The sequence below is a fragment of the Pinus tabuliformis genome, chromosome 6 (genome assembly GCF_031772625.1).
Source record: "Pinus tabuliformis cultivar Carrire ecotype Pingquan chromosome 6, CPIR1, whole genome shotgun sequence".
Taxonomy (NCBI): Eukaryota; Viridiplantae; Streptophyta; class Pinopsida; order Pinales; family Pinaceae; genus Pinus; species Pinus tabuliformis.
The window spans coordinates 489,736,170-489,808,258 of record NC_142292.1 but is presented as its reverse complement, the minus strand read 5'-3'; the positions used below and the strand labels follow the sequence as shown (position 1 = coordinate 489,808,258).

At 37.5% G+C, this 72,089-nt stretch overlaps 1 non-coding gene across 1 annotated transcript; it reads left to right on the top strand.

Annotated features, from left to right (window-relative positions):
- Positions 1 to 36,776: 36,776 nt before the first annotated feature.
- Positions 36,777 to 36,882, top strand: LOC149259459 (U6 spliceosomal RNA). The gene has a single exon (XR_016261255.1). It is a non-coding gene; the product is annotated as a U6 spliceosomal RNA (small nuclear RNA).
- The last annotated feature ends 35,207 nt before the right edge of the window (positions 36,883 to 72,089 follow it).

Below are 72,089 nucleotides of genomic sequence, written 5' to 3'. Positions count from 1 at the left end.
TTGGTATTGAACAAGGCCTAAGGCTATATAAGGAGAAGATCACTAGGCAAAGATAGGTGTGTGGGTGTCTGACGCAGTGAGAGGATCTGGTATTGCTGGTTATCTATTCGGGACGCTTGGCAAGGGTCGGATCTGACAGCAAAGGCAGAAGTAATCATTTCTAGATCTGCACGCGGGTTTCCTTTGGAGAAAGCGCGTATACACGTGGTTTTGGTACAGTGAAGTAGCGTATGCATGATAAGGGTTGATATTTCAGGTTGTTGCTGATTCTGGTGGTTGTTGCAGAGTTCTAGATTCTGGTTTGGGTTCTGTGTTCTTGATGACAGGGTTTCAGTGATTCGGTATTGGGTTGTTTAATGAATTATGATGCAAGTATAAGTTGATGATTGTATTGCGGTAATGTTTGCTTTGTACTCTTGGATCCAGTCTGAAAATTGATGAAACGTGGTCCCTGAAGGTTGTAGGGTCAGCACCTACGTACTAGTAAATGGATCAGCTAGTACAAGAGCTGAGGGAGTTGTAGCTCCCTTCCAGAAGTAGTTGGAAAACGAAAGAGAGGGTTGTAGCCCTCTGCAGGTTGTAGCCTGCATACTGGTAAAGGACTGCACCAGTATATTGTAAAAGAAGTTTCTCATTAAAGAAGAAAGAGACGAATTGCAGCAGGTGGTTTTCACCCACATTGGGTTTCCACCTTATATCATGGTGTTCATGTGTGTGGCTTTTGTGTGATGATCTGTTCTGTTATACTGCACCTGTTTACTGTTAATATGCTTAATAATGTTCTGATGCATTTACTGAAGATAAGATTAACTGAATCATAAGATCTCTGGATATACGCTAGTTGCATTAGACACAGTCGCGTGTACACGCGGGTTCACTTAACTGAAGTCGCGTATATATTTCTGAGTATGAAATTGAAAAGTTTTATCTGATCTGATAATACTGATTCACCCCCCCTCTCAGTATTATTTCCAACAATTGGTATCGGAGCAGGTCCTTCAGAGGAAGCTTGATCGCTTGAAGGAAAAGATCCATCAAAATGGCTAATCCAGAAAGAGAGGCACACATCAGGCCACCAGTCTTTGACGGGAACAATTTTACTCACTGGAAGATAAGAACCACTGCATATCTACAGTCTCTTGGAGCAGAAGTTTGGGGACTCGTAGAAGGAGGATACAAATTCCCATCAGCAACTCCTACAGATCCAGCAGAGAAAAAGCAATATGAGCTCAATGCCAAAGTAGTTAATGTCCTATTGAGTACTTTGACTCAATCAGAATTTATGAAGATCATGCATCTCAAATCAGCTAAGGAAATATGGGACAAAATCGTTACAAGCTACGAAGGAGATGATCAGGTAAAAATAGCGAAGCTTCAAACTCTCAGAATCCGGTATGAAACTCTTAAGATGCGAAGTAATGAAAGCGTAGCTAATTATTTCCTGCGTATGGATGAGATTGTGAATTGTATGAGGGATCTGGGTGAAGAATTTGAGGAAGTTGTCTTAGTTCAAAAGGTTTTGAGATCTCTGTCTACTAAATTTGATTCTAAAGTATCTGCCATAGAAGAAAAGGAGAATGTGCGGAAAATTACCATGTCACAGCTTCATGGGATCTTAACTGCTTTTGAAATGCGACAAGAGGTACCACCAGAGGCCGCATTCGAAGTGTCAGAGGAAGAAGATGAGGTAAATTTTGTCAAGAATCTTGAACGGGGAACTGGACGGTTCAAAGATAAGCTACCTTTCAAATGTTTTCTATGTGGTAGAGTTGGTCACTATGCTGCTAGATGTCCTCATAACAAAGAAAGGATATATGAAGAAGATGGTAGAAGCTATTATTCCCATATTAAAAGTTCATTAAATGATAGTGAAGATATTAGAAGTCTCATGGCGCACAAGAAGAAGAATGCTTCATCCAATAATAGCGAGGATATTAAAAGTCTCATGGCACATGAAGAGAAGAATGCAGAAACTGAAGAAGCTGCCAAATTAAAAGAACTATTGGAAACAGAAACCAGGGTAAGGGAGAGATTGCAGGATATAGCAAAAGATCAGAGCACAACTATTCAGAGACTTGAATCAAAGATCCTCTCTCTAAAAGAAGATCTTGAAGATCAAGAACATGAAGTGATCAAACTAAAGCGACAAGTGGAAGAAGGAGAAGACCTAAGGAAGCAGTATCTGAAAAAGGAAGAACAACATCAGGTTGAGGTAAATATCTTGAAAGGTAAACTAGAAGAAAAGGATAAGCTCTTACGATTTCAAGATAGTTCTAAAGTCTTGGATGATATTCTTAATAGTCAAAGATCTCCTGCTATCAAGACTGGTCTTGGTTTTCATGAATATGGTGAAGGTGAATCTAGTTCACAAGGTGAGGCAAGAAACTCTAATGAGAAATCTGAAATGCTCAAGGAACAACCAAGGAAAGAAATTCCTCAAGGGAGATCCTTTACTCCTAACTATGGACGTGATAGACGATTATTTCCTCTGCTGAATAATGTTGAATGTTATGTATGTCATAATCTTGGACATGTTGCAGCCAGATGCAGAAGTAGAATGGTTCAAGAAAGATCATCGCATCCCAAGTATTTCAGAGGGTATTGCTTTGCCTGCAATGCATATGGACACAAAGCAATTGATTGTGATAGAAGGAACATGAAAAATATAAGGTGTTATACATGCAACAACTATGGGCATAAAGCAAGGGAATGCAGGAGCAGATTTCAAAATTCAAGACAAGGGGACCATACATCATCACAGTTGCAGGAATTGAAGAAGACAGAGACAGAAAGGTGTGGGACAACTCAGTCAGCTGACATAACAGACACAGGGGAATCTGAAAGTGATGAGATTCAGTATTCCATCCTGCATACGCTGAAATAATGAAGACAAGTCGCGTATATACGCGAGTTACAGGCTGCAAAGTCGCGTATATGGAGAAAGGGCAGCAGAACAGACCCAGGTTCAGTCATGGTTGGCTCAGGCTCAGGGGGAGCAGAACAGACTCAGGAAATGGTTCAGACATGGTTGGCTCACACTCAGGGGGAGAATATTCTTCAAATAATGCATTGTTGGCATTATGGTTAGAAGTTGTTGATAAAGTCTATGAAGCTAAATGATACATCTTACTGTTTAGGAATGGGATTGCAGGCTGATGCTTATGGTACAGATCATGATGCTGTTGGTGGCTTTCATAAGTCTTGGTCTAGATATTTCGTCTCTATGTCATGTATCTCTTGTGATATCTCTTTTTATGGTGTCAAGGTCATGTAACGGCCTATGTTGGTTTCCCCACTATGCCTGGGATGAATGATGAATGTATGTTGAGTCTTTTGGTGATAGGAAGGTCTTCTATGATGTATAAGTCCTTGTTCTTCTTGAAGAACATCTTTTGCAGATCTTGCCTACAGTCAAGGGGAGCATGAACAGCACAATTCAGCAAGAGCAGGATGGATAGATTGGTACACTTTGGCATACACAAAGGGGGAGCACAGTTGGAGATTTCAGCAAGTACTCAGGGGGAGTATGGACAGCAGAAGGTATACCAAAGAAGAGAATATCTTGGTCCGCCCTTTGCCCTTGATGTCAAAGGGGGAGAGTGACTTGGTGTAGTGGTTGCCATCAAGTCCAAAGGGGGAGATTGTTGGCATTATGATTCAAGTGTTGTCCTTGATGGCAACTCACTCAGAGGTTGGTACAAATGCTCAGAAGTTGGTACAGGTAATGGCAACTTAATCAGAAGACAGATCCTAGTACAGCTTACCAAGGAAGTTCATACACGCAGGTTTGTTAAGCCCAAGTCGCGTGTACACGCAGGTTGGCTTCAGAAAAAGCGCGTGTATGTGGAAAAGTACCTTTGGTCCATGGCGGTTAGTCCTTGGAAGTTGTGCCTATGGTTTCGGACCATTATGTCTCGATGGGCGTGTCGATCCCTAGTTTTGAAGTTGATGGTATTGTGTTTCTATGGTTTTGGCTCTTGGTATTGAACAAGGCCTAAGGCTATATAAGGAGAAGATCACTAGGCAAAGATAGGTGTGTGGGTGTCTGACGCAGTGAGAGGATCTGGTATTGCTGGTTATCTGTTCGGGACGCTTGGCAAGGGTCGGATCTGACAGCAAAGGCAGAAGTAATCATTTCTAGATCTGCGCGCGGGTTTCCTTTGGAGAAAGCGCGTATACACGCGGTTTTGGTACAGTGAAGTAGCGTATGCATGATAAGGGTTGATATTTCAGGTTGTTGCTGATTCTGGTGGTTGTTGCAGAGTTCTAGATTCTGGTTTGGGTTCTGTGTTCTTGATGACAGGGTTTCAGTGATTCGGTATTGGGTTGTTTAATGAATTATGATGCAAGTATAAGTTGATGATTGTATTGCGGTAATGTTTGCTTTGTACTCTTGGATCCAGTCTGAAAATTGATGAAACGTGGTCCCTGAAGGTTGTAGGGTCAGCACCTACGTACTAGTAAATGGATCAGCTAGTACAAGAGTTGAGGGAGTTGTAGCTCCCTTCCAGAAGTAGTTGGAAAACGAAAGAGAGGGTTGTAGCCCTCTGCAGGTTGTAGCCTGCATACTGGTAAAGGACTGCACCAGTATATTGTAAAAGAAGTTTCTCATTAAAGAAGAAAGAGACGAATTGCAGCAGGTGGTTTTCACCCACATTGGGTTTCCACCTTATATCATGGTGTTCATGTGTGTGGCTTTTGTGTGATGATCTGTTCTGTTATACTGCACCTGTTTACTGTTAATATGCTTAATAATGTTCTGATGCATTTACTGAAGATAAGATTAACTGAATCATAAGATCTCTGGATATACGCTAGTTGCATTAGACACAGTCGCGTGTACACGCGGGTTCACTTAACTGAAGTCGCGTATATGTTTCTGAGTATGAAATTGAAAAGTTTTATCTGATCTGATAATACTGATTCACCCCCCCTCTCAGTATTATTTCCAACATTCACATGAGGACACATGATGAAGACAGGAGGTCAGTAATCATGGATCGAGATGACATCTGACGGAGAGCATACCATTGAGGTGCACACCTTAGTATGGTGAGCTTGGTGGCAGTTGGTCGCTAAGTCAAGGCATGATGGAGATGAGGCTCTACATATGTTGCAAGGATGTTTGCTCTAGGTGGAGAGTTCGACATCGTGGATGATGGTGATCTTGGTGGATGGCTACCGGGATGGTTTGTTGTCGAGGACGACGATGATTTCAGGTGGAGGAGGATGTAAGGACCTCCGGTTGCAGGTGCGACGGGCGAAGGCGTGCACGAGGGCACGGACGGGCGCGTGGGCAGGCGGATGGGTGTGCGAGCGCCGGCTAAACGACGAATGCGACGATACCATGCGACGAAAACAGAAACACTTGGAAATGCGGCTAAGTGTTAGGTGATTTATATGGCGACTTGGAGGAGGCTGCGTTGAGGCATGGCCGACGATACAAGGAGCGTTTAAGGGGTGTGTGAATGCCAGTTTGGGGGTCGGCCAAGGGGCTACCGCCCACATAAGGGACCACACATGAAACTATGTAATATGCATATAAATAACATGCGTTGGAATCATTTTGAATATCCAACTTCGCACTTGAGAAGTACGCATAAGGTGAGGGGTAAAGTAGTGCGCAGAAATAAGAGGTAGTGCGCATACCTCATGCGCAACTCTTAGAAGGTGCACTCAAAGTCTCTTGAAACTGGTTGTGGATTGGGCAAGGTGTGCCCGGGTGGATTTCTAAGGTGCGGTTCTTGGTGTAAGACTTGGCAAGGATTCTTGGTGGCTCGGGTGAGCACCGTCCTTTGTGCAAGAGATGCACAAGATGTTGTAAAGGCAGGTTTTCCTCTCTTTGTATTATTCGGTTAAGTGTGAGACTTGGTTCGGCCAAGACACACTTGTATTGTAAACTGATATTCTTAATAAAATTGTCGGGCAGACTCACATTACGGGGAGTTGCCCCTCCCCTTTATACTTGTTGCAATTGTTGTTGTTCTTGGTATAATTGCATGATGATAATGAATGAGTATGGGCTTCATTAAGTATAAAGGATAAATGCATGTTTACTTGGTTGCGAAACACAAGCTAAGTAATGTTAATGTGAAAGTAGGCGTAGTCCACGAATGTTAGTATTGGTGAAAAGAAAGCGTTCGGTGGTGCCGCACCTTGCTACAAGCGGTTGGAAGACTACCGCAGGTGTAGGGGCGTGACAGGTGTGATGATGTGACTCTCATGTGAAGTTGTTATGTCGTGCCTATTGTCGTCATCTAGTAACTTTGTTTAAAATCATTATAACTTTGTTTAAAATCATTTTGGTAAATATTGGTAAAAATGTATCTTATAACTTTGTTTAAAATCATTTTGGTAAATATTGAAAGTATCACAACAATGAAATATGAGTGATTCTTTTAATTGGTACATAATGAAAAAATATTTGGTTATATTTCAAGTTCACTTTTCAATATTCATGCAAGTTTTTTATTTAAATATTAATTATTATAATTGGTGTATGAATTTTATGTTTAAATATTTAGATTGTGTAAATTATTTGAATAAATTTTCAAATTTATTTAAAGTTTTGTTAATATTTTTTTTGTTTTTGTATTCGGATAGTGATTTGATCATTCTCTATTATTAGATTAGATATAAGGGTGTTAAATTAATTAGTGATTTGATCATTCTTTATTATTAGATTAGATATAAGGGTGTTAAATTAATTAGATTAATTTTTATTAAATATTTTGAAAGAAATAGTTTTCCTTACTTATTTGATATTATGGTATTCATAATACATATTATTAAATTTTACATATAAAGAATAGTTATTATAAAAATCTATTATAAACATTTGTATTGAAAATTAAGGGATAAAATGGTTATATCTTTTAAATTTTTGCAATATAAATAGTCTAATGTGGAGCTTATATGTGTCATCAATAAGATAGAAATCTAAACTCATCACGAAAGCATTCTCTCTGGTAAATCATGATTCGTTGGAATCTAAAGTCATGATGAAAGCATTCTCTAGTAAATCATGGCATGTTGGAATATAAAGTCATCATGAAAGCATTCTCTCTCTAGTAAATCATGACTTATTGGCTGAACAGAAATTTTGAAGTAATCTTATAAGTGCTTCAACTTCCATGTTTGAATCTTATTTCAAATTGCATGTTTAGTATTTTAGTTCTAATGGAAGATTAATGGACATGTGTTTTCTCTTAAATATTATGAATCAATAAATTTTGAAGAAGTTATTTTGAATGCAATGAAAGGAAGACAATTGGCAAATGATTATGTGTATCTTTGTTGATTTAGCATCAATTTTTTTGGAACAATGACAACAAATTTCATGTATTTGTAAGTCAATTCCCTCCAATGATGTGTCTAAGTCTGATGGAATGTTTTAAATCTATCACCCTAGACCCTGAATATGTTTTATGGCCACTATCACGAAAAGTAAAGTTTGGCTTATTATTTCCTCCTTAATCGACTAAAATTCTATTTTTTGTGTAATAATCGGCATTAATCATGTGTTATGAATTTGTTGTTGGAAAGAAATTGTTGGTTTTAATTATGTGTTGAAATGTGTTAAGCTTTTTTTTCTTTTCTATTTTTCTTTCTTTTTATATAGGATTTTTAAATATTTTGAATTTAAGGTCTTTAATTAGATTGTGAATCCTATGTATTAATTGAATATTTAAGCTTTAAAAAATAGGGTATTGTCACCTAATTTGTTAAAATTGTTAAAATGTATTTGATAATCTTACATTGTGATTAGTGGTCATTTATTTTTCCTTGTATTAAGGACTTTCAGTTATTTAATTCATTTCCCATTTGTCTATTCGTTTGAGATCAATTTAAAATATTATGATTGTATAGATTAATGGGTTGTTCTCTTTTATTGAAATTATTTGAAGTCATGTTATTTAGTTTTAGAATTTGAATATACATCAAAACTATAATAATAATAATAAATCCATAAATGCAAGCATGTATTCTTTCCATTGAAAACTACTTAAATTAGTGCATTTGATTATTAAAATGAATATGTTAGAGGCTAATTACTTTCATTGGCCTTGAAGCAATATGTTTGTCTTTGGAAGATAATTGTTTTTCTTTAATTGCATGAAATGAAATTTTAGGTTGAAACATTACTACCAAACTCCTTGTTAAGTCATTTTAAGTTGAAATTTGGGTCTTGAGATGGCCTATATAGCTTGCATCCTTGCTCAATTATGTAACTATGACTACATATATGTTTCCCCCTTCTGTGTATTTTATTAGAATTTTTGAGAAATGATTGAGGGGTTTCTAACTACAAAACATAATAATGAAGACTAATGTTTTATTTTAATAATATGTAAAAAAGATATTATTATTAGTGAGTAGGCTTGAGATCTAGCTATTTGGTTTTTCTATATTTAAATGAATCACAAACATAGACACTTCATGGGTTTAGTAAGGTAGTTGCCTTGCGACAACATGTTTATTATTGACTTCATGAATATTTACTTATTTATTCATATTTGCAAATTCCAAGAATTATTTATGCAAAATATAAGCACAACAGAATTATAATTTGTTTATTGTTTACTTCTTGAATGTACTTTCTATTTTTGAGAATTTGATGACGAATTATCTAAGATCACAATTACATTATGTAGCTTTACAAATTACATTTCAATTATTTACTATAGAATTCATTAGAGTTATAATGAAAAATTCAATTACTACATTTACCCACTAAGTCAAGGTGTAACCAAGTTGTTGAGCTAGGAAAGTTTGAATCTACACACATTGAACCATATTATGGCAATTTGGAAATGAATTTTGGCTACATTATGATTTTGATAATCATCACCACTCAACAACATTTGATTGTAGAAGATGTCAATAAACAGGACATACATTTATGGAACAAAATTCATTTGAGTAAAAACTTAGTTAAGTAAAAAAAGTGTTAACATGTGTTAATCATCATTGATATATACAATGTTTTTTTCAAGAAAATATTGTGTTTATAATTTTCTGTACAAGTGAAAATGTTTCTTCTACATTGTCTATTGGAGATAAGGTAAAATGTATGTGGCATAGAGTGCAAGTTAGTGAGGGATCCCTTTTCTTGTAGAGTGCAGACATATGTTTCATGAAAAAGTTGTAGAGAAAAGATGCATAGTGATTTCAACTGAGAAGGTATTAAATATTGACGCTCCTCTAGCACACTCAAACACATCTAGTTGGATTTGAGATTACTCTAGGGGATGAAAAAGGATTTTATGTGATTTGCCCATAATTATATTTAGAACCTCGTTGTGAAGATGAAGCCATAAATATTCTCCATGCAACGAAAATATACATATATACAAGGGTTTTTGTGACCTTGAATGCACATGAATAAGCATGTACATCATTAAAAAATAACTACTACATTTGGCATAAAATTTTGACATTGATATCCACATTACGTGTGTGTGTGTGTGTGTGTGTGTTTTCAGTGAAATGTTTTGAAATTTATCACAAATTTATCCCTTTTTTTTTTATCCTTGATGACTCTTAATTCGTCCATGTTGTTATGTGGAAAATTCACTTTTGTAGACAAAAATGAACTCCCTAGATCTGGTGGCCTGATATATGTTTTCCTTAGAGATATCAGAACATGAAAAGAGACCTACCTGGAATGTGTAGTAAATCCTCCTCTCCTCTTTTCTTGTAAGCTCCAACTCTAGCTCCAATGACTATAAATAGAACCTACAAAATGACTAAAACAAGCAAGAGAACTACAATATCCACATAACATAAACTAATGTCTCTAATAAATGAATCAAATGGCACTGAAATACATAAGCATCAACATGACACGAGTATAGGAAAATTGAGTGCTTTTTGTATTAATAAATGAAGGAGAGAGTTACAATCATCTATAGATGCTTAACTTTGTAGATGTCTCCCCAATTGTCTTGTCCTTCCTTTACACAAAGAAAGCCTTCTAACTCAACCCTAATGCATTAATGGGAGATGATTCCTTAAGCTCAAAATAGCAGCATGAGGGCACTAGTAATCTCCAAAAGCCAATCCAAACTCTATGGGAGGCAATATATTTATAGGGTAAAAGTGGTAGTTTAGGATTTACCAATCTAGACTTGAGATCCACTTATGAAGGAGAATAATCTCTAAGATAAAATATAAGACCTCTATAGTAGGAATTCAGGATCTTTATCCATGGTAAATGGTTAAAACCACCTTAGAAGCTTCTGGAAAGAGAAGATTCGAAAATATTTTTTATTTTTCCTGAAATTCTAGAACCATCACACCTACAAAGTAGAGAAAACTAAGTTGGTAAGCGCAAGTGTTCATTTATGAAACTTGCAACCATTATAGGTGGATTGAAGTATAGGGTGCGTTGGGGCTAAAAGCATGATTTTTGAGTTGATTGACCTAGAAACTCAAGTTTTATTTTTAGAAATTATACTTAGAGATTTGCGAAGGGATAATGAAAAAGTGTTAAGGATATTGATTGATTTGGGTTTTTAGGCCTTTTGAGTGAATGCAAAAAAATTACCTAAAACAGATTTCCCCCTAAAGTACAAAGTCTGAAGTAACAGTTGAGGACCGAAGTATTTTACCTTGTGATAAGTCTAGATCAAGAACAAATTGGTTGACATCATCATTTGTTACAACACATATTATCATCATGATATTATTGTTGAGGGATGCATACCCATGCTTAGCATATAAGCCAATATTACATGTACAATGATCAAGAAGTCTCTTCCACTGATGACAAAGTGTGGACCCATGATTAGATGATTGTCTGGATGATCATATCCATCATACTTTGTAATCTTGTATGAATCTTGAAATCACAGCTCAGATGGATGGAACTTGATCCAAGGTCTTCTAATACATCACTTGATAGTACAAGTCTAACCATGTGAGTAAATGAGTTGGAGTTGAACATGGTAGACACCATCTGATTACCAGTCAATTATGCAAATTGTTAACAGACACAAGAGAAACCAATGATAATGATAATGTCTCTCAAGGTACCACAGTAAAATCCATGAGATGTGAATGAATGAGTTGAAGTTGAACACCACAAATAATCTCTCGGTCAGAGACCAATGATGAGGACATATCACAAAAAGTGAGGAATATTTCCATTGAGGTATGCAAGCTCCAAGGTACTAAAAGGATTTTCTAAGTCAACTTCTTGGATAATGAGTTGATGTCAATAGGTAGCGACTCGTCGTAAGAGGGCCTTAATGTATCCCCCATCAATGAAATGAAATGTGTATCAATATTTTGAGACAGAATGACAATAATGAAATTGGTTCAGGAATGAAATACATGAAAGAAGGCTTAAGAGTATTGCAATAGATGTCAATTGAAGGACTTCTCTTGAGAATATCGGTGACACTTTTATGGAGTTGGAAACACTAACTCAAAGCCAATTACACAAGCTTTTGATATGGTATGATTAAACCAAGAGAAAAGCAGATTTCCCAACCCAACAGTCATGGAGAAGAAGTGAAAGAATGTCATTTTCAAGAACGACTCGTTGTCATAAATAGGTTAAGTACCTTGTTTTCCCAATTTCCCCAACCATTTTTAGTAAGTTCCTCTTTATTTTTTTACAAGCTTGAGGAGGATAATACATGTTTGATCTATAAGTTTATCCTTCAGATGAATCCTTCTGAGTATATTTAATGAACCCTGAGAAGGATTGGTTCGGTCCCATCATGTTCGATGAGTCCAACACTATTTGATGATTTTACGAGTCCAACGAAGTTGTTACTCAACTTCATTTTCATGTTTAGAGAGTTTGAAAAAGAGGCAAAAAAGAAAACTCCATAGGTTTCTTTTCGTAAATTTAGTGTCTTAAGTCCGAAAAGGCATAAAATGATATACAGGACAACCTTGTAGTCATGTTTGACTAAAGTATTCATTTTTCATAAATAGCCTATCCTAGTCTGGAAAAGGGTTAAACTTATACTGGGAAGATGTATTTTCATTTACTTTAACAAGTTCGAAAAGACAAGTGCTCGGTAATCTTTTCATGTTTTGGGAGTCTAAAAAGAGATAAAAGAGGACTCTAGGGGGTTCCTTTTTCGTAATTTTACAAAGCCTGAAAAAGTGATAAAAGTATGCTCTTCGATCAAAATGACCTATATTCAACATAGAAGATACATTATACCCTTCAAGTATATTTTAACTTACTTAGAACACCACAAAAAGTTTAAAAATATATACCATATGGTAAAAATTAGGTCAAAAGATTAAAAATATGTTAAAATAATAATTAATTGAACATAAATAGTAAAAAGTAAAAACATTTATTTACCATTTTCATTTTACTCTTGTGAATGAGCTTTGTGTGCGTTTTACCCTCAAACTTCAGCAGGTGACTCAGCCAATTCGATGGACCATTTCTAGTGTTGTTGATCCCAGGTAGAAGATCTATCCTTCCTCTCCTTTTTCATTATTCGTATTTTTCATTTGATGCAAATTTTTTAGAGTTCCCGACATTTTAGTGTCTAAGTTTTCGCTCTAGGCCCATCACACCCTCTCTATATTGAAAGGTGCATTGGGTCTTCCTGATCCACACTAGGAAGAGCAGACCAGCGCACCTGTCGGGAAAGAAAAGTGCATTAGGTTTCTCTATCCCTTGAAAGGCAAGTGCGATGAGCATAGTTGGAGAAAAAAAATTATGTTTTTGAGCTAGATTTCTCTCAAAGTTTTGCACAAGGATGAATCTAAGTGTTTTTCTTGTGATTTTTCATCTATTCACCAGAGAAAAAATGGTTTTAAGCTAGAGAGAAAGAGAACATGAATCTCAAGATTTGGATGCTACAAATGACCTAGTAACAATACGAGCCTTAAAGAACTGTGGATTCCTTAAGTTTTTTCTTGATTCCAAGCATGAGAGATCAACTTGATTTACTTGAATATTTGGTCAAGTCATGGGATATTCAAGGACAGTTCTTTAGGATCATATCACATGTTGTCACAACAAAGGTGGAGGATATCTATTTTCTGACAAGGTTATCTCGGAGAGGAGATCCTATCTCACTATCTGGCATGAGAAGAGGTGGTGAAACTATGAAGGACTACATAATTTCTCATTGTAGGCCTCGTTCTCAAGCAAAAAAGGATGGAAAGATAGAAATAAAGGATTCCATTCAACTTCCTCTTAGGACAATTCTTTTTACTATCACTTGGTTGGCTGGCAGTGTCACTTTGCATATGGCTAGAAAGTCCCAAATGCAATATGCATTGGAGTGCATAAAACCTATTGTCTTTAACTAGAGTGAATGGGTATTAGAAAAATTGAAGGAACAACTCAACAAGGGAAAGGATGGATGCTTGAATAACTTTGGGTATGGTTTTATTCTAATATCATTCGCTCTGGAGAGGATACCATTACTTCATCCTCAATATATTTCTTTCGAGCTTTCGGGACCTAGTGTTCCACGGATGAGGCAATAGGTAGATCTCATGTCTCATCATGGGGGTGCATTTATGGTGATATTTACCCATAGTTTTTTTCGATGGTTGTGGGTACAACTTATCATGATGGAGGACTATCCATACGTCAGGGTTGATTTCCCAATAAACCCAGAGCTTGTTTTACCTGAAGGCAAGCAATGGGGTGATATAGGTAAAACAATGTCATTTTGAATGTTTTTTTATTTTTTTTATTTTACAATTTTTTTATGTTTTTAATGTATTAGAGACTAACTATTGGTTTCACATGCAGATATTGGACCTGTACGACCAGTTGGCTCATCGTATCATCAACAACGGGGACAACCACAATTTGCACAGATTGGAGTTGTTGCAGGGGTAGAGTGTTGAAGAAAGTGTAACTAGGTTCGGTCTTCATGACATTGCAATTGTGATTTTTAAGAAAATGAATTTATCATTATTCCTTGTTGCATGGGTTTCATGAGCAAGAGGTTTATTTTATATATGGCTCCCATTGAGAGCCTTAGGATTTATTATTAAAGAGTCAAAATCATGAAGAACTCTTCTTGACCATTTATGTAATGTATATGACTCAACCTAGAGGCTAGATCATCCCTCCAAGAAAAGCACAAATCCTCTTGAAGAAGGAAGCAAGAAAAACGTTGAGAAATGCAGCCATGTCAGCCTCAAATTGAATTAAATAACTAAAGGACAATCATTTCGGATCAATAAAAGAACACAATGTTTCACACTATCATGTCGACTTGAGTACATGGACAAACAACTATATATACGTAGCTAAAGTCACCACAGGAAGCACAGAAACTTGTAGGTTTTAACCCTATACAGAAATTACCTGCATACGAATTCTAAAACACAGAAAATAAACAATGCGAGAGCATAACACATAAAACACATAGACACAGATATTTTCCCCTAGATCCCAAAACCGGGACTACCAGCTTGATTTTTCATTATGTTTCTTTCAATGTTACAATACATATTTATACATGTCGAAGCATCCAATACCATGGACCAAAAACCATTGCGTCCAAAACCATGGACCGAAAACCATCGGATCCAAAACCATGTGCGAAAATTATGCACAAAACCATAGGTAGGTCCGCCCAACCTAACATAGGGTCCAAAACCAAAATTTTCTGGGGCGCTACCCCAGACCCCATAGAGTGGAGTTACCTGCACCCCTCAAACCCCCTGTGACTCCCCCTGCTATGCAATTGGCGCAATGAAAAGGGGGGGGGGGTGTTGCGAACCCCCTGGTTAACTATGTGGGTGATCCAGACTTAAATAGGAACGCAACAAATTACAGAGATAACCATAAACACATATATGCAGTGGAAATAATACTTCATTTCATTAATGTAAAATACTGAAATATGCTTACAAACAGTAATGGAAATAAACTAGCTAGGGCGATGGTAGCTTATCTCTGAGAAGAGATGTGGTGGCTACATGCCTCTGAACTGTGTTACAATGAGGCTCGAAGGCCTATTTATTGTTGAGAAACAATGGAAAACCCTTAACATTCCAAAACCTAACCCTAGAAGATGAAACGCCAAACTGTGGGCCCCGTTTGGGTAAATTGGTACACCAACTTCCCGGGGTCGTAACTTTGGCATACGATCTTCGTTTGACGCGTACAATAGCTCGTTAGAAAGATATATCCGAGCACTACCACTTTGGGAGGCAACATCAGTCCATGGACCTATGTTGCCCTAGATTTCCCAAAAAACATCGTTTAGGGCCTCAAAACGGCTCCGGAAGTTCAGGACCCGAAAAACTGCTAAAAATAGTAAGTTGTGCTACAATTAAGGAAACTGAAAATGCTGAGAGAAACAATGGTGGGGGTCCAGGTGGACTTGGTAGGTGGCCACCAATATCCACCTGGACTATTCCTCCCCCCCCTTAGGAAGCAATGGTCCCCATTGCGCTGAGTTCCTCCATGAGATGAGGAAACTTTTGCTGAACTTGTTCCCTAGTGAGCCACTTGCCCTGGTGAAGGAGTTGGCCTGCTTTGACAACTCGATACAGTTGGATATTCTGTTGGTGAGTGTTCTTGATCTGTGTGTCCATGATCCGATCAGTTGCAGCTTGTTCCATGCAATCTGGATTTAATTCTGTGGGTGTGAGTTGTTCTGCAATGTCGGATGTGTCTAGCAATGGTGGAAAGTATGGCCGAAGGCGGTCCACATTGAACACTGGGTGCAGGCCAAGGAATGGGGGAATGCTGAGCTCAAATGCATTGTCTCCCATAGCCTTAGTAATGGTGTAAGGACCATATCGGAGTGGTCTCAGTTTTCGATAGGCTCTAGTAAGGCGTTCCTTTTGCAAATGCAACCAGACTTTGTCACCCACCTGAAACTTGTGTGGCACCCGATGTTGATCATGTCGCTGCTTGTACTTGGCATTTGATTTCTCTAGAATTTCATGGACCTGCTGGCGAATATGTTGGATGCGCTCAATGAAGCTGGTGGCCTTATCTGTTTCGGACTAGACATGAGCTAAATTTATGTAAGTAGCTGCAAGTGGCATGGCCACATCGATGGGGCATAGTGGCTGGAATCCCAAACCCACCTGAAAAGGGCTATGGCCAGTGGAGCTATGAAGAGCTCGGTTGTAGCTGTGCTGAACATAGGGGAGGCTCTCGTCCCATGTACGTGGATGCTTTGAGTTATACATGCGCAGAATGTGCACAATCATCCTATTGACAACCTCTGTCTGGCCATCAGTTTGAGGATGGAAGGCTGTGGACTTCGTGAGTTTGGTGTCCAACATTGACTAGAGACTGGACCAAAATGTGCTGAGGAACCGACTGTCCCGATCTGAGATGATAGACTGTGGGATCCCAAAGTGCACCCACACTCATTCAAAGAAGATTTTAGCAGTGGCTTCTGCTGTGATATTCTTCTTACATGCCGCCATAATGGCCATCTTCAAGAACCTGTCGACGACCACAAAAACACAGTCATTTCCATGCTTAGTGGAAGGAAGGCCTAACATGTAATCCATGGAGATGGATTCCCAAGGTTGACTAGGGGTAGGCAACGGGGTATAGAGGCCGTGCTTCTTGATGGTCAGTTTGGCAATGGCATAGGCAGTACATGATCTGATGTACTTCCCAACATCCTGTCGAAGATTCGGCCAATAGAAATAATTTTGCAGTACTGCCACTGTTTTCTCGACCTCGAAATGCCTAGCAACCCGACTGTAGTGTGCTTCCTAAATCATCTTGGCACGCTCGCTTGAAGGAACACAAAGGTGACCCAGGTGGCATAACAAGGCAAACTGGAGGTGAAAATCTGGAACATGCCGACCCTCCAAGAGTGTCTGGTATGTGTGGCCGAATTCTGGGTCGCTTTTGTAGAGAAGTGGCCAGTCAGAATTCTCGTGCCCACAAGAGTTGAGCACGGTGGTTAACGCCATGATCGGTGGTTGACTGAGGCAATCTGCAACATTATTGGTGCTGCCCTTCTTATACTTGATATTCAAGTGGAACTGTTGCAGGTATGTAGACCACTTCTGATGGCGATCATTCTGCAATTTCCCTTGGGTTTGTATGAACTGCAGGGGTCGGTGGTCTGTGTGGATGACCATTTCCTTCCCCAAAATATAATGCTTCCATTGTCGGCAGGCCTGCACAATGGAATACATCTCTTTATCATAAGTGGGGTACTTCCGGACTGTGTCTGAAAGTGTTTCACTGTGATATGCCACTGGATGTCCATGTTGGGTAAGGACTGCCCCGATAGCATAGTTAGAGGCATCTGTCTCGACCTCAAATGGTTGTTGTAAATCTAGTAACGCAAGCACTGGTGTCGTGCAGAGGCGATCCTTCAACTCTATGAATGCCTTCTGTTGAGATTCAGACCAAAAGAATTTTGCTTTCGCCCCTCCCTTGATGACTTGACTCAAGGGCCAAGTAATATGAGAAAACCCCAACACGAACCTGCGGTAGAAGTTGGCAAGACCTAGAAAGATGCGAAGCTCTGTTAGAGTGGTTGGAGATGGCCAATCCCGAATGACTTGGATCTTGGCTGGATCCACATGCACCCCCTGTTCATCAATGATGTATCCCAGATACTGAACCTGGGTCATGCCAAAAGTGCATTTCTCCAAATTGGCACATAGCTTATGTTGCCGCAGTGTTTGGAGAACCTGTCGGATGTGGTGGAGGAGCTCTTCCCAACTCTGGCTGAAGATCAGAATGTCATCCAAGTATACTACTACAAATGAGTTGGTGAATGGCCGCAAGATGTCATCCATTAGCCTCATGAAGGTTGCAGGAGCATTCGTCAATCCAAAAGGCATAACCAACCATTCGAAAAGGCCCTCCTTGGATTTGAAGGCAGTCTTCCACACATCAGAGGGTTCGATTGGTACCTGGTGATATCCAGCCTTTAGATCGATCTTGATGAAATATTTCGCCCCCTTTAGTTGGTCCAGGAGGTCATCAATCCGCGGGATCGGGTATCTATTACGGATAGTTATCTTGTTCAGCACCCGATAGTCAATACAGAGTCTCCACGTCCCATACTTCTTCTATACCAACACGATCAGGCTCCCACAAGGCGATGAACTCAGACGAATGTGACCTTTCTACAGGACCTCCTGAATCTGCCTCTTGATTTCATCATTCTCCAGAATGGAGCACCGATAAATTGGTCCATTGGGTAGCAGCACACCTGGGGTCAGATCGATGGAGTGCTTGACCTGACAGTGTAGAGGAACCCCTGCGGGGGAGGTGAAGATGTCCTCGTACTCCTCCACGACCTTGTCCATCTGTAGTTGTCGTGCAGAGGGGCCCTGTCTGGAGGCCGCAGCCACCGTCTTCTTCTTTCCTTGAGGGCGTATCATCAGGAAAACAAATTTCCTGGTTTTGGAAATGATCTTACTGCATTGTTTTGCAGTAATCAAAGAGATGGCAGTAAGTGGTGCTACCTCTGGTATACTGTACAACTTATTTCCCAATGTAATAATAACAGCACGGGGCCTTGATTCATACACAACATGTCGCTTCCACAAGTATGGCTGTCCCAATAATACATCACAAACTTCAAGGGGAGCAATGTCACACAATACCTCATCCGTGAAGGTCTTGATGTTGTATGGAAGGTGACACTGCTGGCTCACGCGAAGATCTAGTCCTTGGTGAAGCCACCCGATGGTGTATGGTTGTGGATGTGCTATGGTCGGTAAGCCCAACCGCTTCACGACCTCTGCCGAAATGAGGTTCTTTTGGCTCCCGCTATCAACAATGAACTGTATCGGGGAGCCCTTTACCCACATCTGGGAGTGGAAGAGACGCTCCTCCTCCTCTGGATCTTCAGGTTCATTTTTCTAGATCTTGGCGGTAGCAACAGTGGCATTGGGATCCGCATCAATGATCTGCTTCCCTTTGTCATTACCCTTATCAGGTTCTGACTCAGAGTTGGAACATGCATCTGATTCTGAAACCTTTAGCTCAACCACCAGTGACTGCTTGGCCCGACACTCACTTGTGTTGTGAGTGGAGCTCTTATGGAACTCACATCATTTTCCCATGTCCTTTTTTGGCTTCGCGGCGCTGTTCTTTGCTTGCAGCTTCGGCGGGTTGTCTTGGGCTGCCCCGCCTTGGCTTTGTCCTTTGTTCTGTGGTTTAGGGGCACCTTTCCCCTGCTTTGGATTCGCAGATCCAAAGTCTTGCTTCTTTTGTTTAAACTTTTGCTCGACCTTGATGACATATCGATATGTTGTGCCGAGCGAGGAGATGTTCAGGAATTGTATTTCTTCCTGGATGTACTTGTGCAGGCAGCCACGGTATTTGAGTATCAAATGCTGCTCTGAATCCTTGATACCCAACTTTGTGCGAAGGGTATGGAAAATATTGGTGAACTTCGGCACGTCTTGGTCCCTTCCCTGCCGCAGCGTGGTCCACTTTATGTATTCATCCTCATAGCTTCCGACAGGGTAGTACTACTCCTTGATGGCATCCCGGAATGAATTCCAAGTGGGTGTGGCTGAAAATAGTGAGCCAGTACTTTCATCCTTCTGCTCGCAATAGGTTTCCCACTAGTCCTTGACGTGGGGGGCTGCTTTGAGAAGAGAAAAAGCAATCTTTTCCCGACTCGAAAATTCATGAACAGAAAAATAACCCTCTAGCAGATTTAACCATTTATCTACGGCATCTGCGTCTATCTGACCCTCGAATATGGGGATTTCAAAATTAACTTGTACCTTAAAGGGCGTGGTGTTTCCAGAGTAGCTGCTGGAAGCCGATGCGTCGCTTCTGGGTAGCCGCTGAAGGATCTAGGCAAAGTTGTCCATCATCGCATTCCGTTGTCGCTCGAGGGCTTCTTTGAGCAAGATTTTGATAGGATCTCCTGCTCCCTCATCTTTCTTCTCATCCGCCATGGGAGGCCGTCGAGATTTGCAAGGCTAGTCTTGCAAAGGTTCGACCAGTTCAAGCCCTAACTCCTTATATCCCGACCTTGTTGGGGACATGCAAAGAAAAACAGAGAAAAAGCAGACCGCTCTGATACCACTGATCCGGACTTAAACAGGAACGCAACAAATTATAGAGATAACCATAAACACAGATATGCAGCGGAAATAATACTTCATTTCATTAATGTAAAATACTGAAATATGCTTACAAACAGTAATGGAAATAAACTAGCTAGGGCGATGGTAGCTTATCTCTGAGAAGAGATGTGGTGGCTACATGCCTCTGAACTGTGTTACAATGAGGCTCGAAGGCCTATTTATTGTTGAGAAACAATGGAAAACCCTTAACATTCCAAAACCTAACCCTAGAAGATGAAACGCCAAACTGTGGGCCCCGTTTGGGTAAATTGGTACACCAACTTCCCGGGGTCGTAACTTTGGCATACGATCTTCGTTTGACGCGTACAATAGCTCGTTAGAAAGATCTATCCGAGCACTACCACTTTGGGTCCCCAGATTTCCAAAAAAAACGTCGTTTAGGGCCTCAAAACGTCTCCGGAAGTTCAGGACCCGAAAAACTGCTAAAAATAGTAAGTTGTGCTACAATTAAGGAAACTGAAAATGCTAAGAGAAACAATGGTGGGGGTCCAGGTGGACTTGGCAGGTGGCCACCAATATCCACCTGGATCAGTGGGCTAGTCATGGAAAGAATATAACACAACCCAACAAAACTTGGACTTCTCTTAAACTTCGGATGGTAACAAAGGCACAAAACTTCGGAAGGGTATAGGAGGTTCAAGAATCTTGGATCAAGGCAATTATTCAGTACTTTAGATGGAGAGATATCACTATGGTTTTCGGATGGGTAAGAAATTGAGGTATTCTCGGCATAACAGTGACTAAGTTCCAAAAGAACACAGTCTCATTCTCGGTGAAAATATCTGTGTTGTCACAGGAATCCTACAATACCACAGTCTTTGCATAATTAAGATGGAAGGATCTCATAGTGACTCACTATCATGGGATACATTAAAGTGCAGTCATAATCCTATGACAATCATGATATCGTTCTTGATGAAGACATATTCACAAAGGTTATGATCTCGACGAAGGAACAACTATGAAGAGACTATCATGATATCAGTGGATCTACATGCAACTCTCCTATACATATCTCAATATGAAGATCTTGTTGATAAAGACCTCGTTGATGGTGCAGCAATGATGATGATCTCAGCAATGTCAAAGAAGAGGATTGGTGTCTTGGTCTTAGAGTGGCCTAGTAGGTCAAGCGTCATGGTCTTGGTATTCGTCAATTGGAATCTCTATAAGAAGAATTTTGTACGGGTCTTCGTCTCTAAGAGGGAGAGGTTTTGGCCCTAGCAAAATTCCAACATCGTGTGTTCTTGTCTCCTTGTTTTTGGTATCTATTTGATGAACTAAGAAGAAACACTCTAACAATAATAACAAGTGAAGATTGTGCTAAGAAGTAAAGTTAAATAACTCACAAATAGTTATCATGACTGGAAGAATCTGATTAATTCTAACTGCTCTAGATTCTTCAACATGGTATCAGAGCTAAGATGTTGAAGTCAAAGGAAGGGCAGCAAAAAGAGACATACAAGGATTGGTATTCAAGAAGGGCATAATAGCAAGGTTGAAGAGCTTTGTCAAGATTGAAGGATTAGTCTACAATAGCAGTCAACAACAACAATCAGGAATCAATCTACAATAGCAAGAACATTTGTCTCCACATTCATCATCAAAAGTCCACCAAGACCCTCATCAAGTTGTATACAAATCAAGGTAACTCAAAGGACCTCAAAACATAGATCACATCATCTTGGAACAGGTAGAAATCCTAGAAGCAGTCCTGATCTACAGTACAAAATAAGGCAAAGCATATTGAAGGCAAGAAGGCATTGTCATCTCCAAGGTTATAAAATCAAGCAAGGATCATCTCCTTTCCCTAGAAGAAGATCATCCGAGGAAGCAGCAAATCATCCTCATCAAAAGGAGCACCATTTCTATTAACGAAAGACTCTCTCATTCAAAAGAAGGTCATTCAAGAGGAAGTACTAATACATCTTATTCAACCATCATTAAAGCAATCAAGGTGAATATTTCATCTTCACAATCAAGTAAGTATATTTTCATTCTATAATCAAGTTTGGTAAAATGACTTCATGATTGCAAGGACATCTATAGGTCGGATGGATCATCAAGATTCCTTGCATGAAGAAGGAGGATGGACATAGTCATCTAAGTAGATGAAGTCATTTAACATATCAAAAGGTCTCCTCTAAATTCATGGAAAGGGATATTGGAGACATCAAAGAGATGTATATGATAAACTCATTCTCTGAAGGAGTAATGAAGAAGGTCACATGAAATTAAAGGTATCTTCATAAGGTCTCGTCTACAAGATCTAGGAAGGGAGATAACCATCACTGATATATAATGCACTAAAAGACAATCAAGGTAACAAATATCCATGAGATAAGAAAGTTACCTCATTCGACAACTTATGGTCTCTATGCTAAATAGAGAAATACAAGTGAATGGCGAAAGTATTGAAGGTTAAAAGAAATCAATAATGTGTAGAAAGGAAAGGCAAGTTTGGTCCTCAAGCAAGACAAAATAAGTATAGCTAAGTTTCAATGCTATGGAGAGATTATAGAAAGAAGCTCATATCACTAGAAAGATGAAGGAAGTTGAAGAAAAGGGGGAAAGAGGGAATAACAAATCTCCACTTTGAATAAAATGGTATCCCTCACAAAAGAGTCCTATCATAAGCTTCTGTTATAAGATATGACAATGGTAATAAGATCCATCGTAGCATTAGAATCAAAAGATCATGACATCACCATGGGAATCATGAAGGACAGAATATATGGTAGAAAAATATGTAGGATCTAGCTCTTGAGAACCTCAGTGGATATTAAAGCAAAGGAAGGAATCATCTAGGACAAGACTCATCATACATCAAGTCAAAAAGGAAACACCTTCCAGTTGGGGATATGCAAGATCCTCAAAATTCTCTGATGAAATCCTCATCGGAGGGTTCACTAATCTAGAGAGGAAGCAAGTGTTTCATCAAAACTCCAACTTATGGAACTCATGGATGGTATGGTGACATAAGAGAAGAAGCAGAACAAGGGGTTGAAGACACTTCAATCAAGGAAGCTACTAAAAGAAGCCTAGATGACCTAAAGGTAAGATAAGGTATGTATGCTTGTGTTTAATATTATAATGTCATGTCAAATGGTTTCAGGTAACAAGGATCATTACTTCTATCTCGAGAAGCTTGATCAATAGAAAGGGATCTCCTCCTCTGAAAGGATGCAGGAAGGCATAAAAGTCACACTAGATGAAATATACATAATATGTGAAGTATGAAGAAGTCGAATATAATGAAGAAATTTTGATTGAAAGTCTTGGGAATGGAATGTGTGAGGAAGGAAGAGAACGTGAGATATGCAACCCTAATGAAGGCAATCAACATCCAAAAGAGCAAGAATACTTGACGAGGAAATCTCTTGGAAAGATATGAAGACTCTGATAGAAAAAGATGAAGATCCTTGGCAATGATATATTTGGGAGATGTATCAACATATATGCAGGATGTTGATACCCACATGAATATGTCATGATGATAAGCCATCCAATAAGGTACGATTTGATTTAATTTTTTGATTTCTTGAATAATATCTGGATGAGTTCATGTAGGGCAACTGAAACAAGAATTGTAATTACAAGTACAACTAGCATTCATGTGGTTGATGGAAGAAGTAGCTATATGACGAAGGTTCCAGATATGAAGAAGGCCACTTTCCATGAAGAAAGGAATGACATGACAAACTAAGGAGGAAGGTGGTCGATGCTTGTTTCCCTATAAGGAAGAAGCTCAACTAAATTTCATGACATCAAGGAGATAATTTGATCAAGCAGCTGAAGAACCCACAAAGAAGAAGTTGTCGATGTATAGAAGAGTCCCTAGCTAAGAGGGAGCTCTAACAAGTTCCTGATTAAAAGGGAGCTTGGGCAAGTTTCTGATCAGAGGGATCTTAGGCATATCTTCCCCAGTTGAGAGGGAGAGATATATACAACATTCTTGTCTTCACTTGGGAAGTGTTGACGGTGCTGGAACCACCAACATGTCAGGGGATCTCCCTGGTAAGAAGTCCTAATTAGACCTCAGACCGTTTGGTGTAAGAGTCCCAACAGTGGGTCGTACGATAATGCCTTGACCGCGGTTTTGGATAGAGGCAAGTAAGACGTCCCTATTGGTAGCAAGGGTGTGACAGCTGTGGCAAGACAAGGAAGGTGCATGAACGGTTCTAACACACGAAGAGTGGGGTGAGTGCACCCCTTGGAAACCTGTGATAGCACGCGTCTTGGAAGGGAACACACGAGCGAATATGCATCACAAACTGGAAAGAAAGTTAGCTAACAATCCAAAGTGATGGTTAAACCAATCAACACATTTCAGTAAGATTCATACATACTTATAAATAATAGTCCATACATGCATGCGTAAGCAAACAAATACATATACCATTTAGAGTAAACAAGATAGCTGGAATAAAATATGACATATGCATGAAACGTGTTGACTCTGTTATATTAAGAAGTGTAAGTTCTAGTCATACAATACATCCATGTCCAACCACTAGTTCCGATAGCGGAACGTTATAGCCACAACTGTCTGCTCCTCCAAAGAGATATACTAGCTCTGCGCAGTGGAGAAGCTACGGCTCGTTACAATACTGTCCAAGATTTCTCTACGATACTCCTATCGGAAGCTTGGCTCACTAAATTCCTTTACAATGAGTTATGAGGGACTATTTATAGCAAAGGGTGGGGTGGCCCTTGATATTCCCCTTTGTGACAATTCATCTACCCTCATGACTCTTCATCTACTCAATGAATGTTACATCCAACTATCGACACTTGAACTTACACTGAATAAGATGTTACATTACAATTCACATGTACCCATGTGAGATAAAATGGCTTGAGAAAGCCATGCAAGACATCACTATGACTCGAACAACTGTTGGAAGACCAACTCTTCGACATCCTCATAGTGGTCGATAGTAGTGAAATGATGCCAAGATCGGTAGTCCATGATGGTGTTTGTGTACTCTAAGGTGACATCTTTCGGGAACCTGACTCTTGCCTCCATAGCATTCGGGTACACTGCTTGGGCTCCTATATCCAACTCATCTGATAGCATTCACATCATTGTCTTAATTGCAGCCAGACCAACAACATACTTGTGCATGGTTTCTGCATTGATGGACAAGTTTGGGTTGGTGGCTATGCACATCAACTCGTCAAAGTACGAGTCAAGCTCTAGTCAAATCTATGCCTTTGTCTTCACCTAGGTGAGTATCCCAATAGATGGGATCGCATGTGCACGCACAACAACATCCATACTCTTGAATACTCGTGCATGGGAAGCTTGTAGACTAGTGATGAGCTGCGGGAGCTCTTCATAGTTCCGGATCTGACTCAGGATGTGTGCCTTCAACTCGACTGCTTTGGGCTTCATCATCTTAGGCAAGTGAGGCGGGGCTCCCTTGTATCTCATCGTCCATGTTTGCATGTAATCAACAGCAGCATGCACGTTCAACAAGATACGTGCTCTTCTAGCACATTGTTGCTGCCATCCATTCAGATGGATGATTTCGTTATGCAAGGTACCAAACTTGGAATACAACACCTGCATGACTGTGTCAATGGACAATACCTCATCCAGTATTGCCTTCTTCAATTCTGCTCGGGTGGATGTTGTAACCAATTCTCCTCCCTGCTTGGCCATCTGTAGCTCCTTCGCCATTCGCTTGTTCTTAGCTATCAGGAAGCGAACACTCGAGCAAGTGGCTTCGGCATATGTTCTGGTAGCATCAACCAATGATGGTAGATGTTTGCGCAATTCAAACATGATCACTCATTCCTCGAACTTCGCAAGAGATGTATGATCCTCCAGAGTTGACACTCTGCGAGACTGCACAACTCTATGTTGAGACTCGTCGAATGATATGTTGTGCATCTCTTGCTCTGGATTGTCTCCAAGGATTTTAGTGTCTCCTTGGTCTTCTTCTGGATGCGGTGAAGCTGGTGGATCGACCTCTTGGTGATGAGGCATGAGGTCGATGTCTTTCTCTAACTCCTCTTGCCCCATATCTATATCCATCTATTCAAGTGCTTGCTCTATCTCTTGAGAGAAGTCCTGCTCCTGTGATGGTTCAACCTGTCTGCCTTATGCCATTTGTTCTAATGAGTCTACTATCTATATGGGCGCAGTTTCATCTGTCTGCACGAGTTGCACCCCATGTTTTACCTGTTCCTGTTGTGATTCCTTCTCTCGTCTACGCAGCTCTTGTTCCTTCTGGAGTTGCTCTTTCAACTGATGCAACTCCTTCTCTATTTTCTCCATTCTCTGTTTCTCTTTGTTGCCTTTATTGCCAAAGCTTCTTTCTACATAAGTGGGTCTGTTCGGAACTTGCAGCTTTGCTCTTCCTCCATGATGTCGACAATCTTCCTCTTGCCCTTGTTGCACACTAGTATGTTTACCTCTACTGTTGTTGCTGCTTCTAGTGCTCTCCGAGATGTTTCTTCACGTTGCTTCGCTATCCATTCCACAGTGAGGTTGACTGGTTCATTGAGTCTGGAGGAGTTGTAACAATATCTCCATGGGTCTTCCTCCACCTAATGACATGCCCCGTGGATCCAGTTGAATTGTACCCTCACGCAATGATCTTTCACAAGACAATGTAATTCATATAGATTGTAACTTCGGAGGTCGAATGGATATTTCTTCATTTTCTTTGCTTCGACATCTGCATGCTTGAAACTTTGTATCTCGTATAACTCGATTCGCAACGGAAGAGCAGGCCAAGGTGCCTTCTTCTTCCGATGCAGCATAGCTGCCAATCCTGTCGAGATGTGATATGATACTTCCTGCATGACGAGCTTGTCCAAGGCAAATTTCGGTAGAACATGCGGAGGCTTCTCCGCATTGTACATCCGTAAGAAGATGTCAGACAGTGAGGCATACAAATCAGTTATGTCAATCAATGCCACCATTGTTGCCTTCGACATGCAGGGTGGATCATGTTTGAATATCATCTTGTAAGCTGGGGTGACAAAATGATCAGACAGTTGTGTGATAATTCCTCTAAAGCTCTATTCAGACAACATCTTGTAATAAGTGTTCACAGTAGTCTCCACTGGTGTCCATGCCCACTTCAAGCCCGGGAACTCTTGACAGGCATAGATTGCATCCAAGATGTAGGCAGACATGTAGATTTCTGCTTGCATACCTCTGGGCGGCTATCGAGCCCTTGTTACCTGTTTCTTCAGCTGATGAGCCAACATGTCAGACCAGTTTCATGCTTTACCTTCTCTGGCTAGTTGGTCCAACGCGATCACCCAACTTTGTGGGAAGGTTTTCGTGCTTTCTTGGCCATACAGTTGACATGCAAGGATGACCAAGTATTGATACGCCTTCTGCAGTATCTTCGTCTTGTAAACCTAGTTGGGTTTCATCCTAAATTTGGCAGGCTCCTTCACCCAGTTCTTCAAGATGTCTCTCGAGTTGGAATTGTTGCTGGGAATGTTGAAGGGAGTCTCCATGATGATCACAGGCTTTGACATTTGATACATCTCATTATAATCCTGAGCCCTGAAGGTAGTGATCTCCGTCCCGTTGACACTTCTCAATGTCATTGTCTCAAGATCAGTGTGTGAGATGATCCAATGTATCATGTCTGCACATGGGAGCATGGGATACTTGCATGCAATCCGGTACAAGCCGGACTAGTCGATGTTCACATAGACTTGGAGGTCTTCGAGGTCTTCCCCAAATGTACCTGCAAATGCATCATTGACCTCTTTCCATTTCAGCTTGATGTCCTTGTCTACAATCAGCTTGGTATCTTCATAGATCAGCAGACTTGTAGACACTCAATTAACCACTGCTTTAGTTGTACTTCCCTTAGTGTCCTTTGATCCTGCTCTCTTGGAGGCCATTGATCCTGAACTGCTAAGAGGTGGACGAACACCTACTAGATCTAGAGACAAAGTGACATGCATGGCAAAAAATCTGTCAGTGAAAACCAAAGCAAATTGAGGAACGACATGCAACATACCTAGGGATTGACTGGCAAGGATTGCACAATTTTTCCTAGGAGGCTAGGAGACTGGCTGCCAAAATTGTGTGAAAGGAAGTCTAGGTTGTCTGGGGAGGCTGGTTGGCTACTGGAATTACACAGTGCCCAATCCAGGCTGGCTTTCTAAGTGCTGGAACTGTGCAATGCGCAATTTTAGCTGGCAGTGGTTGTAGGCCCAGTGACTGCATTGCGCAATTTTCTAGGCCAGCAGTCACTGTCCCTTAGAATTGTGCAATGAAAAACTAGAGGATAGTCACTGGGTAGAAATGTGCATTTCCTGAGAGGAAGACAGAGCCTTCCCTCTTAGGATTACGCAATGTTGTCTTGGTGAGGCAGAGTCCGAGCTAAGGCTGCCCAGACCCGCTGATGGGAAACTAAAAGAAAATGTGAATGTGAATGCATGGTGATACTGAGTGTAAGAAGGAGTGAAAGATCATGCATGCAAACAATGAATGAAAGATTCAAAAAACGGAACATGCATGTGGGTGAAGCGAATCGCTGAATCGGCAACCGTTCATGTAAAACCGTTTCATGCATGCAACAACAGTGAGATGCTAATGAAAACTGAAACAATGCTAGCACAAGATATTATGCATGTAAACGACAGCAAGCGTTCACAGAAATCAAGCAAACAACACTCACACCAAGAAAAAACACAAAAAGAAACAGAAATGCTGTAAAAGACAACTTAAGACAACTTTCCTGTGAATAATTGAGTTGGATGTGTTGTGGGATGTCAAAGCTCCAAGATCAATAGAAAAGTAGTTCTATCCACTGGCCTACATGTAGCAAGCCATGATGAGCTAGCAAACTCTTCGCCAATTGAAAGGGCAAAGTGTACAAGGCTACACCCAAGAATTTAGGAAGAGAGCTTTGATTATAGGAATCTCATTAGACTCACCTGAGACTCTGTTGAAGTACATCAATGGTTGACACAGCTACATGAGTCACGCTATCCTCATGTTTAATCCCACCAGTATAGATGAGGTATATGTTCAAGCTACGCATCTAGAAGCTAGAGGAAAGAATGGGAACCCAAAAGTTGGGGGATCATCCCAACCCACTATAAGCAAGAATAAGGAGAAAAGAAAACAGAAATGGAAAGCAAGGAAGGCCAACACTACACAGAAAAGCAAATCTTCATGCACTCACTGTAAGAAGGATGGGCATGATGATGAGCACTTTTGGATTCTGCATTCAGAGCTGAGACCTAAGAAGTTCGAGGGCAAGAAGAAGAAGATTGTTGTAGCTATTCAGAAAGATTTGGGGTCAAACTCAGGAGATGAAGCAACCATTGCAGCCACAGGTATAAAAGGTAAGAATTCTGAAGCATCTACTATTAATTCTACACAATCTACTATTGATGAAGAAAATGAGAGAAAAAGACATGATCTTTTCCATATTCGAGTTATTTCCAAACATCAAAAGATTGATACTTTATTTGATAGTGGCTCAAAAGTAAATTTAATTTCTGAAGCAATTGTAAAGAAGTTGGGATTACTGACTACACCTCGCAAGAAACCATACCCATTAGGATGGTTAAGTGATAAAGCACAACTACAAGTGACTAGACAATGCAAACTCAAGTTTTCTTTTGGGTCAGCATTTGTAGGTGAGGTTGAGTTAGACATAATTCCTTTGGATATATGTGGAATTGTTTTAGGAAGTCCTTACTTGTATGACAAAAAAGCTATTTTCTATAGAGCTGAGAACAAGTATCTATTCGTTAAAGATGGAATCGAATACTTTGTAAGAGCTCATAAGCTCAAGAATAATTACACTCTCACAACCTAAGGGCAGATGAAACGAATTATAAATTCATGCAAACAATTTTTACTGATGGTTGTAAAGGAAAAGAAACCTGATAAACAAGTGTATTTGAGGGATGCGATGCTAAACAGCACACTGATTTAGAAAAAGTTGTTTCAGAGTATGATATCTTGTTTCAAGAACCTAAAGGTCTGCCACCCAAAAAGGAAAGTGCATGATATTAATTTGCAGCAAGATGCTCCATTGCCTAACATTGGGATGTACAGGTTGTCTGCTTTAGAGAATGCAGAAATCAAGAAGAAAGTGCAGGAGTTGCTCGAGAAGGGGTTCATCAGACCTAGCACATCACCATGTGGGTCACCAATCGTTTTGGTGAGAAAGAAAGATGGCTCATGGAGAATGTGCATTGATTACTAATCATTGAATATTATAACAATAAAATTCATTATCCCCTTCGTCGCATAGATGATCTATTAGATCAGTTAAAGGAAGCTGTTTAATTTTCCAAGTTAGACTTGCATAGTGGATATCATCAGGTCAGAGTTGCAGAACAAGATGCATGGAAGATAGCTTTCAAAACAAAGCATGGATTGTATGAGTGGCTGGTTATGCCTTTTGGCTTAACTAATGCTCCTGCTACTTTCATGAGAATAATGAATGATGTGCTCAGATCTTTTCTTGATGATTTTGTTATTGTATATCTAGATGACATTCTTATATTTAGGAAAACATGGGAAGAACATTTAAAGCATGTTAAGCAGACACTAGATGTTTTGAAAAGAGAAAAACTTTATGTTAAACTCTCAAAATGTGAATTTGGCAAAACATCTTTGAATTATTTGGGACATATAGTAGGGGGTGGTGAATTGAAGATAGATCCCTCTAAGGTGGCAGTCATTGTAAACTGGCTTAAACCCAAATCTGCTACAAAAGTTAGGAGCTTCTTAGGAGCAACACAATATTGGAGAAAGTTCATTTCTAACTTTTCCTTAATTGCGGCTCCCTTACATGCTTTAACAAGTTTGAACAAGGTGTTTAAGTGGGGAGGTAAATAGTAGAAAGCCTTCGACACCTTGAAAGAAAAGATTAGTACAACACCATTGCTAGCACTGCCAGATCTTCAAAGACCATTTGAGATCCAAATGGATGTTAGTGACTATGCCATGGGAGCAGTGTTGATACAACACGGTAAACCCATATGTTATCATTCTGAGACATTTATTTCTGCAGTAGTTAACTATCCCACATATGATAAAGAATTGTATGCATTAGTACAGAGTGTGAAAAAGTGGAAACATTACTTAATGGGCAAAAAAATAGTTATACATACTGATCATCAACCACTTCAATATCTACACTCCCAAACTAAGTTGCAACAATCAAGGCACTATAGATGGATGGGTTTTCTACAACAGTTTCATTTAGTCATCAGATATAAAAAGGGCATACACAATAAAGTTGCAGATATGTTATCTAGACCCATTATAAATGCATCTACTATACTTAAGCATAATTTTGTGTTACATGAGAGATACATTGAACAATATTCTCAAGATATAGACTTTAAAGATGTATATACAACTTTAAGTCAAGGAAAATGAATAGAATAATTGGATTATCATATTAAGGACCGACTCCTATATCATTGTGGGAAGCTATGCATTCCACAAACTGATTGAATAAAGATAATTCGAGAAGCACACACTTCTCTAATATCAGGTCACTTTGGGGTAAGTAAAACAGTTGCACAGCTGCAAAGATTTTGTTATTGGCCAAAAATGAACGAGACAATTTCTAGATATGTAAGAGGGTGTACTATGTGTGCTAAAAGCAAGCCCAGCAATAGGAAACTAGGCTTGTACACTCCACTTCCAGTTCCTTCTCATCCTTGGGAAAGTGTTTCCATGGACTTTGTTGGAGTACTGCCTAAATCTAGGAAAGGTCATGATTATCTATATGTTGTTGTGTATAGGTTCAGCAAAATGTGTATTTTGATACCTTGTAATAAATAGATTACAGCTGAACAAACTGCAAAACTGTTCTTTCAACATGTATGGGTTCATTTTGGATTACCCACTTCCATTATATCTGATCGAGACACCAAATTTGTAGGAAAATTTTGGTCAAGTCTATGGGAATTGATGGACACCAAACTGAAGAAAAGCACATCTTTCCATCCACAAACCGATGGCTAGACAGAAGTAGTCAACAGGATAGTGATCCAATTGCTCAGGGGATATTTCACTAAGCATCCTAAGCTTTGGGATGAATATTTGTGTTATGTGCAGCATGCTTACAACCGAGCCAAACATTTTTCTACACAGAGAACTCCTTTTGAGACATGTTTTGGTTTCACACCAAGGTCTCCCTTGGATTTTGTCTTTAGTAAAGACACAGCAGTTGAGGGACATAGCAATGTGGACAAGGCAACTAGGTTCATTGAACAAATCCAAGAGATCCATCAAGCAGTATAGGAACAGTTGGAAAAGAGCTAGGCCAAATACAAGGCAAGGCATGATAAGCATCAGATGGAGCATAGTTTCCAAGTTGGTGATCAAGTCTGGCTGTATATTAGCAAGGACAGAATGCAAGGTGAAGGTAAAAAGTTGAAACAAATAAGTTATGGACCTTTCAGGATCCTTGAGAAAATTGGTGAGAATGCTTTTCGCCTTGATTTTCCAGCTTATATGCACATATACTCAGTCGTTAATGCAGGATAGATTGAGATTTTTTGAACCTTCACTAATTGAGGATCCCGAAGAGCAGAGTCAATTGCCTTCTATTGATGACTGCTACCTAAATATCTTAATGAATTGCAGGAAGACACAGTTCTGGACAGGAAGGTGAGAACAACGCGCAGGGGAGATGTTGAGTACCTCAGAATTGGGCTCAGGGGTTCAAAGCCAAGTAGTGCAAAATGGATAGAGATTGGACAGGTGATAAAGTTGTATCCTCACTTAGTCAATTCTTGAAAACCAACTTTTGGTGGTCCAAAATCTTTTTCAGTGGGAAGACCATGATCCGAATTGGATCCTTGAAAATTATTAGAGTTTCTATGACTGTTTCAAATGAGCTATCAGGAAAGACCTCTGAAAAATGGTAGTTTGTAGCTAGAGCGGAACAACGAGGACCCTCAGTCAAAGCGCGTTGATCGTTGGCCCATGGGACCGCACAGTGGCGCAAACTAGTAAATAAGGAGTCCAGATCCGAAAACAGAGGTTGTTTCTAATATGTGATCGTGTATCGTTGGTCAAAACCCCTCGAGAAGGAAAGACCCCAAGCACTCGGTCACAAGGGAAACCCAAAAACCGTGGGAAAGCGCTAAAACTGACAAGGCGGGTCTCGAGCTCAAAACTGGCGGAATACCGAAGGCGTTTCGGGCGGTAAGCGGGTTTGGCAGAGGACCAAGCAATGCCATACACTGAATGATGCGTGTCTGGTGGATGAGAGAGAAAACTGCTCTCATCACAGGGTAATGGTCAAGCAACTCACCCGTGCGATAAAAGCAATGACCGTAGGATCTGGAGGCCCCAGATCAATGGTGGAGATTGCACCCGATGGGAGACCGGATTTGACAGAAGAATAGGCTGAGGCATATGAAATTTGGGGTCTGACATGACCGCTGAGCTAGTGGATGAATCATTTCACAGAATAACCGAAATAACAACCATTTGAGGAAGAGCTAGCTCTCAGTTCATGAGGGGACAAGTGGCCACCTCTCTGTGAAATGTTACATAGTGGCGATGACACAACAGCAGGGAATTCCAGTGGACAGAGGCAAGTGATCCGAAGAGCCGGAAGAGGAAGCGAACAGTCATGGGAGAGATTGGCTTTAAGCCACGAACAGACAAAGAGACAGAGATGAGACAAAGGAGAGAGTGAAGCAAGAAGCAGAGAACAGAGAAGTCGAGCTGACCTGTAGAGCTAGGGCAGCATCGAGCAGACAGAACCAAGAAGGCTTGGGAGGTTCAAGCAATCCCTGTGAGGATATTGGTCAGGAACTGAGTACCAGATTGGACTCATCCCATTAAGACCAGTTGAGGTCGAGACTCGGTAAGGAGGAGTCTGTGTACTCTAGCAACTTGAGGAATCCAAGTACCACCCTACTGAGCATCATCTGTTACAGGAGACTCAAATTGAGCTCCTCATTGTAAAAACTCTGCTTAAAGATACAATAGAAAAGGCCACCACTGAAAGCTGGACGAGGAGAGGTAGCCCAAGAGGATTAGGTGAACTCCTTATTAAATTGTTGTGTTTTGCATTTGCTTGTTGTGTTTCTCGTACTGTTTTCCAATGCCTGTGTATTTCGCAATCTTATCGATCCGTTGCTTAAAATAACATAGGCGTATCCCAACGCATGAGTCTGTAATACCTTCATTAATTTCCTGAGGTCACCTAGGGGTGATTTCAGATCAATTGACTCTCTCTTGTTGATAGTTCTTCATGTAGATGACTTACTGATCATAGGTATTTCAACATCATCTGTTCTACTACTACCATTAAATATACTTTGCATGACATGTTTTCCATGGGTGACATGGACTCTTGCATTACTTTCTTGGTTTCAAAATCACCCAATCTAATTTAAGAATCAAGATGGAACAATTCAAATTTACACTAAATCTTCCCATTATATTTCAAATGACTAATTATTAGTGCAACCATGTATAGTTAATGGTTGATAAACGTTGATAGACATCATTTCATAATATGCATCAAACACTTACTTCATTATACATCTTACCTCACTATAAAAAAAAACATAAAAAACTAACTAAATTATAACCTTATTATTATTATTATTAATTTAAAAAAATATATACAACTTAAACATATATATTCAGAAGAAAAAAAAATGAAAAAAGATCTTTAATACCACATGCTCAAAAACACTGTGACTCACTTGATATATGATACTTGTTCATATGATATTTTTTTAATTAATCAATTTAATTAAACGGACAAAAAAAACATAACTACTTTGAAGATAAATTTAAACTTTTAGCATGCCTGGATTTTTAACCATAGAATTTGGAACCCAATAACCTTAACACCATAGAGTACCTTAATAGAACACCCTATCATCATCTACTCTATGCTAGTAAACTCATATATCAATTTATATATAAATTTAACTTAAAAATAAAATAATACTAAATAAACAATAATTAATAATTACTTTCACATATGTAGAAATAAATAGATTAAACCATATTAATAAATTGGGAAATAAATTAAATCATATAAAAAATAGGAGAAGAAAACTATAAAACATTTTCGATAAAAATATCACTATAAAATAATTTTAGTTTAATATTTATATAACTATTCTTTAATCAATTTACAGATTAGTTTATCAAATAATTTTCTTAATTATTTTTTATCAACCTATTATGTTAATTATAATTTTTAATTAAACATTTTACTAATAAAATTAAATAAATTTAATAATTTCCAAAATTATTACTTATCAACTTAAAAATTACATTATTAGATATTTTTCATACTTATATTTTTATCTACAATGTTAATTATAAGTTGTACATTACTAAATGTTAATTATAAGTTGTACATTACTAAATATTAACATATATAGACATACAACTTAGTGATAATTGTAAGTGGTAAAGAATTATATTAGGTCAAAATACAGCCAAAATTTCCATTATTTTCTAAATAAATATCTAGCAAATCAATTATAATTGGAATCTTTTAAACTTATAGAATTTTTTATTTAATTTTTTAATTCATATTTAAATCTCTTTTTTTAATTTTTTTAATTTATAAAAAAATCAAGTTTAAATTTCGTTTTTTTATTAGTGTTTAAATCTTAAAAGCTTCATCTATATGCCCATACACCCATAATGTAAGAGAATATCAACAATATAAAAATAAATCCTATCACCAACTTCAGCCTCTACAAATTTGATGTTTGAAATAGATTTATCAATAGTCGCTGTGACACAAAAATTACGTTTCCAAAAATATAACTCCAATTTCTCATTAAGCATTGTTCTGCTATTTCAACGAATCATAGAACATTCTCGACTCCACAGATTTTCGAAAGATTTCCAACTATTTTTCCTGAGCTGTTTTTACTGCTTTTCTCGAATGAACTCCAGATTCGATCCAACAACCTCTAACAAAAATTGATAAAGCAAACAAACATCATACAATCATTTCAAATGTACAGACAAAAATTGAGAGTGTTGCCATCACTCAGTCTTGCTGCATTTATTCAAAAATTGATCTCTCTCTTTCTCGAAAAGAAAACAGTAGCAGGGTGACAACAGATGAACCGGACCCGGATCCTTAACCGAATCAGGTTCTATGTTTGTAATTAAATTGAACTAATGTTGATTAGGATTGACATAAAATCATGGGAGATTGAATGGAGTATATCCCATATATATCTTACAACGTATATCTATATCTAGATAGTATTTAATGTACTATTAAATAACCTTAATTGCAAGTATTCTCCACCCCAACATTATCATAATGGGGTGTCATGACCGGGGTTAATGATGCGGGGTTTCAACTAATTGGGCTATTTATTAGGGTGGGTGGTGATATGAAGTTTTATTACAAAGAGCCAATAATTTAGGGGCTTTAACTATCAGGACGGTATCATGAAGTCTCATGATAAGGGTCAATGATTTGGGGTTTCAACTAATTGCACTATTCATGAAGGTTAATTAGATGATATTTATACTAATCGTTTCAACATTAAATTTTACTTTAAATCTTATGACAAAAAAACTAATGATTTAAGAACTTCAACCAACTAAATTACTCATCAAGACAAATCCAATAATATCTATACCAACCACCACAATATTACATTCAAATTGGATAATATCTATACCAACCACCATAATATTACATTCTAGGTCACAATGTAGATAGTGACAGACTACATTTTAAGTAACAATGTAAATAGCGACATCCAATAAAATTGGAACGATACAGAGAAGATTAGCATAGCCCCTGCTCAAGGATACATACAAATCGAGAAATGGGCCAAATTTTTTGCCCTGAAAAACAATGTAGATAGCGACAGCCTACACTGACAAATTTTGTTGCAGAAGAATGAGATACATTAACTATACATCAAAATCACACCATTCGAGATCTGTGTGTACAACTCCTTCCTTTCAATTCCAACCGCAGGATTCCCCTGCAAATCCAGAAATTTTGTTTAGCGCTGAAATACTCAGCCTATGCATGTACGTGAAATCCAGATATTTCCCAAGAAAAAAATTAACGATGGAAACCTGAAAGTATGCACGTGTATTAAACTTTTTCCTGTTCTGATTTCTGATATTGAGATGGTATTGCCGTAAAATCTTACACAAAACTATTTAATTGATGCCATGTCCAATCCTGGTATACATATTTAGTAGCTTTTCGAATTTGGCAAAACGATCAGAATCTGAATGACAGCTTCAGAACTTTTCTTTTCAATTTTGACAATTACTTATGTCATGGGACGTAATAATTTAATATCTGGTTGTTGAAGGAATAATTCAAGTATTTTGATTCGTTCTCTTATAAAGTGGTGTCGGTTCAGGATTTCAACGAATCAAATTTATTTGAATTTGTCTGTATCTTGTTTAGTAAATATAATAAAAAATCTGGTATGTTAAAACTGTTATTCAGTGTCGATATCAAAATTGGAGACCTGTAATCGTGAGATTTTAAATTATTATTAAATTAAAATTCATATATAAATATTGAATTTATGTTTCAGAAATCTTGCTTTTTTAATTTTTAGAATGTGTGTGTGGGGATTCTCTTTCCTCTGAAAATATTTTATTTTATAATATTTTAATATACTTTGTAAAATATAAAAGTTTTAAAATATGGAACATTTATATTATATAATAAAATGTTTATTTTTTCATGCAAAAATAATCTAAATTTTTATATAATTATCTTAAAAAAAAATTACATTTAAATAATGGCTTTTTCATATTTTTTGGGATGAAATTTAGAAATATTTTTTAAAATTTTCATATATTTAGATTATATTCTTGATCTTGTTATCATATTTACAATAATGAAAATTGATATTTTCCAATTCATTATAATCCAAAATCATATTTAAGAGATCATTCATAGTAACATTATTGCACCCTAGTTCATGGACCAATGCAATTGAGAATCGTCATGTTATGAAGCATTATGTAAATTGTGAGATTCAAAATTCAAATCCCCCATGGATATTTACCCCCAAAGAAAAAATAATAATAATAATAAACAAACAATCAACATTATTACAATGCAAAATCTCCTCAAAAGATAATATACATTAACAAATAAATCATACTTAAACTTCATTGAAATCATATTGAACCATGAATAATGGAACTTGGAACTTCAAATTAAAAGCTTAGAACAAGGATCATCTTGCTATAGGTTCTTGAAAAAAAATTTGCCAAGAAGCCTCAAATGTAATCTAGAGATTAGGATGGAAGTATTGCCCCTTAACAACCATAATCGAAGAGAAGCCTCAAATGTAATCTAAAGATATCAATGGAAGCCTAATGAAGCCTAGAGATTAGGATGGAAACCTTGTCACTTAGCAATCATGGTCAAAACTTGTGCTTGAACCTCAAAGCAATGCTAACAAAAAAATGATGATTATGAGAGAGTGGGAAGGCAATGCTAAGAAGAGACTCATGGCTATGAAAGAGTGGGGGGCATTTCAGAGGTGCCTTGTTGATTTTGGGAAACAAGCATCTTTCCATTAAGATTGAGGTTAATCAACCGATAGTATTATAAAAATAAATTTAATATAATTAGATTATAAAAATTTAATTCAACTATATTTCTTTTAGATGACCAATAATTAATAAAATCATATATCTATTCCACCTCACTCCGACAAATTTTACATATATCCACAATAAAAAACACAAACACTCCAACATGATTCCCACCATAAAAATTGTCCCACCATAAAAATTGTAATTTCCCTGATCACTTAAAACTTAACCCAACTCTAACACACTCAAACATGATCACCTCCATAAAGTTGTAATTACCTTAGAAGCCCATTAGTAAACAACTAATAACCCTGGTGAACCGCATATAATTGGATGAATTAAGTCATTTGGAATTCATTGAAAAGAAAAGTGTGATGGCATTTGTAAGGGAGATATTATATAGAGTGTGATGGCATTTGTAAGGGAGATATTATGTTGGCTATAGTTAGTGACCAGATTAATTGATATACTTCGTTATTATATATGTTAAGTTTTATTATATATGATAAGTTTTAATTAATATATTTTAAAGTATAGTTAGTGACCAGATTAACTGATATATTTCATTATTATATATGTTAAGTTTTAATTAATATATTTTAAAGTTAAGTTTTAATTTATGGAAGTTTTAAGTTTTAATTTTTGTATGTCTTAATTTATATATATATAGTAAATATCATTGTTATATTATATTTTATAATAATATTGTTTAAGGTTTGTAATTAAGATATAATTAATTATATGAAAAAAATATTGGATTTTGTTTTTATTAATATATTATAATTATTTTTAAAATATTTACTTTAAAATATATTTATAATTATAAAATTTATAATTATTTATAATTAGTATAAATTTATTTTAATTGGGCATTATAAAGTGTGGAGAGAATTTAATCCTCTCAAGATGAAAAAAAAAAAAAAAATTGAGTGCAAAACTTACGAAAATTTTTGCAACATTCGATTTATCTCTATTTTGGATAGATCTAAAATTAAGATGGATCTATGTTGATTCTTAATGATATTATTTATATTTATATAAATTCCACATTTCTATTTATAAAAATGTTTTTTCCTTAATTTTATTAAAACCATGAAAATAATTTTAAATATAAATATATTAATTAGGAAAAAAATATTATAAATAATAAAATTTTATAGGTTTATTAATTAAATTTATATATTAAGTTCTACCATAAAATGATTATGAATATAAATTATTATTTTAATGTATATGATAAAATTAATCTTAGTTTATAATTATCATTTATATTTTATTTATTTCATATATATATATATTTTATTTTATTTTTATTTCTAGTAGTTATATGTTTATTAGTTAAATTTATTAAATCTTTAAATATTCATTAATTATATAATTTGAAATATTATGATTATCAATATAAATTATTATTGTTTAGGCCTAGCTAAACTCATAAGGTTTATATGAGAGTTTTTAAGGAGGGTTCGTTTTGCTATTGTTTCCTCTTCCACCTGGTTCATGGTGTCGCCTCCGACTGGTGTGATGATGTGACTCTCATCTGAAGTTGTTATGTCGTGCCCGTTGTCGTCATCTAGTAACTTTGTTTAAAATCATTTTGGTAAATATTGGTAAAAATGTATCTTATAACTTTGTTTAAAATCATTTTGGTAAATATTGAAAGTATCACAACAATGAAATATGAGTGATTCTTTTAATTGGTACATAATGAAAAAATATTTGGTTATATTTCAAGTTTTTTATTTAAATATTAATTATTATAATTGGTGTATGAATTTTATGTTTAAATATTTAGATTGTGTAAATTATTTGAATAAATTTTCAAAAGTTTTGTTAATATTTATTTGTTTTGTATTCGGATAGTGATTTTATTTGATTAGATATAAGGGTGTTAAATTAATTAATGATTTGATCATTCTTTATTATTAGATTAGATATAAGGGTGTTAAATTAATTAGATTAATTTTTATTAAATATTTTGAAAGAAATAGTTTTCCTTACTCATTTGATATTATGGTATTCATATTATTAAATTTTACATATAAAGAATAGTTATTATAAAATGCTATTATAAATATTTTTATTGAAAATTAAGGGATAAAATGGTTATATCTTTTAAATTTTTGTAATATAAAAAATCTAATGTGGAGTTTATTTGTGTCATCAATAAGATAGAAATCTAAACTCATCATGAAAGCATTCTCTCTAGTAAATCATGATTTGTTGGAATCTAAAGTCATGATGAAAGCATTCTCTAGTAAATCATGGCATGTTGGAATATAAAGTCATCATGAAAGCATTCTCTCTCTAGTAAATCATGACTTATTGGCTCAACAGAAATTTTGAAGTAATCTTATAAGTGCTTCAACTTCCATGTTTGAATCTTATTTCAAATTGCATGTTAAGTATTTTAGTTCTAATGGAAGATTAGTGGACATGTGTTTTCTCTTAAATATTATGAATCAATAAATTTTGAAGAAGTTGTTTTGAATGCAATGAAAGGAAGACAATTGGCAAATGATTATGTGTATCTTTGTTGATTTAGCGTCAATTTTTTTGGAAGAATGACAACAAATTTCATGTATTTGTAAGTCAATTACCTCCAATGATGTGTCTAAGTCTAATGGAATGTTTTAAATCTATCACCCTAGACCTTGAATGTGTTTTATGGCCACTATCACGAAAAGTAAAGTTTGGCTTATTATTTCCTCCTTAATCGACTAAAATGCTATTGTTTTTGTGTAATAATTGGCATTAATCATGTGTTATGAATTTGTTGTTGGAAAGAAATTGTTGGTTTTAATTATGTGTTGAAATGGGTTAAGCTTTTTTCTTTTTTCTTTTCTTTCTCTTTCTTTTTTTCTTTCTTTTTATATAGGATTTTTAAATATTTTGAATTTAAGGTCTTTAATTAGATTGTGAATCCTATGTATTAAGTGAATATTTAAGCTTTAAAAAATAGGGTATTGTCACCTAATTTGTTAAAATGGTTAAAATGTATTTGATAATCTTACATTGTGATTAGTGGTCATTTATTTTTCTTTATATTAAGGACTTTAAGTTATTTAATTCATTTCCCATTTGTCTATTCTTTTGAGATCAATTTAAAATATTATGATTGTATAGATTAATGGGTTGTTCTCTTTTATTGAAATTATTTGAAGCCATATTATTTAGTTTTAAAATTTGAATATACATCAAAACTATAATAATAATAATAAATCCCTAAATGCAAGCAGGTATTCTTTCCATTGAAATCTACTTAAATTAGTGCATTTGATTATTAAAATGAATATGTTAGAGGCTAATTACTTTCATTGACCTTGAAGCAATATGTTTGTCTTTGGAAGATAATTGTTTTTCTTTAATTGCATGAAATGAAATTTTAGGTTGAAACATTACTACCAAACTCCTTGTTAAGTCATTTTAAGTTGAAATTTGGGTCTTGAGATGGCTTATATAGCTTGCATCCTTATCCAATTATGTAACTATGATTGCATATATGTTTCCCCCTTCTGTGTATTTTATTAGAATTTTTGAGAAATGACTGAGGGGTTTCTAACTACAAAACATAATAATGAAGACTAATGTTTTATTTTAATAATATGTAAAAAAGATATTATTATTAGTGAGTAGGCTTGAGATCTAGCTATTTGGTTTTTCTATATTTAAATGAATCACAAACATAGACACTTCATGGGTTTAGTAAGGCAGTTGCCTTGCGACAACATGTTTATTATTGATTTCATGAATATTTACTTATTTATTCATATTTGCAAATTCCAAGAATTATTTATGCAAAATATAAGCACAACAGAATTATAATTTGTTTATTGTTTACTTCTTGAATGTACTTTCTATTTTTGAGAATTTGATGACGAATTATCTAAGATCACAATTACATTATGTAGCTTTACAAATTACATTTCAATTATTTACTATAGAATTCATTAGAGTTATAATGAAAAATTCAATTACTACATTTACCCACTAAGTCAAGGTGTAACCAAGTTGTTGAGCTAGGAAAGTTTGAATCTATAGACATTGAACCATATTATGGCAAATTGGAAATGAATTTTGGCTACATTATGATTTTGATAATCATCACCACTCAACAACATTTGATTGTAGAAGATGTCAATAAACGGGACATACATTTATGGAACAATATTCATTTGAGTAATAACTTAGTTAAGTAAAAAAAGTGTTAACATGTGTTAATCATCATTGATATATACAATGTTTTTTTCAAGAAAATATTGTGTTTATAATTTTGTGTACAAGTGAAAATGTTTCTTCTACATTGTCTATTGGAGATAAGGTAAAACGTATGTGGCATAGAGTGCAAGTTGGTGAGGGATCCCTTTTCTTGTAGAGTGCAGACATATGTTTCATGGAAAAGTTGTAGAGAAAAGATGCATAGTGATTTCAACTGAGAAGGTATTAAATATTGACGCTCCTCTAGCACACTCAAACACATCTAGTTGGATTTGAGGTTACTCTAGGGGATGAAAAAGGATTTTATGTGATTTTCCCATAATTATATTTAGAACCTCGTTGTGAAGATGAAGCCATAAATATTCTCCATGCAATGAAAATATACATATATACAAGGGTTTTTGTGACCTTAAATGCACATGAATAAGCATGTACATCATTAAAAAATAACTACTACATTTGGCATAAAATTTTGACATTGATATCCACATTACGTGTGTGTGTGTGTTTTCAGTGAAATGTTTTGAAATTTATCACAAATTTATCCCTTTTTTTTAGTTTTTATCCTTGATGACTCTTAATTCGTCCATGTTATTATGTGGAAAATTCACTTTTGTAGACAAAAATGACCTCCCTAGATCTGGTGGCCTGATATATGTTTTCCTTAGAGATATCAGAACATGAAAAGAGACCTACCTGGAATATGTAGTAAATCCTCCTCTCCTCTTTTCTTGTAAGCTCCAACTCTAGCTCCAACGACTATAAATATAACCTGTAAAATGACTAAAACAAGCAAGAGAACTACAATATCCACATAACATAAACTAATGTCTCTAATAAATGAATCAAATGGCACTGAAATACATAAGCATCAACATGACATGAGTATAGGAAAATTGAGTGCTTTTTGTATTAATAAATGAAGGAGAGAGTTACAATCATCTATAGATGCTTAACTTTGTAGATGTCTCCCCAATTGTCTTGTCCTTCCTCTACACAAAGAAAACCTTCTAACTCAACCCTAATGCATTAATGGAAGATGATTCCTTAAGCTCAAAATAGCAGCATGAGGGCACTAGTAATCTCCAAAAGCCAATCCAAACTCTATGGGAGGCAATATATTTATAGGGTAAAAGTGGTAGTTTAGGATTTACAAATCTAAGCTTGAGATCCACTTATGAAGGACAATAATCTCTAAGATAAAATATAAGACCTCTATAGTAGGAATTCAGGATCTTTATCCATGGTAAATGGTTAAAACCACCTTAGAAGCTTCTGGAAAGAGAAGATTCGAAAATATTTTTTATTTTTCCTGAAATTCTAGAACCATCACACCTACAAAGTAGAGAAAACTATGTTGGTGAGCGCAAGTGTTCATTTATAAAACTTGCAACCATTATAGGTGGATTGAAGTATAGGGTGCATTGGGGCTAAAAACATGATTTTTGAGTTGATTGACCTAGAAACTCAAGTTTTTTTTATAGAAATTATACTTGGAGATTTGCAAAGGGATAATGAAAAAGTGTTAAGGATATTGATTGATTTGGGTTTTTAGGCCTTTTGAGTGAATGCGAAAAAATTACCTAAAACGGATTTCCCTAAAGTACAAAGTCTGAAGTAACAGTTGAGGATCGAAGTATTTTACCTTGTGATAAGTCTAGATCAAGAACAAATTGGTTGACATCATCATTTGTTACAACACATATTATCATCATGATATTATTGTTGAGGGATGCATACCCATGCTTAGAATATAAGCCAATATTACATGTACAATGATCAAGAAGTCTCTTCCACTAATGACAAAGTGTGTACCCATGATTAAATGATTGTCTGGATGATCATATCCATCATACTTTGTAATCTTGTATGAATCTTGAAATCACAGCTCGGATGGATGGAACTTGATCCAAGGTCTTCTAATACATCACTCGATAGTACAAGTCTAACCATGTGAGTAAATGAGTTGGAGTTGAACATGGTAGACACCATCTGATTACTAGTCAATTATGCAAATTGTTAACAGACACAAGAGAAACCAATGATAATGATAATGTCTCTCAAGGTACCATAGTAAAATCCATGAGGTGTGAATGAATGAGTTGAAGTTGAACACCACAAATAATCTCTTGGTCAGAAACCAATGATGAGGACCTATCGCAAAAAGTGAGGAATATTTCCATTGAGGTATGCAAGCTCCAAGGTACTGAAAGGATTTTCTAAGTCAACTTCTTGGATAATGAGTTGATGTCAATAGGTAGCAACTCATCGTAAGAGGGCCTTAATGTATCCCCCATCAATGAAATGAAATGTGTATCAATATTTTGAGACAAAATGACAATAATGAAATTGGTTTAGGAATGAAATACATGAAAGAAGGCTTAAGAGTATTGCAATAGATGTCAATTGAAGGACTTCTCTTAAGAATATCAGTGACACTTTTATGGAGTTGGAAACACTAACTCAAAGCCAATTACACAAGCTTTTGATATGGTATGATTAAACCAAGAGAAAAGCAGATTTCCCAACCCAACAATCACGGAGATGAAGTGAAAGAATGTCATGTTCAAGAACGACTCGTTGTCATTAATAGGTTAAGTACCTTGTTTTCCCAATTTCCCCAACCATTTTTGGTAAGTACCTCTTTATTTTTTTACAAGCTTGAGGAGGATAATACATGTTTGATCTATAAGTTCATCCTTCAGATGAATCCTTCTGAGTATATTTAATGAACCCTGAGAAGGATTGGTTCAGTCCCATCATGTTCGATGAGTCCAACACTATTTGATGATTTTACGAGTCCAACGAAGTTGTTACTCAACTTCATTTTCATGTTTAGAGAGTTTGAAAAAGAGGCAAAAAAGAAAACTCCATAGGTTTCTTTTCGTAAATTTAGTGTCTTAAGTCCGAAAAGGCATAAAATGATATACAGGAGAACCTTGTAGTCATGTTTGACTAAAGTATTCATTTTTCATAAATAGCCTATCCTAGTCTGGAAAAGGGTTAAACTTATACTGGGAAGATGTATTTTCATTTACTTTAACAAGTTCGAAAAGACAAGTGCTCGGCAATCTTTTCATGTTTTGGGAGTCTAAAAAGAGATAAAAGAGGACTCTAGGGGGTTCCTTTTTCGTAAGTTTACAAAGCCCGAAAAAGTGATAAAACTATTCTCTTCGATCCAAATGACCTATATTCAACATAGAAGATACATTATAGCCTTCAAGTATCTTTTAACTTACTTAGAACACCACAAAAAGTTTAAAAATATATACCATATGGTAAAAATTAGGTCAAAAGATTAAAAATATGTTAAAATAATAATTAATTGAACATAAATAGTAAAAGGCAAAAACATTTATTTACCATTTTCATTTTACTCTTGTGAATGAGCTTTGTGTGCATTTTACCCTCAAACTTCAGCAGGTGATTCAGCCAATTCGATGGACCATTTCCAGTGTTGTTGATCCCAGGTAGAAGATCTATCCTTCCTCTCCTTTTTCATTATTCGTATTTTTCATTTGATGCAAATTTTTTAGAGTTCCCGACATTTTAGTGTCTAAGTTTTCGCTCTAGGCCCATCACACCCTCTCTATATTGAAAGGTGCATTGGGTCTTCCTAATCCACGCTGGGAAGAGCAGACCAGCGCACCTATCAAGAAAGAAAAGTGCATTGGGTTTCTCTATCCCTTGAAAGGCAAGTGCGATGAGCATAGTTGGAGAAAAAAATTATGTTTTTGAGCTAGATTTCTCTCAAAGTTTTGCACAAGGATGATTCTAAGTGTTTTTCTTGTGATTTTGCAGCTATTCACCAGAGAAAAAATGGTTTTAAGCTAGAGAGAAAGAGAACATGAATCTCAAGATTTGGATGCTACAAATGACCTAGTAACAATACGAGCCTTAAAGAACTGTGGATTCCTTAAGTTTTTTCTTGATTCCAAGCATGAGAGATCAACTTGATTTACTTGAATATTTGGTCAAGTCATGGGATATTCAAGGACAATTCTTTAGGATCATAGCACATGTTGTCACAACATAGGTGGAGGATATCTATTTTCTAATAGGGTTATCTCGGAGAGGAGATCCTATCTCACTATCTGGCATGAGAAGAGGTGGTGAAACTATGAAGGACTACATAAGTTCTCATTGTAGGCCTCGTTCTCAAGCAAAAAAGGATGGAAAGATAGAAATAAAGGATTCCATTCAACTTCCTCTTAGGACGATTCTTTTTACTATCACTTGGTTGGCTGGCAGTGTCACTTTGCATATGGCTAGAAAGTCCCAAATGCAATATGCATTGGAGTGCATAAAACCTATTGTCTTTAACTGGAGTGAATGGCTATTAGAAAAATTGAAGGAACAACTCAACAAAGGAAAGGATGGATGCTTGAATAACTTTGGGTATGGTTTTATTCTAATATCATTCGCTCTGGAGAGGATACCATTACTTCGTCCTCAATATATTTCTTTCGAGCTTTCGGGACCTAGTGTTCCACGGATGAGGCAATAGGTAGATCTCATGTCTCATCATGGGGGTGCATTTATGGTGAGATTTACCCCTACTTTTTTTTTATGGTTGTGGGTAAAACTTATCATGATGGAGGACTATCCATACGTCAGGGTTGATTTCCCAATAAACCCAGAGCTTGTTTTACCTGAAGGTGAGCAATGGGGTGATATAGGTAAAGCAATGTCAATTTGAATGTTTTTTTTTTTTTTTTTTTTTTTTTTGTTTAACAATTTTTTTATGTTTTTAATGTATTAGAGACTAACTGTTGGTTTCACATGAAGATATTGGACCTATATGACCAGTTGGCTCATCGTATCATCAATAACGGGGACAACCACAACTTGCACAGATTGGAGTTGTTGCAGGGGTAGAGTGTTGAAGAAAGTGTAACTAGGTTCGGTCTTCATGACATTGTAATTGTGATTTTTAAGAAAATTAATTTATCATTATTCCTTGCTGCATGGGTTTCATGAGCAAGAGGTTTATTTTATATATGGCTCCCATTGAGAGCCTTAGAATTTATTATTAAAGAGTCAAAATCATGAAGAACTCTTCTTGACCATTTATGTAATGTATATGAATCAACCTAGAGGCTAGATCAGCCCTCCAAGAAAAGCACAAATCCTCTTGAAGAAGGAAGCAAGAAAAACATTGAGAAATGCAGCCTTGTCAGCCTCAAATTGAATTAAATAACTAAAGGACAATCATGTTGGATCAATAAAAGGACACAATGTTTCACACTATCATGTCGGCTTGAGTACATGGACAAACAACTATATATACGTAGCTAAAGTCACCACAGGAAGCACAGAAACTTGTAGGTTTTAACCCTATACGGAAATTACCTGCATACGAATTCTAAAACACAGAAAATAAACAATGCGAGAGCATAACACATAAAACACATATACATAGATATTTTCCCCTGGATCCCAAAACCGGGACTACCAGCTTGATTTTTCATTATGTTTCTTTCAATGTTACAATACATATTTATACATGTCGAAGCATCCAATACCATGGACCGAAAACCATCGCGTCGAAAACCATGTACCGAAAACCATCGGATCCAAAACCATGTGCGAAAATTATGCACAAAACCATAGGTAGGTCCGCCCAACCTAACATAGGGTCCAAAACAAAAATTTTCTGGGGCGCTGCCTCAAACCCCATAGAGTGGAGTTACCTACACCCCTCAAACCCCCTGTGACAAAGGCACAAAACTTCGGAAGGGTATAGGAGGTTCAAGAATCTTGGATCAAGGCAATTATTCAGTAATTTAGATGGAGAGATATCACTATGGTTTTCGGATGGGTAAGACAGTGAGGTATTCTCAGCATAACAGTGACTAAGTTCCAAAAGAACACAGTCTCATTCTCGGTGAAAATATCAGTGTTGTCACAGGAATCCTACAATACCACAGTCTTGGCATAATTAAGATGGAAGGATCTCATAGTGACTCACTATCATGGGATACATTAAAGTGCAGTCATAATCCTATGACAATCATGATATCGTTCTTGATGAAGACATATTCACAAAGGTTATGATCTCGACGAAGGAACAACTATGAACAGACTATCATGATATCAATGGATCTACATGCAACACTCTCCTATACATATCTCAATATGAAGATCTTGTTGATAAAGACCTCGTTGATGGTGCAGCAATGATGACGATCTCAGCAATGTCAAAGAAGAGGATTGGTGTCTTGGTCTTAGAGTGGCCTAGTAGGTCAAGCGTCATGGTCTTGGTATTCGTCAATTGGAATCTCTATAAGAAGAATTTTGTGCGGGTCTTCCTCTCTAAGAGGGAGAGGTTTTGGCCCTAGCAAAAATCCAACATTGTGTGTTCTTGTCTCTTTGTTTTTGGTATCTATTTGATGAACTAAGAAGAAACACTCTAACAATAATAACAAGTCAAGATTGTGCTAAGAAGTAAAGTTAAATAACTCACAAATAGTTATCATGACTGGAAGAATCTGATTAACTCTAACTGCTCTAGATTCTTCAACATGGTATCAGAGCTAAGATGTTGAAGTCAAAGGAAGGGCAGCAAAAAGAGACATACAAGGATCGGTATTCAAGAAGGGCATAAAATCAAGGTTGAAGAGCTTTGTCAAGATTGAAGGATTAGTCTACAATAGCATTCAACAACAACAATCAGGAATCAATCTACAATAGCAAGAACATTTGTCTCCACATTCATCATCAAAAGTACACCAAGACCCTCATCAAGTTGTATACAAATCAAGGTAACTCAAAGGACCTCAAAACATAGATCACATCATCTTGGAATAGGTAGAAATCCTAGAAGCAGTCCTGATCTACACTACAAAATAAGGCAAAGCATATTGAAGTCAAGAAGGCATTGTCATCTCCAAGGTTATAAAATCAAGCAAGGATCATCTCCTTTCCCTAGAAGAAGATCATCCGAGGAAGCAGCAAATCATCCTCATCAAAAGGAGCACCCTTTTCTATTGACGAAAGACTCTCTCATTCAAAAGAAGGTCATTCAAGAGGAAGTACTAATACATCTTATTCAACCATCATTAAAGAAATCAAGGTGAATATTTCATCTTCACAATCAAGTAAGTATATTTTAATTCTATAATCAAGTTTGTTAAAATGACTTCATGATTGCAAGGACATCTATAGGTCGGATGGATCATCAAGATTCCTTGCATGAAGAAGGAGGATGGACATAGTCATCTAAGTAGATGAAGTCATTTAACATATCAAAAGGTCTCCTCTGAATTCATGGAAAGGGATATTGGAGACATCAAAGAGATGTATATGATAAACTCATTCTCTGAAGGAGTAATGAAGAAGGGCACATGAAATTAAAGGTATCTTCATAAGGTCTCGTCTACAAGATCTAGGAAGGGAGATAACCATCACTGATATATAATGCACTAAAAGATAATCAAGGTAACAAATATACATGAGATAAGAAAGTTACCTCATTCGACAACTTATGGTCTCTATGCTAAATAGAGAAATACAAGTCGATGGCGAAAGTATTGAAGGTTAAAAGAAATCAATGATGTGTAGAAAGGAAAGGCAAGTTTGGTCCTCAAGCAAAACAAAATAAGTATAGCTAAGTTTCAATGCTATGGAGAGATTATAGAAAGAAGCTCATATTACTAGAAAGATGAAGGAAGTTGAAGAAAAGGGGGAAAGAGGGAATAACAAATCTCCACTTTGAATAAAATGGTATCCCTCACAAAAGAGTCCTATCATAAGCTTCTGTTATAAGATATGGCAATGGTAATAAGATTCATCGTAGCATTAGAATCAAAAGATCATGACATCACCATGGGAATCATGAAGGACAGAATATATGGTAGAAAAATATGTAGGATATAGCTCTTGAGAACCTCAGTGGATATTAAAGCAAAAGAAGGAATCATCTAGGACAAGACTCATCATACATCAAGTCAAAAAGGAAACACCTTCCAGTTGGGGATATACAAGATCCTCAAAATTCTCTGATGAAATCCTCATCGGAGGGTTCACTAATCTAGAAAGGAAGCAAGTGTTTCATCAAAACTCCAACTTATGGAACTCATGGATGGTATGGTGACATAAGAGAAGAAGCAGAACAAGGGGTTGAAGAAACTTCAATCAAGGAAGCTACTGAAAGAAGCCTAGATGACCTAAAGGTAAGATAAGGTATGTATGCTTGTGTTTAATATTATAATGTCATGTCGAATGGTTTCAGGTAACAAGGATCATTACTTCTATCTCGAGAAGATTGATCAATAGAAAGGGATCTCCTCCTCGAAAAGGATGCAGGAAGGCATAAAAGTCACGCTAGATGAAATCTACATAATATGTGAAGTATGAGGAAGTCGAATATAATGAAGAAAATTTGATTGAAAGTCTTGGGAATGGAATGTGTGAGGAAGGAAGAGAACGTGAGATATGCAACCCTGATGAAGGCAATCAACATCCAAAAGAGCAAGAAGACTTGACGAGGAAATCTCTTGGAAAGATATGAAGACTCTGATAGAAAAAGATGAAGACCCTTGGCAATGATATATTTGGGAGATGTATCAACATATATGCAAGATGTTGATACCCACATGAATATGTCATGATGATAAGCCATCCAATAAGGTACGATTTGATTTAATGTTTTGATTTCTTGAATAATATCTGGATGAGTTCATGTAGGGCAACTGAAACAAGAATTGTAACTACATGTACAACTAACATTCATGTGGTTGATGGAAGAAGTAGCTATATGACGAAGGTTCCAGATATGAAGAAGGCCACTTTCCATGAAGAAAGGAATGACATGACGAACTAAGGAGGAAGGTGGTCGATGTTTGTTTCCCTATAAGGAAGAAGCTAAACTAAATTTCATGACATCAAGGAGAGAATTTGATCAAGAAGCTGAAGGACCCACAAAGAAGAAGTTGTCGATGTATAGAAGAGTCCCTAGCTAAGAGGGAGCTCTAACAAGTTCCTGATTAAAAGGGAGCTTGGGCAAGTTTCTGATCAGAGGGATCTTGGGCATATCTTCCCCAGTTGAGAGGGAGAGATAGATACAATATTCTTGTCTTCACTTGGGAAGTGTTGATGGTGTTGGACCCACAAACATGTCAGGGGATCTCCCTAGTAAGAAGTCCTAATTAGACCTCAGACCGTTTGGTGTAGGAGTCCTAGCAGTGGGTTGTATGGTAGTGCCTTGACCGCGGTTTCGCACAAAGGCATGTAAGACGTCCCTGTTGGTAGCAAGGGTGTGACAGTTGTGGCAAGACAAGGAAGGTGCATGAATGGTTCTAACACACGAAGAGTGGGGTGAGTGCACCCCTTGGAAACCTGTGATAGCACGCGTCTTGGAAGGGAACACACGAGCGAATATGCATCACAAACTGGAAAGAAAGTTAGCTAACAATCCAAAGTGATGGTTAAACCAATCAACACATTTCAATAAGATTCATACATACTTATACAGAATAGTCCATACATGCATACGTAAGAAAATAGATACATATACTATTTAGAGTAAACAAGATACCTCGAATACAATATGACAAATGCATGAAATGTGATGGATCTATTATATTAAGAAGTGTAATTTCTAGTCATACAATACATCCATGTCCAACCACTAGTTCTGACAGCAGAATGTTACAACTACAATCGTCTGCTCCTCCAAAGAGATATACTAGCTTTGCACAGTGGAGAATCCAAGGCTTGTTACAATACTGTCCAAGATTTCTCTAAGATACTCCTATCGGAAGCTTGGCTGACCAAAAGCCTTTACAATGAATTATGAAGTACTATTTATAGGAAAGGGTGGGGTGGCCCTTGACATTTCCCTTTGTGACAGTTCATCTACCCTCATGACTCTTCATCTACTCTATGACTGTTACATCCAACTATCAACACTTGAAGTTACACTTGACAAGACATTACATTACAATGCACATGTGCCCATGTGAGACAAAATGGCTTGAGCAAGCCATGCAAGAAATCACTATGACTCAGAAAACTGTTGGAAGACCAGCTCTTCGACATCCTCACGGTGGTCGACAGTAGCGAATTGATGCCAAGATCGGTAGTTCATGATGGTGTTCGTGTACTCTAAGGTGACATCTTTCTGGAACCTAACTCTTACCTCCATAGCATCTGGGTAACTGCTCGGGCTCCTCTGTCCAACTCATCTAATATCATGTGCATAATTGCCTTGAGTGTGGTCGAACCAACAACATACTTGTGCATGGTGTCTGCACTAATGGACAAGTCTGCGTTGGTGGCCATGAGCATCAACTCGTCAAAGTATATGTCAAGCTCTAGTTGGACCCGTGACTTTGTCTTCACCTGGGTGAGTGTCCCAATAGATGGGATTTCATGTGCGCACACAATAACATCCATGATCTTGAATACCCATGCATGGGAAGCCTATAAACTAGTGATGAGTTGCAGGAGCTCTTCATAGTTCCAGACCTGACTCCTGATGCGTGCCTTCTACTCGATTGCTTTGGGCTTCATCATCTTAGGCAAGTGAATCGGGGCTCCCTTGTATCTCATTGTCCATGTTTGCATGTAATCAATAGCAGCATGCACGTTCAACAAGATGCGTGCTCTTCTAGCACATCGCTGCTGCCATCTGTTGAGATGGACGACTGCCTTATGGACAATACCAAACTTGGAATACAATGCCCACATGACTGTGTCAATGGACAATACCTCATCCAATATTTCCTTCTTTAATTCTACTCGGGAGAATGTTGTAACCAATTTTCCTCCTTGCTTGTCCATCTATAGCTCCTTCGTTGTTCACTCTTTCTCAGCTATCAGGAAGAGAACACTTGAGCTAGTGGCTTCAGCATATGCTCTGGTAGCATCAACCAATGATGCTAGATGTTTGCGCACGTCAGACATGATCACTCGTTCCTCGAACTTTGCAAGAGATGTATGATCCTCCGGAGTCAACACTCTACGAGACTGCACAAATCTATGTTGAGACTCATCAAATGAGATGTTGTGCATCTCCTCCTCCAGATTGTTTCCAAGGATTTCAATGTCTCCTTGGTCACTTGGGACTTGCTCTTCTTCTGGATGCGGTGAAGCTGGTGGATCGACCTCTTGGTGATGAGGCATGAGGTCGATGTCTTGCTCTAACTCTTGTTGCTCCATATCTTTATCCATCTGTTCAAGTGCTTACTCTATCTTCTGAGCGAATTCCTACTCCTGCGATGGTTCACCCTTTCTGCCTGACGCCAGCTATTTTGATGAGTCTACTATTTGTATAGGTGCAATTTCATCTATCTACACGATTTGTGCCCCCTGCTGTACATGTTCCTACTGTGCTTCCTTCTCCCATCTACGCAACTCCTGTTCCTTCCAGAGTTGCTCCTTCAACTCATGCAACTCCTTCTCCATTTCCTCCATTCTCTGTTTCTCTCTCTGCCTTTATGCGTTTCTCTTGTCGCATTGTTGCCTCTTTGCCTCTATTGCCAAAGTTGCTTTCTGCACAAGTGGGTCTACTCAGAACTTGCAACTTTTCTCTTCCTCCATGTTGTCGACAATCTTCCTCTTGCCCTTGTCACGCACTGGTATGTTTACCTCTGTTGTTGTTGTTGCTTCTGGTGCTCTTCGAGATGCTGCTTCACGTTGCTTCTCTATCCATTCCATAGTGAGGCCGACTGGTTCATTGAGTCTGGAGGAGTTGTAACAATATCTCCATGGGTCTTCCTTCGCCCAATGACATGCCATGTGGATCCAATTGAACTGTACTCTTGCACAGTGATCTTTCATAAGACAATGTGGGTCATAGGGATTGTAACTTCGAAGGTCGAATGGATATTTCTTCATCTACTCTGCTTCGACATCCACATGCTTGAAACTTCATATCTCATATAACCCAATCCACAACGAAAGAGGCGGCCAAGGTGCCTTCTTCTTCCAGTGCAGCCTAGCTGTCAATCCTTCTAAGATGTGATATTATACTTCCTGCATGACGAGCTTGTCCAAGAAAACTTTGTTAGAACATGCCGAGGCTTCTGCACACTGTACATCCGTAAGAAGGTGCCAGACGGTGAGGCATGCCAATCAACTATGTCAATCGGTGCCTTCATTACTGCCTTTGACATGCAGGGTGGATCCTGTTCGAATATCATCTTGAAAACTGGGGTGACAAAATGATCGGATAAATGTGTGATAACTCCTTTGAAGCTGCATTCAGACAACATCTTGCAATAAGTTTTCACAGCAGTCTCTGTCGATGTCCATGCCCACTTCAAGCCCGAGAATTCTTGACGGGCACAGATTGCATCCAAGATGTAGGTGGACATGTAGATTTCTACTTGAATACCTCTGGGCAGCTGTCGAGCCCTTGCTACATGTTCCTATAGCTGATAAGACAACATGTCGGACTAGTTGCATGCTTTGCCTTCTCTAGTCAGTTGGTCCAACATGATCACCCAACTCTATGGGAAGGCTTTTGTGATTTCTTGGTCATACAGTCAACATGCGAGGATGACCAAGTATTGATACGCCTTCCACAGTATCTTCGTCTTGTAGACATGATTGGGTGTCATCCTGAATTTGGCTAGCTCCTTCGCCCAATTCATTAAGATGTCTCTGGAGTTGGCATTGCTGCTGGGTATGTTGAAGGGAGTCTCCATGATGATCACGGGCTTTGACATCTGATACATCTCATCATAATCCTGAGCCCTGAAGGTAGCAATCTTTGTCTCGCTGACACAACTCAATGTCATCATCTCAGGATCAGTGTGTGAGATGATCCAATGTATCATGTCCGCACATGGGAGCACAGGATACCTGCATGTAATCTGATACAAGCCGGACTTGTGGATGTTCACATAGACTTGGTGGTCTTCAAGGTCTTCCCCAAATGTGCCTGCAAATGCATCATTGACCTCTTTCCATTTCAGCTTGATGTCCTTATCTACAATCAGCTTGGTATCTTCATAGATTGGAAAACTTGTAGACACTCGCTCAATTGTTTCTCCAGTTGCACTTCCGTTAGTGTCCTTTGATCTTGCTCTCTTGGAGGCCATTGATCCTGAACTACTAAGAGGTGGACGAACACCTACTAGATCTCGAGACAAAGAAACATGCATGGAAAGAAATCTGTCAGCGAAAACCAAAGAAAATTGAGGAACGACATGCAACATACCTGGGGATTGACTGGAAAGGATTGCACAATTTTTCCTAGGAGGTTGGAAGAATCGCTGCTAGAATTGTGCAAAAGGAAGTCTGGGTTGTTTGGGGAGGCTGGCTCGCTACTGGAATTACGCAATGCACAATCCAGGCTGGCCTGCTGAGTACTGGAACTGCACAATGTGCAATTTCAGCTGGCAGTGGTTGGAGGCCTAGTGACTGCATTGCACAATTTTTTGGACTAGCAGTCACTATCCCTTAGAATTGCACAATGCAAGACTAAAGGATATTCAATGGGTAGAAATGTACATTTCTTGAGAGGAAGACAGAGCCTTCCCTCTCATTATTGCGCAATGTTGTCTTGGTGAGGAAAAGTCCGGGCCAAGGCTGCCCAGACCCGCCAACGGGCAACTGAAAGCAAATGTGAATGTGATTGCATGGCAATACTAAGTGTAAGCAGGAGTAAAAGATCGTGCATGCAAAAAATGAATGAAAGATTCAGAAAAGGGAACAACATGCATGTGCGTGAAGAGAGTTTCTGAAGCGGTGACCGTTCATGCAAAACAGTTTCATGCTTGTGACAGTAGTGAGATGCTAACAAAACTGAAACGGTGCTAGCACAAGCTAGTATGCATGTAAACGACAACAAAAATTCATAGAAATCAAGAAAACATCACTCACACAAGTGAAAACACAAAAAGCGATGGAAATGCTGCAAAAGACAAGTCAAGGGAACTTACCCGTGTGTTATCGCTCAGGTTTTTTCCTTAGAAGTTATCAAAGAAGGAATAGCCCTAGGTAACCACAAACCTAATCTTTTAGACTTAGGTTCTAGCCAACGTAAGTCCAGAGAGGGCTCTCTCTTTATGATTTAACTATGTTTGAATAAGATTTCAGGCTAGTTCTTAGAGTTCAAGGTTGTTTTGTTTTGATTGGGTGATGGAATTAAGAAGACAAATGGGGAGAGCAATTATTTAGGCCATTGGGCTATGGAGTCAATCAAGAAAAGCTTAACTGGATTTGATTTATCACTGAGGTAAGAGTCCACAGGGCAGGCTAGCACAACAAGAGAAAATCTGCAGGTTCAAATGGATGAAAAGTCCTAACCAGGGCTAAGAGCAATGAAGAATCCTTAATCGGGATTATGAAGAGGAAAGGAAGGATGGCCAACAGCAAAGGGCAATGAAGAATCCTTAATCGGGATTAAGATGAGGAAAGGAAGGATGGCCAACAGCAAAGGGCAATGAAGAATCCTGTACTATGGGCCAAAGGGGGGATAAACTACGGAAGTAAGGGGGTAATTAAGAATCCCCAGACCAAGGCAGTTCAGTAGAAAACATAAATAAAGCAAACAGTTAAAACAGAGAGCACTTAAGCTAATTCTGATGATATCATTCCTTGTTTGCTTTTAAGATTGTATAAGAAACACATGTGAATATTTCATAACATAAAGAGAATACAATATTTAAACATGAGAAGATGATACTTATTTGTTCCAAATGTGCACAAGAATCTAGTGAAATGTCCTCAGCTTTATTTCATTTCCAGTAAAACCAGTCCAGTCTTGAGTACAATAGCTCCTTGGCTCAAAAATAATATGTCTACAGAAATGTATTTTAATCCACCCTAATTACATTGATTTGTGAAGTATTTATACAAAATTTGATACAAAATATCTCATAAGTATATGAGAATTATTCTAGGAAACAGAAAATATCTTCAACATGAAGATAGAGACAGATGGAGAACTGTTTGTTTGTTGTCCCTTTAATTGTGACTGTGTTGGCTGTTGTTGCTCGGATTTGGCTCTTGCAGTTTGCCTTGTAGTTATGTGCTAGAATCACTTTTATCTTTAACCTACTGATACTCTTTACCTGTGTTGTTTCATCCTGTCTTCCCTGTTTTACCTGGCAATTATCTTTTACCTTATAGATTTACTACACTAACTTATAGTAAATCAGTCAAACTGGTCCACCATTCGTTGTCAGGTAACTTCATCCTTATCATTTTCCTGTAGATTTCATCAGCCTCTGTGTACTTAGCAAAATTTGGTTTGCTTGTGAATAAGTGCTTGACTTCATGTTCTATGTAGAACAGATTCTCAAGGCCATCATAAAGCACCCTTCCAGTGGGCAAAGATTGTACCCCTGAAGTACTAGCTTGGCTTTCGGCCAGCTTTTTTAACTTCTCAACATAATCTTCCTGGGTCATCAACTTATCATGGATTACCAAAGGACTGGGGATTCCTTTTTCTCTTAAGATGCCATACTTTAGCATAAAGTTATCAATGTCTGTTTGGATGCTTTGACATATTTTCTCCAAATTAAGCATTAAGTTCCTTTTGGTGAGAAATTTTTTTATTTCTATGATTGTTGTTGTTCTGTCATCTATTTCCAATTCATCTAGCTGATATCTATTTTTGTTGTTCAAAAAGGTGATCAACTGATTGGCTTCTTCTAGTTTATCTCCCAATTCTTCCACTGTCTTGTGGATTGCCTCTGTGGCCATCTTCACCAATTATGTTTGCTGAAAAATAATCTGAATAGATGGCCGCCCACAGGATTTCTCTCATGTCTCCCAATGGTTCTTGCAGTGTTAAATCCTTCTCAAGGGCTTTTATCCTTTCTGCCATCCTTAGGTTCCTATGAGTTTCCTCTTTATGTTGTATTTGTACAAGTTTACAATTGGTTTCTAGATTTGACACCTGTTCTCTGAGCTTCTTAAGTTCAATGGCCTGGATACTCATTTCTTCCATGGCCTTAATTAATTCTGCAGTTTTCTCTATAGGTGTTTCTGTGATGGTTGATGTACCTGTGCCTGATGTAGTACCTGTCACTGGCAATGCTGCTGCTGGTGGAATTGTTGGTACCAAAGCAGCTACCAGGGTGGAGGGTACTGCTATGGAAGCTGTAGGTATTACAGTCTGAGGAGCGGTGGCCAACTCACTCTACTTGGACTGTATCAACTTATCCAATTCTTTCTCAGTTTCCTTCAATTGGTAATTTAACTTAAGGACTAAGTCCATAATTTCTTCCTCCTTCCATGTCTCAAAAACTTCATATGTTTAAGGATGATGAAGAGGAGGAATCTTGAGCTGCTTCTTCAGTGTAACTATGTCATTGTTTTTCTTCTTTATTAGTTTCTATGTTGCTTTAATATCCTTGGGGTCATGCCCTAGCTCTATGTCCAAGTCCTCTAAGGACTTTATTCTAGTGTCTTTGGCCTGAGAAGAGGCCTTTCCAACTGGAATTGGGCTGAGATGTTGTTCAGTGAATTATGAAGTTGGTGAACTGTTATGGCCTTGCTGGTTAGTGTGGAGTAGACCATTTCTCCAGTTTGTTTATGCAACTCAATTTGGTCAATAGGATGGATATCCTTTGCCATGATGGACAGTATGATTTCATCAACATATTCACTGGTGGTGCAACCTAATATACCAGATATCATATCTATAATATCTCGACCAAGGTTGGAGAATATAGTCCATAGATAAGGAGGAGGGTCCTTTGGGATATATTATTCTTTTCTGATAAAAATATGGAACAACTGGGCTAGTCTGACTGAAGTGAGTGTAGGGTATCTGTTTAACATGTCCCCAATGGAAAGAGGGGTTAGGTTTTGGCTTGGCTGTAATTGAACCATCTGGTTGATGGATTCAACAGTGATAGTAAACAGAACAAACTAGTCAGGAGTTCTTACTACCCTTTGGATAGGATCATAGTTCATGTGGTAGTAATGTACAATTTCTGGGAATACATGCACTCTAGGGAACTGGTACTTAGGCAAACCTAATTCCCAAAGTCTAATGGAGTCGGCTTGGTTCAGGTACTGGTCTTTATACTTGCAGAAGAGTTTCAGAGGGGATTTTGAGACTAAGGTGTCTTTTATTTGGAAATCTTTGTCTGCAAGTGGAAGGTGGTCTAAATCCCTGTGGGGAGTCATAATGGGCATGACATTCAGTGCAATTGGGGTTTCCATCGTGGGTTCTTGTGGATTCAAGGACGGGGCCAAAGGCTTCAAGAAAATTGGGAACAATTAGTCTTTTTCAGAGTATTTCAGGATTACCAGGTGGCTTAATTGACTAAATTACTTAGAATTTAAAGAAATTTAGCTCAGGTTTGGCAAGAAATCAGGGTTTCTTAGTCAAAAATGGGGTAAATACCTGGTTTTGGTTATTTGAACGGTGAAATGGTGACTATGCATTGTTTGCAGGAAGCGCACGGGTCTACAATGTGGTCTGGAGTTCAGCGGCTGCGGAAAGTTGACAGTTGATAGTAGGTTTGCAGTTGAACGTGCTCTGTGCTTTGCATGGAAGCCAAAACATCCTTTTCACGGTAAAAACAAAAACAATGAGTTTTTTGGCTTTATGTGTAAATTCAATGATATTGGCGGGTATAATGGGAAAACAACAGTTGGCGCCAATCGAGGGATGTGACAATTTGTCGCATAGCAAAGGTGGTAAGCAGAGGTGGTAAGCGGGATCCATTGCACCGCTTTTCAGGAAAAGTGGTTTTGGGGGGAGGCCGCCCGATGCCATTCATTGGGCGCCACGTAGCGGCGGAGTGAACAGTAAAACCGCTCACATCAGGCGGGTAAAGGTCGGCCTTTGGAGGCCACCCGATATGAGTGTCAGTCGTTGGATTTGAAGGGGTCAAATCATACGGTGATCGGGGGTGTGATTTGATCGAGGAGTTAATGGAGGGGCCCGACGGGTTATTAATTGCGGGTTAGGGTAGCTTAATGACGTCGGGGGCAATATGATTGGAGGAACAGGTTATTAATTAATCACACTTTGATTAATTAACCCCTTTTTGTTTGGTGGAAGGTTATGGCTCTTAATTAGTCGTGGATCGATTAATTAATCCATTTAACTAACTTAGTTAATAAGGTTTATCTTTCAAACCATCGGGCGGGATATTAACATATGGGATTTTAATAAAACATACGGGAAAGGGGGTTTTCTTTTTGGGAGTTAAATAATAAAGGTTAAAGTTAATATGATATGAAAGGGGAAAGAAAATGCGCTAAGTATAATGTATTGATATTTATTTTTATACCCACATCTACACATCATAAGTTAGGCTAAATGTTTTTTGTGGGTTTTATGTGGGAAAAAGGGGTTTTATGTAGGGTTAATTAGTTTCCATAGGCAAATGATGATTTCACCTTAGGAAAGGGATTTTTAGGTGAAATGAATGTATTATGGAGGAAGTGAATTTTGGTAAGGGGATTTTAGTACTTAGACCCTATAAGTTATTAGGCCAAGAGTCCGGTCCCTCCAGAAGTCAGAGAAATGCTCTGAGCCCCTTTAACTTAAGGTTTTAGGTACTTTTGACTTTTCTTATGGGAAATTAGTAAGATTAGGGTTAAAATGAATGGGGAAATTAATCACTTAACTTTGTGTAAATGCCCAATGATCATCCATACATTAGTAACATGATGATGAAAGTAAATGATATGATTTTATCATATCAATCACCATAATTCTGCAACCATCCGACTACTTACCCATCTACTCATCCTACCATTTTTTCTACTCTTTGTTAGGGTGCACTTAAGCTGGCAAACCCTTATCAAAACATTTTTCTTTTATTTTACAATAGAAATCTATCTAAATCTATCCTTATTACATCCAAGGGCTCAGATTAAATTGTTGAGCTCCTTTTTATTTCTCTACCTATCTACTTATCTTCCAATATTAAATAGTTTGGTCAGATTTTATTTTCTATCTCTAAGCATGAAATTGAAAGCATGGAATAACCAAGATTAAGTTGTTTGATTACCATGGATTGTGGCATGAATAACAAGTTACACACAATCATTATTGTTCAAAAAGTAAAATAGCAGTGGCATTTGGACTTGCACACTTTCATGGTCTTTTTCTTTTTCTTGGGGTTCATTTTTCATCTTTTTTTACCTTTTTTAATCTTTTTGTCCCTTGATTTTTCTTTTGGGACATACCCTCTTTACATTTTTTTTTTTTTTTTTTTTTTTTTTTTTTTTTACAAATATGGAAAACATTTGCAGAAAGCAAAGGTATGTACATATTATAGACTTGACCTCAGCCATTCAAAAATTATGACACCTATTGGTATAGGAACATAACAGTGGCTCCACTTGGGGATGGCATTTCCTGGTGAAATGTCAAGAACTAGTAGATCAATGGCCTTCTGAATTGCTGTGACTTTACTCTGCAACTTCCCTTTTTACTTTGTTGTTTTATTGATACTTACTGACAGTGAAACTTTTGAAGCTTAGGGCCTTCTCTTCGGGCTTCAACTCCAAAATTTACCATCCAATCCAAACTAAACTTTGTGAAGGATATAGTATATACAAGTGATTAGTAGAATCAATGACTGGGATCTATATAATGCTTAAGCATTCGACCATTGACTGGTCCTCCTTCTGCTTCTGCACCATCTAATTCCTTGAGGAAATAAGCATTATTTCCTCTGAAAGCATAAATAATGTAAGGAACTTTCCACAGGAAGTCAAACTTCCCATGTTTCCCTTTATCTTCCCTTCTTGAGTCCCATTTCAAGACTTTATCGCCCAGATAGAAATCTTCCACCTTGGTTCTCTTGTCAAATGCTTTCTTGATTTTCTCCTGCACAACTTGGGACCTGATGTAGACTTGTTCCCTAGTTTGTTGCAAATGAATAGTCTAGTTGATCCTTCTCTGAATATCATTGGGCTCAACCTATGCTTCTTGGAGTAATTTCATCACTGGAGTTCCCAAAGAAGATGGGAAAACAACCTCCATTCCATAGACTAGCTAATAGGGACTGGTACCAATAGATTTCTTTGTGGTCAACCTGTCTACCCACAAAGCATTCACTAGTTTCTTATTCCATGTCTTCTTATTGTCTTCCAATAATTTTTTGATAATATTCATTAGGCTTTTATTAGATGATTCTGCAAGTCCATTTCCCTAGGGATAGTAGGCTGTGGAATGGCCAAGGGTTATGTGATACTTGTTGCAAAAATCAATCATCCTTTTTTATTTAAAGGCTGCAGCATTGTCTGTGATGATTTTAGTGGGACAACTGAATCTGGACAGAATGTTGGCCTCAAGAAAACCTATTATGACAGTATCAGTGGCTTGTCTTGAGGGTATGGCTTCTATCCACTTTGTAAAATAATCTGTGGTCATTAAGATCCATCTATGTTGGGCAGAGGAAGGGGGATAGATTTCACCAATGAAGTCAAGACCCCACTGTTGAAATGGTGTTTTAGTTGATATAGGTTTCAAAGGTAATGGCAACGGTTTTCTTTTTCCTTCAAAAATCTGACATTTGTGGCATGAGGGTACAAACTTTTTTACATCAGCAAACAGAGTGGGCCAGTAAAAACTAGCCCTTAAGATCTTATCAGTTGATGTCTTCCAATAGAGATGTCCCCCACAGTCACCTGCATGAAAATCTTGCAAAATTTTATCTGATTCTTCCTTTAACAAACAATTTAGAAAGATGCCTTCATGATTTTTCCAAAATAAATCATTATCAGTTATGAAAAACTTCAAAGATTTCATCTGTAAGAATCTACTTTTAGTCCTGGATAGCTCTGGAGGAGCTTGAAGGTTCTGTAGAACGTATATTATGTTAGCATACCATGGTGAATTTGTAAAGGCTTGGTTGATTTGTGGAGTCGCCATCTCCTCTTCGTTATCTAGTTCTGCAATGAAGTTTATGTCTAGGGCCTGATAGTTTGATTCAACCATGAGCTTAGCCAAACCTTGGCCTTTGATCAATTTTGTAGGTTTTATTTCTAAATCATACTCTAATATTGTAGCTATCCACTTTCCTCTCTTTCCATCAGGTCCATCCTATGTTAGAATGTCCTTGACTACAGCATTGGGAACATAAGCTACTATATGAGAGTACAAGATATAAACTCTGAAATATTTAATAGCTTTAACCAGAGCAAAAGCCTGCTTTTCCATTATGTTATACTTTAAAGGTGCATCTCTCAGGGCTTTACTAAAGAAGGCTATTGGCTATTCAAAACCCTGATCATTTTTCTGCAAGAGGACTGCAGCAATGGTGTGTTCTGAAGCAAAAGAAAATATGATGAATTCCCTATCAAACATTGGACTGATGAGGACTGGTGTTTGTGTCAAGGCTAACTTTATATCTTCAAATGAATTTTTAGCCTCTAGAGTCCATTTAATAGTCGAATATTTCTTTAACATGTTGTTTAGTAATCTAATTAACTCAGCTAAATTAGAGATAAATCTCCTCAAAAATTTTATTTTACCTAAAAATTCTTGAAGTTCTTTGATATTCTTTGGATGTGGTATCTGCAAAATGGATTCAATTCTCATTGGGTCAATCCTGATACCATCTTTGGAGATAATGTGACATAGTAATTTCCCTTCTTCCAACCCAAACAAGGATTTTTTAGGATTGAGATAAATCCCATATTTCCTACATTTAATAAAGACCTGCCTAAGATGATCCAAGTGTTGCTAATCTGATTTAGAAAATATTGTGAGGTCATCAAGGTATATTACCAAGAAATCATGGATTTCCTTGGCAAAGGCTATGTCCATTTCTCTTTGAAAGGTGGCCCCTACATTTTTCAACCCAAATGGCATTTTTACATACATGAAAGTGCCCCATGGAGTTGTAAATGCAGTCTTCGCCTAATCATCTGGGTGGACTAGGATTTGGTTATAACCAGAGAAGCCATCTAACAGTGAGATTCTAGAGGAACCTACTATCCTCTGTAGTATGTGGTCCATTTTCGAGAGAGGATAGTTATCATTAAGTGAAACTTTATTGATATTCCTAAGGTCAACACACAACCTAATTTCGCTAGTTTTCTTTCTAGTGGGTACCAAATTGGAAACCCAGTCTGAGAACCTGATGGGTGCAATAATCCCAGCTTCATACATTCTTTTGATCTCCTTTTCAATGGAAGGTAGTAGAACATGGTTAATTCATCTAAGCTTCTATCTAAAAGGCTTTTGATATTCTTTTAATGGAATAGTATGTTGTATTATGCTAGTATCATAGGATTTCAAGTCCTCATAACTCCAGGCAAAAACATCCTGGAATTCTTTTAGTAGTTCCATATATTTCAGTTTTTCATTGGGAGGTAATGATTTTGACAGTTTTATCAATTTGGGATGCCCTTCAGATCCTCTATTACATTCCTCAATGTCTGATTTTGTAAAATTTGTAGGATGAAATCTATCTATCTGATCATCTTCTAGTTTTTTAATTTCTACTTTATCAGAGTAATCAAAACCTACTGCTGTGTCTATGTCTATGTTGGTATTTACAAATTCATTATCTAAAGTCAAAAAATTATTAATTTGTTGATCATTCTCGAATGCTTGTCAGTTCTTTAAATTGTCAGGAATGGAAGGTTTGTGCCTAACCTCAGCACTATACTAATGGTTGGGCTGAAAGGGCATCTTACAAGTACTAGCAAACATGGCTAAGTTGTGAGCTTGCATGTTGTGTTTTCTGGGCATAACAACAAGTTTTGTTTCTAAAAGGTATTTAGTATCTCTATGACTATTCCTCTATAAAATCCTAATATAGGATCCCTCGTCATGTAAACAACATTTATTTGTTTGATTACCAACTCAGAATCTCCCATGATAGAGACTCTTATGGCTCCTAACCTTTTAACCAGTTTCAAACCTAACAAAAGTGATTCATATTCGGCCATGTTGTTTATGCATTTAAAGTTTAACCTGTAGGCATGACCCTCTAAATGATCATTTTCTAAGTTATAAATCCATACACTTGCTCCTGCACCTAGTTTATTAACTGACCCATCAAACTCAAGATGCCATAGGATTTCATGCTCATAATTTTCATCTGGGGTAGTGGAATCCTTCTTGACTAAGGTATCTAGGTCATCTTTTTTAGCTGAAATCTCATGAATTTGGACATTTTTATTTTCTTTTAATACAACAATTTCTTTTGGTTTTGCTGTTATGCTGCTTGAAGTGTCTTCCTGATTAGTTTCAGCATTGTAAAGTATGAAAGAATCAATATTAGAATGTATTGAATATATGGGAAATTTCTGAGGCCTCTCCTGGGTACTCACTACATATTTCATCAGAGTCTCTCTATGCAGTTTCTTGGGATGTCAAAAGACTGATATGGTAGCATATGACATGTCAAGTTACAGAGATCCCTAGAGTTTGGAACCCCAATATCTAGACAACAGCATACCATACTTAGGGGGTATATCAGCAACGACTATGTCCATAAGTATGGTCTTGGCAGGGTACTGAACTAGGGAAACACACAAATATTTTATGAGACCTAAGCATTTAACTTGGCTTGAATCGAAGGAGAAAAAATCCTTGTAAGGCCTAGTGATATCCAAGTTAAGTTTTTCCATTACAGACTTAGGCATAAGATTATGTGAGACCCCCGAGTCTAGCATAGCATTATGAAGGATTTTATCGTGGATGTTAAGGCTAATGTAGAAGGGTGGTATCCCTCCTTCAACTATCTTTCCATTAACATCTGGTCCTAAAATTAACTCAGGTTGATCATCAAAAAGGTTATGAAAGTCTTCATTCTCACGAAAGTTCAAAGATTTACTAATTTGAGATATGTAAGTTTCATGTTTAATCAATTCTGTCAGAGGCACTGAGATTTTAAGCTTGGCCACCTCTGCTCCCAAATTGAAAGGTAGAGGGGCTTTATCTATTTGAACATTTGAAATTTTAGAGCCAAAGTTCTGAGTAGTCTTTTCTTCTTTTTCATTGTTTATATCGTTTTCAATTGGATTTTCTAATATGATTTCTGGAGGTTGTTTAACTGTTCCCTTAAGGGGGACTGAAGTGGAAGGTTGCTCATTAGATGGTTGGTTATCTATTACATCTTCAATGGTGGGAATGGGGGGATTTTGATGTGGTCTAGAAAGGATTTGTAAGGTTTTTGTAACCTGAGGATTCTGATTTGTAGCTTTTACTTTCTTAGGCTGGTTAGGTATTGCTTTTTTATTCTGATTAGGAACATCAGTGTTTTTCTTGCTTCTTAAGTTGTACTGTTTATGTACCTCGCAAAAAGCAGAGTCATACCACTACTTATAGTCGAAGGATTATCTTATTTGAGTCTGTAAATGTTGAAGCATGTATAATTCTTGATCATCCTGAGTTAGAAAAACAATTTCTTCATCATCTAAGCCCATAAGGTTGATTTGGGTGTCTATCTTGGGGTCTTCTTGATGGGAAGTCTCAGCATAATTTTCCTAGAAAGGTGGTCTAATGTTCTGATCAGGCCCATTTTTACCAGTGTTTTGGTTCTGGTTTTTCCTAAAGTTTGCATTCCTTACTGGATTAGCTTGTTGGTTATCCCAGTGAGGTTTTATTTCAATGACTTCTATTCTATCCATCAACCTTTCCATTCCTTTAGCTAAGGCATCCATTTTATGATCAAAGGGTGAAGATTCATCTTTCAAAGGTGTTCTTCTCTCGTTTCTAACCCTAGCTCTTTTGGATAGCAGATTAGCTTCTATGCTAATAGCTACACTTTGCATATCTTCAAGTGTAGGGGGATTCCTTTCTCTAAGTTGAAAAGCCATATCTGTGTCAAATCTGTCTGGAAATTTAATCAGGGCTAAACCAGGTGGAGGTCTAAGGTCAAGTGCGATTGCGTTATACACATTGTTAAACCTAGGGAAATAGTCCTGAATAGTTTCGTTTGGTCCCCTTTTAAGGTTTTCATATTCAGATAGAATTTGAAGGGGGTCCTTTCTCTTCTCCCACCTATTTAGGAATTGTTGATAAAGGAATTCTAAACTATCTATACTCTGAGGGGGCAAAAATCTAAACCAGGTTCTCACTTCTCCAGCTAGAGTTTAGACAAAGATTATCATCTGGACATCTCCTATGTCAATCTCATGCAATTCAAAATAATCTGTCATTTTCTTAGTGTGCTGTTGAGCTCTGTAGATTCCAGTGCCATCAAATAAAGTGATTTTTCTCTAATAATCTGCTGGCATGACACCTTGAGGTGCAGGCATTATAAGGGGGGCATATCTAAGTGTCATAGCTCTAGGTTGGATGGGATTGAGAACAAAAGTTGGGGTAATAGGAGGATTTAGGACAACAAGGGGAGTTGGTGTAACAAGGGTAATAGGTGTTTGAGGGGCAGTGATGGGTTGATGGGGGAGTGAAGGTATGAATGGAGATGAGGGATGATTTTCAGAGGTGTGGGGAAATGATGGTGAGCTAAAAGATGTTGAAGAAGACTTAGAAAGTTCAGGGATTCTGTTAGTGGTGATGGATGACTGAGGGGAGTTCAGACGGTTCCGGTTAATTGACAAGTTGGCTCGTTGGGTTTCAAGTTCTCTGGTAAACTCTAGATCTAGGACTGTGATCACAAGTTCACTCTCAGACTTGGTTCTAAACAGAGATAGGTTAAAATACTCGTCAAAAGGGAGGTCTTCAATGAATAACCACTCAGCAGGGCATGAATTGGATCTAAAAAGAGGTCTAGGGCTTACTGAACTTTCTTGTCTTCTAATTATTCTCAGAATTAGGTTGGGATTTTCGGATACAGGGGGAGGATTTGGATCAGGGTTGGCCTTGGTATAATGAGTTCTCCCTGAAGCCAGATTTCGAGCTTTTTAAGTGTTTTTTTTTTAATGAAATTTTGGAAATAACTTCTAATAACCCTTTAAGATGCTTAAAAATAAAAATTTGAATTCCTCAAAGGTTTATTAAAATGAGGGTTTTGAATTCCCCAGTATGGTCACCACTATGTTATCACTCAGGTTTTTTCCTTAGAAGTTATCAAAGAAGGAATAGCCCTAGGTAACCACAAACCTAATCTCTTAGACTTAGGTTCTAGCCAACTTAAGTCCAGAGAGGGCTCTCTCTTTGTGATTTAACTATGTTTGAATAAGATTTCAGGCTAGTTCTTAGAGTTAAGGTTGTTTTGTTTTGATTGGGTGGTGGAATTAAGAAGACAAATGGGCAGAGCACCTATTTAGGCCATTGGGCTATAGAGTCAATCAAGAAAAGCTTAACTGGATTTGATTTATTACTGAGGTAAGAGTCCACAGGGTAGGCTAGCAAAACAAGAGAAAATCTGCAGGTTCAAATGGATGAAAAGTCCTAACTAGGGCTAAGGGCAATGAAGAATCCTTAACCAGGATTAAGATGAGGAAAGGAAGGATGACCACCAGCAAAGGGCAATGAAGAATCCTATACTATGGGCCAAATGGGGGATAAGCTATGGAAGTAAGGGGGCAATCAAGAATCCCCAAACCAAGGCAGTTCAATAGAAAACATAAATAAAGCAAACAGTTAAAACAGAGAGCACTTAAGCTAATTCTGATGATATCATTCCTTGTTTTCTTTTAAGATTGTATAAGAAACACATGTGAATATTTCATAACATAAAGAGAATACAATATTTAAACATGAGAAGATGATACTTATTTGTTCCAAATGTGCACAAGAATCCAGTGAAATGTCCTCAGCTTTATTTCATTTCCAGTAAAACGAGTCCAGTCTTGAGTACAATAGCTCCTTGGCTCAAAAATAATATGTCTACAGAAATGTATTTTAATCCACCCTAATTACTTCGATTTGTGAAGTATTTATACAAAATTTGATACAAAATATCTCATAAGTATATGAGAATTATTCTAGGAAACAGAAAATATCTTCAACACGAAGATAGAGACAAATTGAGAAGTGTTTGTTTGTTTTCCCTTTAATTGTGACTATGCTGGCTGTTGTTGCTCGGATTTGGATATTTCAGTTTTCCTTGTAGTTATGTACTAGAATCACTTTTATCTTTAACCTACTGATACTCTTTACCTGTGTTGTTTCATCCTGTCTTACCTGTTTTACCTGGCAGTTATCTTTTACCTTATAGATTTACTACAGTAACTTATAGTAAATCAGTCAAACTGGTCCACCATTCGCTGTCAGGTAACTTCATCCTTATCATTTTCCTGTAGATTTCATCAGCCTCTGTGTACTTAGCAAAATTTGGTTTTCTTGTGAATAAGTGCTTGACTTCATGTTCTATGTAGAACAGATTCTCAAGGCCATCATAAAGTACCCTTCCGGTGGGCAAATATTTTACCCCTGAAGTACTAGCTTGGCTTTTGGCCAACTTGTTTAAATTCTCAACATAATCTTCCTGGGTCATCAACTTATCATGGATTACCAAAGGACTGGGGAGTCCTTATTCTCTTAAGATGCCATACTTTTGCATAAAGCTATCAATGTATATTTGGATGCTTTAACATCTTTTCTCCAGATTAAGCATTAAGTTCCTTTTGGTAAGAACTTTTTTGATTTCTATGATTGTTGTTGTTCTATCATATATTTCCAATTCATCTAGCTGATATCTGTTTTTGCTGTTCAAAAAGGTGATCAACTGATTGGCTTCTTCTGGTTTATCTCCCAATTCTTCCACTGTCTTGTGGATCACCTCTGTGGCCATCTTGACCAATTCTGTTTGCTCAAAAATAATCTAAATAGACGGCCAAACATCATTGATGGAATCAATGATGTTGGCCCACAGGATTTCTCTCATGTCTCCCAATGGTTCTTGCAGTGTTAAATCCTTCTCAAGGGCTTTTATCCTTTCTACCATCCTTAGGTTCCTTTGAGTTTCCTCTTTATGTTGTATTTGTACAAGTTTACAATTGGTTTCTAGATTTGACACCTGTTCTCTGAGCTTCTTAAGCTCAGTGGCTTGGATACTCATTTCTTCCATGGCCTTGAATAATTCTACAGTTTTCTCTGTAGGTGTCTTTGTGTTGGTTGATGTACCTATGCCTGATGTAGTACCTGTCATTGGCAATGTTGTTGCTAGTGGAATTGTTGGTGCCAAGGCGGTTGCCAGGGTGGAGGGTACTGTTGTGGAAGCTGTAGGTATTACAGTCTGAGGAGCGGTGGCCAACTCACTCTACTTGGACTGTATCAACTTATCTAATTCTTTCTCAGTTTCCTTCAATTGGTCATTTAACTTAAGGACTAAATCGATAAGTTATTCCTCCTTCTGTGTCTCAAAAACTTCAGTTGTTTGAGGATGATGAAGAGGAGGAATCTTGAGTTGCTTCTTTAGTGCAACTATGTCATCATTTTTCTTCTTTATCAATTGCTCTGCTACTTTAACATCCTTGGGGTCATGTCCTAGCTCTATGACCAAGTCCTCTAAGGACTTTATTCTAGTGTCTTTGGCTTGAGAAGAGGCCTTTTCCAACTGGAATTGGGCTGAGATGTTGTTCAGTGAATTCTGAAGTTGGTGAGCTGCTATGGCCTTGCTGGTCAGTGTGGAGTAGACCATTTCTCCAGTTTGTTTATGAAACTCAATTTGGTCAATAGGATGGATATCCTTTGCCATGACCTCAAAATCTGTCTTAAGATAATCTGCCATTGATTTTGGTTGCTATATAGTTGGCTTGAGAAATCTCATCTACATTTTGCCTTCTTTTATATCAAAGGTTGGCATTAGCCTTGTTTGGTTTGTTGGAGCCATTCTCAATTAATGTGCATAGTAGCTTTGCACTTTCAACCTTTCATTCCTTGCCTTGATTTCCTTGTATTTTTCTTTGATTTCTTGGCTCTGTCCTATGGGAGCCCTAAAGAAGGATACTTCCACACTCTGTTGCCTTTCTAACATTTGAGTTTGAGAGGTGGAAGGTTCTTGTGTCCCTCCTGAAGGAGTGTTGTGCCTGCTTTCTGTCCTCTCTGCTCCTGAAATCCCTGTTGTCTCTTCAGTGTATTCTTGCTCTGCATATGGATTTAACCTCTGCCTCTTAGCATAGGTTTGGGCAGCAGGCCTGCTGGAAGGAGTGGCCTCATCTCTGTCTCTCTTAAGGCTCCTCTCCTCATTAAGAGGAGTCTGCAAAATAGGGGGATTGATCATGATTTGTTCAGGTTGAGCAAGTTCCTCTAAAATTTCAGGTTGTTTAGATTCTTCTTGTTGTTCTAAAAGCTCTGGTTGCTTTCATGGCTGTAGAAATTCTTCCTACAAATCAACTATCTCACTGATATCATGTAGAAATTTCACCTACAGATCAAACTGATATATGCAATGTACTAAAGCATAATACTAGATCTACATCTACCATAAACTTTGTGGAAGCTAATCAGCCA